General features: G+C 41.9%; 6 protein-coding genes across 8 annotated transcripts; 5 read left to right on the forward strand and 1 right to left on the reverse strand.

Moving 5' to 3' along the window:
- Window positions 1–2,961: 2,961 nt before the first annotated feature.
- Window positions 2,962–17,312, reverse strand: rbpjl (recombination signal binding protein for immunoglobulin kappa J region-like). The gene is made up of 12 exons (XM_066702855.1): window positions 17,234–17,312; window positions 14,834–14,924; window positions 11,497–11,622; window positions 11,169–11,239; window positions 10,633–10,748; window positions 10,350–10,524; window positions 8,975–9,112; window positions 8,627–8,739; window positions 6,275–6,415; window positions 6,003–6,158; window positions 5,637–5,740; window positions 2,962–5,064 (listed from the first exon to the last, which is right to left on the reverse strand). The coding sequence occupies exons 1-12, from the start codon at window positions 17,310–17,312 to the stop codon at window positions 4,791–4,793; spliced, it is 1,584 nt and encodes a 527-aa protein (XP_066558952.1). The 3' UTR covers window positions 2,962–4,790.
- On the forward strand, window positions 13,350–28,204 carry matn4 (matrilin 4). Of its 3 annotated transcripts, none has more exons than XM_066702055.1 (11): window positions 13,350–13,510; window positions 19,854–19,982; window positions 20,220–20,783; window positions 21,100–21,222; window positions 22,089–22,211; window positions 23,518–23,640; window positions 23,967–24,089; window positions 24,514–24,927; window positions 25,310–25,462; window positions 25,784–25,886; window positions 26,264–28,204. In XM_066702055.1, exons 2-11 carry the CDS (start codon window positions 19,910–19,912, stop codon window positions 26,322–26,324), a joined length of 1,860 nt encoding a protein of 619 aa, XP_066558152.1. In that variant the 5' UTR covers window positions 13,350–13,510; window positions 19,854–19,909; the 3' UTR covers window positions 26,325–28,204. The 3 variants fall into 3 exon arrangements, with proteins under 3 accessions (XP_066558152.1, XP_066558153.1, XP_066558151.1); XM_066702056.1 differs by lacking the exon at window positions 13,350–13,510 and adding an exon at window positions 14,561–14,894; XM_066702054.1 differs by lacking the exon at window positions 13,350–13,510 and adding an exon at window positions 14,561–14,880.
- A 3,408-nt stretch (window positions 28,205–31,612) lies between these two features.
- Window positions 31,613–32,581, forward strand: LOC136748809 (odorant receptor 131-2-like). The gene has a single exon (XM_066702856.1). It carries the CDS (start codon window positions 31,613–31,615, stop codon window positions 32,579–32,581), a length of 969 nt encoding a protein of 322 aa, XP_066558953.1.
- Window positions 32,582–35,141: 2,560 nt separating this feature from the next.
- On the forward strand, window positions 35,142–36,092 carry LOC136748810 (odorant receptor 131-2-like). Its single transcript, XM_066702858.1, has one exon. It carries the CDS (start codon window positions 35,283–35,285, stop codon window positions 36,090–36,092), a length of 810 nt encoding a protein of 269 aa, XP_066558955.1. The 5' UTR covers window positions 35,142–35,282.
- A 5,249-nt stretch (window positions 36,093–41,341) lies between these two features.
- LOC136748811 (odorant receptor 131-2-like) lies at window positions 41,342–42,268 on the forward strand. The gene has a single exon (XM_066702859.1). It carries the CDS (start codon window positions 41,429–41,431, stop codon window positions 42,266–42,268), a length of 840 nt encoding a protein of 279 aa, XP_066558956.1. The 5' UTR covers window positions 41,342–41,428.
- Window positions 42,269–46,914: 4,646 nt separating this feature from the next.
- On the forward strand, window positions 46,915–60,251 carry LOC136748812 (odorant receptor 131-2-like). Its single transcript, XM_066702860.1, has 2 exons — window positions 46,915–47,728; window positions 60,211–60,251. Exons 1-2 carry the CDS (start codon window positions 46,915–46,917, stop codon window positions 60,249–60,251), a joined length of 855 nt encoding a protein of 284 aa, XP_066558957.1.
- The last annotated feature ends 11,534 nt before the right edge of the window (window positions 60,252–71,785 follow it).

Below are 71,785 nucleotides of genomic sequence, written 5' to 3' on the forward strand. Positions count from 1 at the left end.
ATTTCTGTAGGCTCCCATTTTAAATGCTTTCAGACAGGTCTTTCTAAAAAGACCCTTCTGTAAATATAACCCTGTATTGCAGGTTGGTTCTCTATTATATGATCAAAAAGGAGCATATTTCTGGTTTGATAGGGGGGTGATGAAATGCTAGAATAAAGCGAAGCTGATAGACAGGAGCTTTCAAACAGAGGAACCTTTATCCAAAGGCTGGGGCTCAGGGGCCTGGGGCCTCAGCACAAAGCTACTGGGAAAAGAGGTGTTGACACACTGTGTGGGAGTGCGCTCAAGATAACTGTCCCCACACAGCGAGGAGCCAGACAACATGGTTCTGTGTCAACCCAGCCTGGAAGGAGAATAGATTCCTTATTGTTGGCCGAGGTAGAGTTGTTTCAAAATGCTCAATATTTATACCCTGGCCCCTTTCCCATCTTTTCCTCTCTTTTTGGAATTCTTCTCTTCTTTGACACACGCCGCTCATCAGAGCTGCTTTTCAGAGGCAGCAGCAGGCTTGGTTTCATGCATGTTTTTCCAACTACTGGGGAAGTGAAAAAAAATCACATACCTTCAACTCCCCACAGGCAGAGGTAGATACTCTTTTTACTGCTTCTAATGACCAATAAAATATTCAGGGTCACTCGATGATAGGCACAGTTTATTTGTTCAAAATCTGAAATGCTGCTCTATGAAACTCAGATGCTTGGCAGGAAACACTCCAGAGAACGTTTACGCTGCAAATAGACAAACACAGACCCTTTCATGGCAGCACAGAGACACACAAATCCTGTTGACCAGTTACACACCAGCTCACCACATGGCACAACCTCTACACCTGCACTGCCTCCTTCAGGGTATGACATCAGTTGTGGCAGAACTATAATAGACCTGTCCCACCTGCATTTCTGGATCCATAGTCCCCACTGGAAACAGGGTATCTAAGGGAACTGGGTATCAGAACCATCTTGTGGAATCAGTGCCATCACCTCATTCCACAGCACCATTCTAGATTGTGTCTTTTAAGCAGTTTTTCATTTTATGTAAGTGGAATGCCGGAGTGGTGTGGCTCCAGGATTTTGTTTCTCCCTGAATCAGGCAGCCCTGCACAAGCAACGCAAACACAATTGGATGCACAGAGATCGCCTGAGTGAAAGCCAAGGTGGTTGTCTCTTGAGCTTTGCACAAGTCTGCAAATGTTTGTCAGTTACATGTGTTAAAGAAATACCCATTTGAAGGTAGTTCTGAGTAAAAACATAAAACATAATCTGGAAAAGTTACAATGAATGTAGACGAGCAAGCAGATATCTATAAAGCAATTTATCTATTTGTATACTGTACATAGATATATATAGATCAATAGATCGATAGACATCTATATAGAGAAAAATTGGCAGTGGCTAAACTAAAAATCATAAACATTAAAAGATGCTTTGATCAACATGAGGTGAGTGATAAGTACTATATAAATTTTGGCTTTTGAGGCTGTTGTTCTGCCAGGGGATGAGGCATGCTATTCCCCTCTAGCTGGCTTGAGATCAGTGACCCTGTCAGGGGCTCATGACCAGCTCAATGCATCCTGATAATGTAATGCACCTCGTCTCCTCTCGTCGGGGTAATTGGACAGATAATACTGTAACGGGAAGAATCCCAGGCATGTTAATCCTCTGGCGGAAGCTGTGGTTTGAGAGGTACACGGTAACGCAGCTCCCTGGCAGTGACATGCCTGATTAACGCTACAGACAGCCTTGTCCGTGCAAAAATAGGGCTTCATCTCCTGAAGGAGACCAGAGTATGTGTTCCTCCTTTATTGGCTCTGCATGTGCAGTCTACCTTTATGGACCGGCTCCATGTAATTTACTTTCTGTATTCCTATGTGTACAATGTAATGTGCAGTCTGGCAAGCGGAACAGTGATATGGACACAATTCCAGCTGTTCTCTTCCCCCTGTATTTCCATCAGGATGCTTTTGAGTTCAGGGGACACCTCTGTCCCTCACGTTGAGTAAGGATACAATTAAAACCCTATTAAAAGGCATCTGAGGAGCCAAGAGAAAAGCAATATTCTTAGATGCCGCAGCTTCCATAAATAGATTTCAGTGTGGATCCCTAGCTATTTCAGTAGATCAATGCAATCCCAAAAATCTCAGCTATCCTGGGCATTAGTCAGCGGCAGTGCAACAGGTCAGCTCTTCCCAGTAGAAGCTGGGTGTTAAACAAACCCTGTAATGACAGACGGCCTCACTAAAAGGTCAACTGGGATTGTGATTCATGTGGGAATCGCTGGCAACAGGAGCTAAGACAATGTAGCATAGGAAGCAGCACAGACACACACTGTGTATCCAGTGACCTGTATTCACACAAACCCGCTGTAGCCAGGATTGCATGAGAAACACAACTGATGTTTCAGAAGTTTGGCAAAGATTATCATATTGTGTTGTTCTAATTTGCCTGCCTGTTTCTTTGTATGGATGCAATGTTTACAATGTAAGTGTTACATTCATTAATTTAATCTCAGGGTGTCTGGCTATTTTATCTTAAACCCACTTTATTGTAAATGCAAGCAGAAAGATGCTGGCAGTAGTTAATAAAAGCCCAGGGCAATAAGTTATCTAACATTTACATTGACATTATTTTAAAATCCTATTATATCAGTAGCAAGCTGACACTGGAATGGAATAACCTGGAGGCCTGAGTTTTTGCACATGGTTGGGAATGATATTTGGCATTTTCAGATTTAGCTGAGAGGGTTTGGATACAGTGCCATGGCACCAGGACAGATCCTATTGGTCGCACTCTAGACAGCTGCTTGAAATTTCACAATGCTAATTAGGACCATTTTCTAAGACTGTTATGTCTGTTCCAAATATGAAAGTACTGGCCATTTATTGAAACAGATTGCATGTTGTCCAAATATCTGCAGTACAAAACATCACCCATTGCCAAATATGTTGAATATTTCCAGTTTTTTAATTATGTTGTTTAATTACATTTTGTCTTATAATTATAAGTGTTGGCTGTACATGTGGGCCTCTTCCTGGTGTTCTGAGACAGAGGGAGCTGTGGACTCTAGCAAAGAAGGATGGCACCCGTTTTAATAAGCAGCCATTGAGAACTCGATGTCCTCCCATCCCCTGTGCTGCAGCTGAGATTAATATACTTTACTGTGCAATTCAAAATATTAAATACAGTGTTTCGTGCCAGTAACTATGAGAGAGAAAAAAAATGCAGTGCTGGTTTAACACAAGGTTACTTTATATACTCTGTTGCTTATAATTCCCTGAACTGTCGCCCCCATGCCAGTCAAATTACATGTGTGTAAACATGCAATCAGGCTGAATGGGCATCCAGAGCTAGAAGTTGTTGCTACTTATTTAATTGCAACAGAAGATAACAAAACAAAACTCAAGTGCTATGGGATCCTACACAGAAACTCTTTTTTTTTTCTCTCCGCCGGAAAACTGACACATCTGACAGCTCTGTCGGTTTATTCACTGAGGAAGAGGTTGAGATTGACACAATGCACCACAACAGCTAGAATACAGCACTCTAATTAAAATTTGTAAAATACCTCTGTAAATATGTATTGCTCCTGTGATTTTGTCTGAAAGATAAATTGAAATTAGCACAAATGATTAAATGAGGAGACACGTCTTTGTCTTTTTGTTTCCATAATTGATCAGTTCTATCTCAGTAATTTCTGACTAATTCACTTCAATTAACTGTGAAATCATTTTTGTAAGCCCTGATGTTACCCTCTTCAAACTGAATATACTGCAGAACAAAAGAGAAACAAATGAGTATTCTTGATTAGTATGATAATTAATTAAATCTTGTATAACTAAGCATTGTATTAATTTTGCTACAAAATAAGTTGCTTCCTTAAAATTTTCTCACTCACTCACTCTCGCCAGAGAGAAAGAAAGAGAGACGGAAATATATGAATGGATAGATATACAGACAGATAAGTTATTGATGTATTGATATCTGCAAATATCACTTAAACATCTTGTAGTCCTCATCCTGAGTTATGGTTTCGAAACTTCAGCACTGAACCACCCGTTTCTCAGTTAAGCAAGTTTATTTTATGAAGAGTGTGACCCTGGGTGAGAGGGCCAAGGGCATGGTGACTGACCTGCGGTTCGGCCTGCTACACACAACATCCCCCCCTCCACTGTGGCCGCTCTCACACCAGCCATACACAGTGGCATGATGGATGGAAAGTACACATGTTATCAGACTAACTGTGCAATGTGACCCCCGGAACCCTGAGCTACAGGCCCAGGGGTTGAGAGTGTCTCCCGTTATTTCAGCTTCATGTTCTGCAGTTCAAAGTGCTCTGTGAAGCGAGACCTCGCAGCTCTAATTACAGGGAGGGCGACACCTCCAGTTCAGGCAGGTCTCCCCAGCCTGCAATGACCTGGCAGATGGTCCCTGGCCAAGACCTTGCATTGCCAGCCACTCTCAACAGGAGCTAACTGCTCCGGGCTCAATTAGTTAGTTACTTAACTAATTAGTTGCCTTCCCCCTCCAAGTGATTGTTTTGTCTTAGTGCTGTATAATTTCAATATTAATTATTTAATTAGCTGTCCCTTTCTTGCCCTCTCAGTGCTTCATGATGGTGGGTTCAGTGGATAATTAGTTATGCATTTAGAGTGTAAAACTGGCCTTATGCAAGTTCACCATAGTAAAATGGCACTATAATACCAGGGTATTGTTGTTTCAGAATACTGTACCTCCCTGTGCTTTACCACAATGTCACTTTCCCACACTTTACTGTAGTTTTACAGTCCGTCAGGCTCAGCTCTGCATGAAGAGGTGGAAGTTGGTGCGCGTGAACTCCTGGTGAATGGTATCGATCAGGGAGTCTGAGTCGGGGGGGCACTCGGGGGGCACACGGGGCCAAGCCAGCGGGCTCTGCTCGGGGGTGTAGGTGAAGGAGAAGGAGCTGCGGTAGAGCAGTCCGTCGCTGCGCACCAGGGACAGCGGCACTGCGATCGGCCGGCGCCGCCACCGCCACTCGCCGCTGAACACTGACACGTCTGGGACCACGCACAGCAGCGACCTGGGGCTCCTGCAGTCAACAAACAGACAACATCCGCTCAGGATCTGCCAAGGGACCACTTTCTGCCAACTTATCAATGTCATCAGAGCCATGTCCAAATTTGTGTGACTGGACCTGTTCTCTTCAAAAACATAAAACAGGAGTGTGACTCCCTGAGTCTGCTCTAATACGGCCTCTGACCGGAGGACTAAGACCCCGTTCACACTTATTAGGCTGGCCCTGGGCTGCCTCAAATTTAAACCTACTTTTATCTGCAAGTCTAAAAGTGCTGTTACAATTCAGTAGGCCATCTACATTAAATCACAAGAAATTGTATGCATTAGTTTTCAATAGCCTATTCAGATTTATAATCTGAAAATGCGTATTACATACACACACACACACACAGAGTACATATAATATATTATAGTAGTGTTCATATTCACATTTAGGCCGCTTCGAAAGATTTAGGCTGGGTCAAAAAGCGGGACTAGTTTTGACTCGGCCCAGGGCCGCCTTATATCTATGACCCCGTTCACATTTGAGTTAAGGCAGCCCTGGGCTGGCCTAAATCTCAAATGTGAACGGGGTCTAATATTCACCTGTACATGGTCTCTGCTTCCACATCTCCAAACCAGATCTTCAGGTTTGGGGTGAAGCTTTCCCCCTGTACCTCCAGCATGGCCACGTCCCCGCCTCCATTGAGCTGTGAGTACAGATGGAGAGGACACCCAGTCAGGCTGAAGGACAAGCTGATTGTGAGGTTCATACTGAACGTTTACAAATGTTGCTGAAGTGTTTTTCAACATTAACAATATGTGATACAATCTGCAGACCCTATTCTATGTTCTTACCAACTTATTTACCTTACAGGGACATTCTTGACCATTAAAGCCTTCAACTTGTGACTCTTACTCTCTCAGCTAAATCTGAAATTACCAAATATAATTTCTGACCAAGGGCCTCACCTCCAGAGAGCTGACGAGGGGGATGGGGGTGACGGAGGCCTGCACACAGGACAGGCTCTCGCTGAAGGTGTACTCCACTGTCTCCGTGCCGATGATGGTCCAGCACGATCCGTCATTCAGCAGCTCTTTGTTGGGCTCCCTGGGGCAGCCAGAGGCCTGTGGGGGGGAAGGTGTTTATACACAGGTTGCTGACCTGTCCACTAACTCAGAGTCCAGGGGTGGTAGGGGAATAACCACATTATCTTGTGAGTAAGCCCAGGCAAGAAGAGTACCTGGAACTGGATGATTTTCTCATTGGACAGACACAGGTACATCCTATTGCTGTCCTTGAGCTGGAAAGCACACTTGTGCAGCTGGGAGACTGGCTCGTCCACGTCCAGAATGGCATACTGCTTGTTCACCTTGCGGATCACCTGAAGAGTGGATGAATGCAAAAGAGATGACAATGCCAGTGAGTTCACTTCCTTAGAGCACATGTAAAGTTGCAGAGACTGCACCTTGCCATCGTCAGTCCTGTTATTTCCTCCCATGTTTATTACAGATGCAGAATACTGTAGACCAAAATCACTAGAATGCATGTCTGAAAGGTACAGAATGCTTCACTTTCTATAGGGGGGACACTGAGTATGGACAGGATTCGACCCCAGTCTTTCCTGACTTAAGATACACAAACAGAATGCAAGCACAGGGCCGTGAGAAGGGCGAGTTAAAGCTCTGGGGCTGAGCTGGAGTCTCAGTGGGAAAGAGTTCAAACAAGGATTCTATTATTAAGTCCCTATCCAGAGGTCAGAAGCACAGGGACAAAGTGCAAGTCGCCATATGAAGGTCAAATCTAATTGCTGAACACATTGACCCTTGAGCCTGGAACACCACACCAGCCCCCTGCCTGGACAAACAAGTAACCGAAAGAAAAAATAAAAGTGAAAAAAGAGACATGCATTATAAAATCAAATCAAACATGCAACAACCATCAGAGATCACTGGCATCTGCAGCAAAACCTGGTTCCCATCACACTGTACTGCTCCTGTCATTCATCACAGACATAACAATAATATCTGCAGTTTTACTGAGACTCAGAGATAAGCCCATCCTCTACTCCCAGCTGCAATGGGCCTGGTCTGGAGTCTGTCTGTGGTGCTGTCTTCACAGTAAATAAACACTGTCGGACACCCACACAGACAGAGACTGTAGCAGCCCCTGCCCATCTGCAGAGCTGCGGAAAACATTTATTTATGTGTTCGTCTTTCAAACTCATAATGGATCTTGAAGAAACAACCACAACTTGTCTCAGATTGTTTCAAAGGTGAACTTAAAATATACACATTGGTATATACACTACCGGTCAAAAGTTTAAAACACACCCATTTTTCCAGTTTTTATTGAAATCTAAGCAGTTCAAGTCTAGTGAATGACCTAAAATGGTACAAAGGTAAGTGGTAAACTGCCAGAGGTTAAAAAAAAAAAAATTGGTTACCGCAACCTGAAAAATAATGTACATTTCAGAGATATATACTGTGTTACTACACCCTCTTAAGCATTATTTGGCAGTGTTACGCGCAGCTCCTGTGCATAGAAGTTACACTGTACTCCTACAATGCGCACATCATTTGAAAGCTTTTTCTCTTGGCTAAGAGTGCGTTTCATTCTCAAACACATCCGATTTACAGTTTCCGTGTCACCTGCCATCATTCAGAGCCCGGGGGGGACACACGCAGTCTGCTCCGGGGATGGGGGTTCTCATTCAGACGGTCATAGATCACTCAGTTTCGATCGGATTTCTTTGTAAATAGGCTTGTTTTGTTCAGAACAATATATAATATATACAATACAGTATAAATTATTTGATGTTCTATCAAACACAGAGTAGTTCAGATCCAATTATGTAAAATCGTTGTGTATTAGTACACTGTAAACACTGTTTTCCATCTTGACATTTTGAGCTCTCTATGGGTGTGTGTTACTCCTACCAAAACGTGGATGGTCTTGTTTTGATCAGTAGACTGTCTGGTTCCAGAATATGTCATAATTGTCAATATTTTCTGAGATTTTATATTCCTACTCAGACCAAGTATCCCCCTTCCCCCCATTTCAGAATGTGGGGAGGGTATAAAAAAAAAATACATCAGAGAATGCTTCACATCGTTAGAAAGCTGAGAGTCTCAGCTTTCATGGGATACCAAACAGTTGGCAAAAAACACAACAGTGAAGAGTACATATGGGTTTAAATAGAAGCACACAGATTTGGTGCCTTTTTAAGGGTACCAGAGGGGTTTGTCAGCTTAGGGGGGTTAAATTTTGTTAAACAAAATGATTCTATGATTTCTTTTTTATCTTCAATTGTTTATTTGTTCTATGCTTTAATTTCAGAGTACATTGAGACATTAAATTGCATACATTTCAATTAAAACTGGAAAAATTGAGGTGTTCTAAAACTTTTGACCGGTAGTTTATAGCAACTGACTGAACCTCGACACAAAGGTAGAGCAAATTAACAGATCGATTCAATAACATCAGAAGTGGGTTGGGATGGAATTCAGAGGGGGTTGTGGCCCTTATAGGACTGGGACCACCTCCCCCCCACCCGCTGGCACAGATGGCATGGAGAGAATAGGAAAGTGTTTACCATGGGGGGGAGTGCCACCCCAGTGGTAGTGCACACCAGCTGGACTGCGCAGCCGTAGCAGACGTAACCCTCGCGCACTGGGTACTCGCCCTGCCCGGCCCGTTGCTCCTCCACTGCACAGAGAGAGAGACAGAGACAGAGCACATCAGTCATATGGGTAGGGCACTCTCACTGCCTGCAAAACAGTACAGAGGCTATTTCAATTACTAATTGGAGTTTTTTTTTTATAAAAATACAGAACAGAAGAAAGGAGGGGAACAAAAACAGCTGGAAACATCAAGCCCAGTGAGGACACAAGACAATTCAACAGATGAGATGCGAGGGAGCAGTGCTCAGACTGAGCCCTACCCAGGGTGACGGTGAAGGCCGCCCACTGCCGGGCACTGGCCACAAAAGCTCCGGCCTCCACGGAAAGGTAACGCGTGCTGACAGTCTGGGAGCGTAGCCGGTTAAACAGAGACACCTTCGACCCCGAGGAGATACACACTGCTCCGGTACACCGGGAGGGAGAGGGAGAGGGAGAGGAAGGCACAGAGGAAGAGGGAGAGCACAGTCAGGGAAGGCAAGCATTCCTACACGGCTCGTTTACAAGTCTTTCTGATGTTCTGTGAGGTTGCAAAACACTGTTTAAGCAGCAGCACAACTGAACTTTCTTCACTATGAGCTGCACTAAAAGCCCAATTTTCCAGTGTGGGAAAACAGCCCATCAGATTCCTCCTCTTCAGACTGGGCAGTCTGCCCACAGTGGAAAATAGGGAACAGTGTTTCATTTACAGTAAATCTGTATTTACAACAAAAGCCCCATGTTTGAACTGTGATCTCTGATGCACACGTCTTACAGTTACTGTTGTGAAATTAGCATTATCAAATCATCGACTTTACACTGAGGTAAAATATGCCCACGGTGTGAAGATGGAGTGAACCCAAAAATAAAGACCTATTTCACTCTATTCACTGACTGTGATGAGGGCTTAAAAAGACACTTCCTCTGCAGAGGTGTCTTTACACAATTTACACATTCTCGTCTAACATCTAAGCATCTGACAAAAGTTTATTTTCCTCTCAATGTTCAGTTCATGACAATTTCTCAAAGATGAAAGCAGGGCAAAAAAGTCCTCCCTACATGCAGGAAAAGTGCTTACTGCAGCCGAGTGTGGGTTATGAATAGTCTTAATGCGTGCAGGATGCATTCCCCAAACCGAGTCACATGGTTCCACAAACCAGAACCTTTAGTTTCTTCCAGCACACAATGAAATTTCATTTCAAGGGTTACACAGCACACTAAACTGTTTAGCTTGTGCCCATAAATTAAGATATATAATAGCAGTGGTGAGACTACTGACTTTGCAGAACCTTTCATGGTCAATGTAAGATGTAGGTATTGCAATAGCTTTGGCATTTTAATCTTAGCTCCTCAGACATACGTTTCTGTGGCTCCTGCCGCAACGATGTAAGAAACTGTATTACATGGCCTGTGCAAGTGATGGCAGCTGGTGAGTGTCTGTTATGTCTTTTTCTCCTATCTGGCATCTGTCAAGTAGAGTGAACTCTGCTTGTGTGTGTGTGTCAGTGTATGTGTCAGTGTGTGTGTGTGTGTGTGTGTGTGTGTGTGTGTGTGTGTGCTCAAAGTGCTAACAGCTGCCTCTCCTCTTGCCATACTGCAGGGTTCATACCTACACTGACACCACCCTCCCCTGACAGCATCCCCCCGCTGCTCACTCACAGTCTGCATTCTTCATCGACTGCTTCTTCTGGGACGGCTTTGAGATGACTTTGATCAGCCTGCTGTAGAACGTGCCTATCTCCTGCCCATTGCTGAAGAAAAGCTTCAGGACAAGCCGGAAGTGTTTTCTTTTGTCGGAATCAGAGATGTACAGAGCCTTTGCACAGCCAAACCTCTGCAATGAAATTGTTAAAAAGAGATCAAACTAAGACCCGCACCTCCCTTCAGGTCTGGTTGAATGGTGGTTGTTTTCCCCCGAAATTTGCTATCGCCCCTTAGTTACCTTGGAATCAGGCTGCTCCTCGAAGTTCAGCTTCAGCGTGTCCAGCTGGGCTTCCCCTGCATTGTCCAAACCCATGTAGCCACAAATCCTGCAGCTCGAGTCGCCCAGGCCACTGGCTAACAGATGGAGAAGGAAACGACATGAACCCAGTTGTAAGAGTGAAGTGACCTGCATCTTCACTGAGAACGTTTGGACAGAATTCAGATTGGATCAGGGTTTACTTGCAGATGGTGAAGGAAAGTGATGAGCACAACAGCATACAACCTGCCTTCACTGGCAGGTGTTTCGGGGTACTCTGTGCTTAGACTTTTGGAATATAAAATTAATGCATTTGACACCACTCCCTCATATCTGTAATTAAGAAATTAAATGCATTTTCACACAAGAAAGGTGTCAGTTGGTGTGTTGCTACTTGAGTAGCCCTGAGTAGACTGTTGTGTTGATATAGCTTTGTAACATGCACATCAATTAATATCGCTGCACTGTGAAAGTTTCTACTATAGACCCCCTGCTGGCTGTCATTTGAATTGACACACCTCTCAGCTGCTCTTGCTTGAGTTTCCAGCCCTGCCCGCTGAGGTAGACACATGGGGGTGGACAGAAGAACCTGTGGGCACATTAGCGACTGAATGAATAACCATAAAACATTGCAACACACACAAGGTTAGGGTCTGGGCTAGAATGAGGAGATAGGAAATAGGCTGAGTCAAGGAGTATGGTTTAGACTCGGGGTGAAGGAAGTGTAGAGATTTATAGACAGTTTAAGAGCTGTTGACCATCATGGGGAAGATTACAGAGAAGGATGAGAGAAAATGTGTGTGTGTCGGGTGGGACACTGACAGAGTGGGCAGCTCTCCTCCTCACCGCTTCTCATTGCCATAGGATTTCTGGGCCACCTTGGCATGTAGGATGAGCACGGTCTGGTCAGGGTGGAACTGGAGGTACTGCCGCACTGAATCCCGAGTCACCCCAGACTGGTCCAGCCCTGGCCTGCAGGACAGACAGCAACCAGACACAACACCGGGCTTTCAACTGACCCACTGTAGGACAACATCACTGTGATGACTTATTATTTATTGTTGCTATAAATCCTTATAAAACAAGAAGTCTGTAAAGCTGATTGCGGACACATCTGTCAAAACGATGATTTGCGCTAGAATATTTATGTGGCGATGTCGTTAGTTTTGATTGAAAAGCAAAGTAAGTACCATTGTTATGTTTTGGTGATGTGACGTTTTTTTCAACTTTTTTCAACTCAGACAGAAACTTGAATTTGTGCCAAAAAAGTTATTTTTGCAAAATAATGATATTAAAAAATGCAAACAGAGGATTGTTTATATATAATCTATAACATACTGTATGAAATTCTCCTTTAATCACAAAATAGTCACGTAAACATGAAGTACTGGAAACAGAACAAAGGACACTTTCCTCTCTTGGATAACTCACGGAGACAGACAGCGAAATACTAGTTGTGGTTACAATTCCAGTCCTGACCGCCGGGATACATTGCGGAACAGACAAACACCCTGAACTAATCTTGTGAATAAAACAGCCCACTTTTCATAGATTTCACACAATCATGCTCAGATGTTTCAGATTTATTCAGTTCTCCACAGACATTATTGCATTCCATGGCAGGAAAGATTCCTAGAAATGATATTCAACAGTATAAACAACAATCCCTGGTAATTTTTTTTCCACTATAGCTGTACTACTCCATGGCTTTGGCACAGTGTTTTAAATATTGAATGTTACTACACAAAGCCTGGATCATTTCATGTATATTACTATGCATAATCTTTTGCTCCAGTTCTAAAATGTTATTTGGGAAAACCAAACTGAAATGTAACACGTGTCTATAAGCCATATACAATATTAGCTTTCTTGTTGGATGAGTATAGGACAGAAAGAGATATTTTCAGATTAAGGAAGGGTTACTGAAATAATGGCCACCTTCAAAATCAGCTCATCTGTTTCAAATTTGGGCTATTGACTTTCTGACTTTGGCGCAGAGCTAAAACAATAAATACTGATGCTCCAGACATGCACGGAAACTGCAAACAATCTGGTGATATTAAATGTAAACAACTGTCCCATCTTTTGCAAATAGCTATGACCTTATTGTGGGATATTATATATAATTAGATAATAACAACATTGTAAACATTTGTATTTTATGTATTTGTAAAAATGCATTATGTCAATGGTGTTTAGTGCAGTTTGGTTGCATTCCAAAAACTCAAGATGGAACAGCAGAAATCAGTCAGATTAATTGCAAACTGAACTCTACAGTGAAGCAATAGCTAATTCTTCCAAGAAGTGTATCCTAGACTCTCTTTCTGAGTGTGTTTGTGTTTGCGTATTTTAGAGCAGCAGTAACATGCTATTATGCCTTTCCACCCATTTGAATACTACTTCAGTATGAGGCTTCCATTACCATTAGGTAAAAGAAGGACACTGCCTTTATATAAACCGTTTGTGGACCACCAAGGAATGCAGCTCATAAATTATAGAATGCTAAACATTTCCAAGAAGAACAGTCTAGTCGTCCTGAAAAGAAAGAAAAAAAGAAGAAAAAGATTGAAAGACAGAGGCAGAATGGGAGTCAGCAGGGTCCTATTTTTAACATCAAAACGAGCTGGCCAATCCACCCGGGCTATTGCCCTTTACGGGACCGTCTTTCCACTACATTACAGGACTGAGAGGAGACTTGAATAGCAATTGTTCTGGGACCCTGAGAAACTGCTGTGCAATGCCCACCAGCGGTTTTATGGTAGCAATAACCTGAAGGAACACCACCCGCCCAGATCGTTATCATATCAGTCTCAGTGCTGGAAAAGCCACAGGGAAACAGCCTGTCTGACACAGAGACGAGGTGAGTATATTTGGAAATTATCTCATTCAGATATATTCTGATACAGACTGTTCTATTTATTTAAAAATACAATAATCACAAATATTATTCTGTAATTTGTGAGGTGTGTGTGTGTGTGTGTGTGTGTGTGTGTGTGTGTGTGTGTGTGGTGTGTGGGGGGGGGGGGGTTAGTTAAAGATTGCCGGAGAGGTCAGATTTGTGTGTGTTTATGGTGGAGATGCAATTGAAAATCATAATATGTATTTTTTCATAATCTCTGCAATAATAAACACACTTTATCAGTATTTGGTAAAGTGTTTAAATAATTATGAAATATCCAAAACACACACAATTTGTTTGAAATGACAAAAGTCATGCAGACATGTACTCAGAAAAGGTTTAACAGGCCTCAGGGACTGTTCCCCCCATAACTAAACAGACAATGAAACAAATAAAATGATAAAAAGTTACACGAACTAGACAACATGTTTAAAGCAGAAGTGATGCTGCGACGTTACAATAAAAGAAATCCCAGATGGCTTGCTTGCTCTGCTCGACACGCCTCGCTGCTGCAGAGCGCATTCCTGTGACACCGAGGTGCAAAGGCCGTGCAAACGAGCCCCCCTGTGACGGGTCAGGGTCCCGAGCACTGCGACCTCCTGGCATTTCGCACGGGGGGCGCCAGGACGGGGGCGCCAAACTGCCCTAACCGTCCCTACCACCACAACATAGTGCACACATAGCGACATAGTAAGCGATTCATGTTGCAATTAGTGTCAGTCACTGTTTCATTATATGGCGGTACCCACTTCTGTTTGGGAAATCCTTCGTTGTTATAGTCAATTAACAAATGAGAGATATGCATAAGAACACTTGCATTGCCACTCTCATACCTAAGTTTCTGAGCATAACAGGAGCCACTGATTTCAGCTGCATTTCTTTCTCCGTGCATTAACGCAGTCTTCCCGCTGCGTTATTTGCGCACAGCTGCCTGTGAGATCCGCAGCTTGAAGTCCGACACTGGCTCCCCCCGCCGCCGTTTCACAAGGGGAGGGGTCTGAGCCTTTAACCCTCTTTCCCTGAATTAATACCTGCAGCACAACGTCTCAGTCCACTCCACTGCTCCGTGACGCTAAAGAGCATCCACAAGCTCCTTTGACCAAAAAGGACATTTTTATATTATAGTCTGTTTAAATAAAATACAACAAACAAGAACGGTGTAGATATAATCCAACTAAAGTGTACATATTCGTCTGGTATAGTAGGGATTTGTTCATTGCTGACCCTTGCCTGGGATATTGGACTGTGCGGAGGTGTCGTGTCGGTGTGCAGCTCTCAGGTTACCTGTCCCAGCCGGCCCGGCGCGGCCCGTCGTGCAGCAGCGCGCCCAGGTGAGTGAGCGCAGGTGTGTACAGGTCAGCGGGCTGGAGAGCCTCTGAGGACACAGGGGGATGCAGACCGCAGTTAGGCACGGGGGTCGGGTCAGACACACAGCAGGGATGTGCAAGCCGGATTATGGGAGGAAGATCCATCTTAATGTTTTGTTTAAAAATGAAAAAAGAAGAGGAAAACGACGAAGAGAACACAAACGTGTATAGCTTTGCATGTGTTGTTATCAATGAATCCCGCTGCGGAATTGCTTAATTGCCAAAGGGGAAGACACAGTACATACAGGACAAACCAACCCGAGTGTCTGTATGAATGCAACTGCAGATACCGAGCAGCGCAGACAGACTAGTGTGTGGGGAAGAGAGGGGGAATACAAGTGCAATGATTAAAATCCTAACCATTTGGCAAGACTTACAGCCATCAGTCCATGTATTGCAGGACAGTCCCTCTGCCACCAGTTTCTAGACTGCTGTACATTAAGGGCTATTTCTGTGGATTGTTGAGGACACGTCGCTTCTCCCGAAATAGTTACACAGGTGCGCAGAAATGTGACAGCTGACTTTATTTGTATTCGTCTTCTTCTTCTTCTTCTTCTTCTTCTTCTTCTTCTTCTTCTTCTTCTTTGAGTTGCTGTGATGAGGGATTTCCAAATAGTACAATAGTTTGTGCTAATAGCTAATGCAGGAGGGCTGCCCGAAACGATTCCCTTCGGTTCTTCGCGAGTCTTATTGTTTCAAAAGGAAATTAATTACCCCGCTGTGTGCTCTGTTGAGAAACACCCGAGAGCCCAGTCGCTGATTATGTATGCCTGAACTAGCACTGAATCCCTCAGGCCAGCACAACGCTACCTGAGAAGGCGAAAGGTGGGAACATTTTTTAATTTAAAAAAGTGCGCCATCATTGAATGTGATGTTTTTTTTTTCCAGTAATTGCAAAGAGTCGCATTTGTGTTGTTCTTTATGCTGTATTTTTGGGTGTCTTTTGAATTGTTTTATATATGGCTCCCTTAGTGCAAACGTATGCTGCCTGGACGTTCATTGTGACCCTTCTCACAATGAACGGAATTTGGAGTTGATGATGGTGATTCGGCTGTTATATATGTGTTATATACATATTTTATATAGATAGGGTTCATAGTGTTAGAGGCGAGAGAGCCCGGTCTGAGCACAGCTGTAACACGGATGCATGGAGATTTAATTATCTGCACCTTTCCAGACTCCAACAGTAGCAGATCCAACATCTGCTTTCAATCCTTTAGCAATGCAGAGCTGCTAGATTTTAATCAGGCTCTCTGGCGAGGCTGTCAGTCATTGTTAACCCATTCATTACTTTAAGCGCCTCTTGCTGGCTCTGCAAAGGGGAGAGAATATTGTCATCGTGAACAGAAGACCCCTGAGCTGTTATATTAATGTGAGAACAGAGGTGCCTCTGAGTGTGAGAGCTCTGCCAGGGCTGTGACACTGACACCCCCAGTGCCACCTCCCACCCACTCTCCACTTACAGTGCTCAGGATGCACTATTAGTTAATTATTTAAGTGTACAATTATTTAATTAGTTAATTAATTCATTTGTTAAATAGCCAAATTGTTAATTTGTTAAATAATTAATTGGCTTATTAATTAAAGTCAATACAAAATAGAAATCGTGAGTTGGAATCGCAGGTTTGATCAATTCCCTGTCAAAATAAGAGTCAAAAAGGCGATAGGCAGAATTGACTAAGGACCAATCTGTTTAACCATAAATCCCCATTAACCTGCAAGCTTAATCCATCAAATCAATTATAAATGATGCTGACAAGGAATGTAATATCGGTATCAGCCGGTGTTGGAATGGAGGGGAGCAGAAGCAGGAACATCTGTCCTGACGCTTCAACAGCTGTCCTTAGAGCATGGTCAGGGGCTCTGCTGGGTTCTGCTTCCCAAACTGCAGTCTGTAATCCTCATCAGAGCCCACCCCCCTGTGAGGCACAACGCAGCATGAAGCACAGACACAGGACCGGCTGAGCACAGAACACACTCACAAGCCTTCAACTAGGCAGTCAGGACAAATCAAAAGAGGAGGCAAAACACAACAATAGCAAAGAGTTATGCTGAGGATTATATCAGTGGAAAGTACACAATGACGGCAGAAGTGAAGGTTTCATTCTAGAGGCTGTTGCCTCAATAGCAATCAATATCAATCTCTGTGTAGGCCTGTTGTTCTGGTAAATCACCTTGGCTTTTCAATTACCTACGACACACTGAACATTTTCAAAGTCTACATCACAATATGTCTAGTTTAAATCACACGACCCACCTGAACCGCTGCGTGGACATGTGGTTTAAACGCACTCAAACTCTCTTCCCCATCACTCACCATGGCTGCCACTCCCTGTGTGCTCCTCAGCCTGGTGCCGCAAGGTCAGGTGTCTCAGCCCATGTGTTTTGTCCTCCATGGTGGGGAAGGGGACAAGCGGATGCTCCTGCAGTCCCAGCTGGGCTCCTCTGAGGCGGCTCTACTCAGCTGTGTCTCTCCTGGGCGGCTGGACAGCAGTCGTGCTCCTTGGCCTGTTTTTAGTTCCTGTCTCCCTGCTCAGGACAAATGCACTCTAAATGACTGTCCCTAAGGTAGCGTCTGTGTGCTCTGAGCCAGGGGCTGTGGTCAAAGTGCAGGCTTGTGTTCTCTCTCTCTCTCTCTCTCTCTCTTTGGCCTGTGGGTGCCCCCCCACCCCCTTCCCGGACATGCCTGCTGCCCCGGGTCGGGCTGCCAGTCTAGCTGTTTGTTTGTCTTTGTGATTGCCACCTGCTATCCAGGTGCTGGTTTTCTCACACCTCCCACTATCTCCTGTGCAAACACCACAAGAGATAGAGAGGAGAATGGGGAGAGTAAGGTCCAGCTAGAGAAGGGAAACTTTACCCTGTGATTGGTCTGAAGGGGCTGATGCCCCTTTGACTGCCATACAGGGCTCAGGCCTGGGCTGGCGCAGGACCCTCCTCTGCCAAACACGGCTGTCGGGACAAACAGCTTCTTGTACAGTCAGTGAACAAAGGCAGGGTGCGAAATGCAGTTTCCAGTGCAGCCTAAGCCATAGCCTTGTAAACACTCCTAACTAGTACTTTGGGAGCTGAAGGAAACCACACATGACATGTATTAGACTTGCTGTAGCCCGTCTTCACTTGTCTTGACATTATTGTGTGCTTCCTAAAATGTATCTACCCACCTTCTGGACATGGGTCTAAAGGTACATATGTCTCATAGGTTATTTAATCAGAAAGCTGATCATTCTCAATATCTATTATTATTATTATTGATTGAGAGTATTTTGCATGTCTTGCGGCAGACAAACCCTGACAATGGAAGCAATGACAAAGCAAATCTGCACAGCAGTGATCCTATTCACTAGACTGCTTAGCTTGATCTCATTCACAGATAAAAGGAAAAGTCTTCTCTACCACCCGGTCACACTGTGTTGTCTATAATTGGTTCCAGATCACAGTGCATGGACCCAGATGAAATACTGGGCTCATTACAGACAACAAGAAGGTTTTTGATAATATACCTTTTTGTAAAGCAAGAAAAACTATATATTTTTTCTTTTTTCCAAACTGTGCTGCCTGGAAAGGCCTGCCCAAGCTTCCCTATGGAGGCAGTCTGATGCCTGTGAAAGGATCTCTTCAGCGCTGTCTCAGGGGCCTTGTTGGGCTGAGTGCAGCAGGCCTGTGAAGAACAGGATCACACTGGGGCTCTTTGTGCGGCGGTATCAGGGTTAGGTTTTAGTTTCAGTGTGAAAATCCTAAAACAGGTATTGAGTTATGTGTAGGGTCTCCGTGTAGGCTGAGTGAAGCCATTATTCAGGCCGGGATCTCTGCTGCTTCTCAGTAAACCACACTCATTTCGTGGGGGAGCCTGGACAAAGAGCTCTGCACAGCACTGCCTGTCCCTGGACCTCCTCCTCTGTCGAGGGCCCCACTAAAAGAGTCCCTCCCTGAAACTGGACTCCAGCACCACCTGACTGCAGACTCTTTACTGCCCGGCTGCCAAGGAGTGGAGTCGCTGAGGCATCAGGGCGCCTGACCTGCAGGGGGTACCCGAGTCAGGTTAGGGAGGGTGACAGTGATCTGTGTGCCTTGTCAGGGTGCCACACATAAATGCTTTCTACATATGTTGAGTTCCAGGTCCAGTGGTTTTAACATCAACTGGAGCACAGTCATCAGGGTAGTTTAGTATTTATTTAGTTGTTTGAATAAAATGGTTTTATCTTTTGTATATTTTACATAAGACTATATTTAATATGTTCTGATATTTTATTGTGTGTTACATATGAAGACAACAGTGTCCAGAATAACAGAACCCATAAGACAGATCTCGATTATGCATTTTTTTTCTCTTGTTCAGCAATTCCAAACTGTACCACATGATGGAGCAATATTCCAGGTTAGAGGCGGCTCAGCTGTTCTTCAATCGGGCAGCACAGACAAATTACCTTTATTCACAAATTAGAACAGCTTTCTTAGTTATAATTTCAACCAGCAGATTCATCTTGTCAGTATTTCACCGAGGATCAGCTGTGCAGTGTTTTTTTTTTTTTTTTTCACAAGCCTCTGACAATAAGATCTTAAACAGATGCTTCTCTTGTCGCTTTTAAGTGTTGGTGGTCCAGTGGATTATTTCCAAAGTTAATACAGACAGCTTCAGTTAAATAAAAGCTGCACTTTCTGGGGACGGTACAACAAACCTTCATGTGTAGCTAATAAACCCCACCTGACCCCTGTCGGGGGCACACAATACTAGGATCTGGATGATGAGTGTTTGGAGAATGGTTCATCCTTGTGTTTAAAAAAGGAGATGAAAAACAGAGACAGTGTTCAGACATGACTCATCACATCACTGAGAATGAGATTTACTGGGACACAATCTGTCGGTGTGATGTTTCCTAAGATCTCCCCAGGCTCTCTGTGTGGCCACTCCTTGACTGTGTGTTCTGTTTCTCCTGCAGTGAAGCTCAGCCTGTCCAGCACCAGTCCAGTCCTGACTCCAGCCCCAGCACCCAGGATGAAGCTGCTGCTAACGTGTACATCCATGCTCCTCACACTGGTCATTCACCTGGAGGCCAGGCCACAGGAAGGTGAGTTTGTTCATTAGTTACTTCATCTCTTAGTCAAAAATGAGGCCTAATGAAAGTGAAGATGTTATATTTGTGAAAGTGAATTAGGAGTGTCCTACAAGTTTTGTTTGGCTTTCCTTCTGGTGTCCTGTCATATTCCTTTTGTCTGTGTAAGACAATGACATGGTTCACTCTCAAAGACAGTGTGTGATGTGCACAAGGAGAACGTGAATGCTAACGACAAAATCTAATTCCCAGCATTGCAGAAATGCAAGATGGGACCAATCGACCTGGTGTTCATCATTGACAGTTCCCGCAGCGTGCGCCCCTTCGAGTTTGAGACGATGCGGAAGTTCATGATTGATATCATCCACACACTGGACGTGGGCGCCAATGCTACGCGGGTGGGCGTGGTGCAGTACTCCAGCCAGGTGCAGAACGTCTTCTCCCTGCGCAGTTTCACACGCAAGGCGGACATGGTGAAGGCCATCAATGAGATCATCCCGCTGGCCCAGGGCACCATGACGGGCCTGGCCATCCAGTACGCCATGAACGTGGCATTCTCAGGGCAGGAGGGTGCACGGCGTGGCGTGCCCAGTGTGGCGGTGATTGTGACGGACGGACGGCCACAGGATCGTGTAGCCGAGGTGGCACAGCAAGCACGGGAAAAGGGCATTGAGATCTACGCAGTGGGTGTTGCCCGCGCGGACATGTCCTCGCTGCGTGCCATGGCCTCACCTGAGTTTGAGGAGCACGTCTTCCTGGTCGAGTCTTTTGACCTCATTCACCAGTTTGGCCTGCAGTTCAAGGACAAGCTGTGTGGTGAGCTGCCAGTCTCTCTCTCTCTTTCTCTCTCGCTCTTTCTAACACACTCCACGCCACTATGACACACTTCCACATAATCCTTCATTCTTCACTGAGCTTTGGATAGACAGCACAGATTATCCTGATAAGGAACGGTCTTGTGAAATTATTGTATTATTGTTTGCATATTTTACAGAGAATGTGGCTTCATTCAAATTTTTATTTATTTGAAATCAATTTTTTTAATGTTGCATGAATGACCACACAAAAGAAAAAGAAAACAATAAACTCAAGTTTTTATCTTAAAAAAATGAAACGCTGGTTGTCTCTGCAGGGCTGGACATGTGCACTGAGATGGACCACGGCTGTCAGCATGTGTGTGTGAGTGAGACCAGATCATACCACTGCGAGTGCCACGCGGGGTATACACTCAACGCAGATGGCAAGACATGCTCTGGTGGGTCCGACAACAAAGCCTGATCATTCTCAACATATCTCTGCACTATGGATCAAGGTGTCAGCTAAATGAATAGAGCTCAACAATTCCTACTACTAATACTATTGAATATTCCGCTTGATGTAATGTAGAATTTTCAGTTTTTAAGCTGAATCTCATCAAGCCATTCAAGAAATACTCTCAACTCTCTCAAAGAAATGTAAGGAAAATGCAGTACATTTCTGAGTCTGTGTCTGGAAGGTCTTGTGAGCGGACACAAGGAAATTGTATACACATGGAGCACATTCGTTCAGAGATTAAACCAAAATCTCCTCAGTTTGGGAGCCAGAAAAACTGACATTATAAAATAGAACAGTTATCCAGCTGGAATTATTAATGCAATTATAAATAGTGAAAATGGGATGCAAATAAAGATGACAGAGCACATTGGTCTTCCAGCAGCAGTGCAGCACAATCCACCAATCTGACACTTTGGGGAATTTTCCTCTTTCCAAATCCTTTGAAATATTTTTTGTTCTAATCTGGTGCCAGACCCACACTGGAATGTTACCCAGCTCTCATTAGACTCTAATGACTTTTGGACCCAGTGTATCACACCAGTTAGAAATGTAAAGCACATGTTCAGAAACATTACTTGGATTAAGCGCCAGGATGTGCGGCACTGTTAGATTCTGCTAGGCTGCAGCCCAGGTGTCGGCCAGGGGCATTAGCACAGGTTTGACTTAGTATCATTTAACATTGAAAAGGGAATTAGTGTTCTACCTGTGATAGAGCTTTATCAGAGCTACAGACTAGAATATACTTTAAATATACAAAGACTAGAGGTGTGTGGGAAATGACTGATCACAGCTTCTCTCTCCCTGTAGCTATCAACCTGTGTGCGCAGGGGAATCACAACTGCGAGCATATCTGCGACAATTCCCTGGGCTCCTACACCTGCCGCTGCCGGGCTGGGTATTACCTGAACCAGGACAAGCACACGTGCACAAGTTAGTGTGAGCCAGATACCTGGTTCAGACCAAGGCGGGCCCCCACCACTGCACTGCCTGCACGCTCGTTTCATCATCCCTCCCTGACATGATGCAATGCAGACTGCAGACATGGCAGCAGCAGCACTCTCCAGAAATGATGATACAAACCCCCATGCTGTCAACCCCCACTAGGGGCTGAGATGTTTGTTAATGAACATAAACAGGGCCTCCGTCAGGACCTCTGTGTGTGGCATCACTTGCAGACAGAATGATGGCTTCTGAAAATAATAATAATGTGCAGGAAAAATTGGGATACTCACAGGTTCAAATATGAGCCATTGTGGTAGGAGTTCAGAATGACCTTCACCTGTAAGAGGTCCTCTCTTTAAGCGTGACCCTGGTCCTTGTCTGCTTGTGACAGTGGGTTGGAAGGCTTCTCCCGACACACTGCTCTGCAAACACCACCCTACACAACAACACACAGCCGGTGTCACATTATAGGACGCAAAAACAAAACAACAAAACCTCAGCCTGATCCATTTGGTGGAGAGTTTTTGTTTGATTTGGGCTCAAATGTCTTGCTTTCCATCTCCTTAAATAAAAAAAAATCTACCAAACAGGTATTTGTATATATAAATATAGCCATATCTATTTCCTAAAATTCATAGAGTGTAAATATATCATGGATGTATAAAAAACTTTTGGATAGAAATATATGTTACAGTATATGTTTAAAATATGATGTGTAATAACAGCACATTCTACTTTCCTGAATCTCACACAAAATAGAATATATTGACGGTATATATTACGGATACATATTGGCCATATAGTTGAGTATAGAATGATAGAGGTGGCTCAGCAGCTCTGCTCAGTCTGAATATCGACTAAATGGACAAAAGAGGAAGGGAAAGAAAAACTAAAACAAAAAACAAATCTCTGAAAAATTTCCAGATGAAACACAATGTCACACTTCAGTACTGTTACTAGTGGCAAGTGAGTTTGAATCTATTAATATGCTGTTATTTTGCTTATTGTTGAATATTGGAAATAATAGATGTATCATAGTACACTGTAATCACAATGAGAGAAATGTGTATTATAATTCTCACAGTTTCTAATATATTATAACTGTTAATGGCATACGTAATAACATGCTCATAGATTGATGTTAATCACTTATAGCTGATACCTAAACTACGGTCTACAGCTGGCAAGAGATCCTTGTTTTTGTTGTTGTTATTGTTTTTTCTTCGCGAGCCAGGTGTTTGTTGTTGAAATGCTATGGGGCGGTTCTGTGAACATCATATTCTCTCTCCCTCAGTGATCGACTACTGTTCGTTTGGGAATCACAGCTGTCAGCATGAGTGTGTCAGTGTGCTGAACGGCTATTTGTGCCGCTGTAATGATGGATTCACTATCCAGGATGATGGGAAGACCTGCAAGTGTAAGTGGAACACAGTGGTCACTGTCAGGGAAGGGCCAGCTCAACACACAGGGGCCTCCTGTTGCCTGGAGGTCTGTGGCCCTTTGATAGGTCATCTCTAAAATCTACAGTATATATAAAACTAGAGTATTTAATTCTGATCCATTTGGAATAGTAATAAATTCAGGTACTGACTGATCATTTACAACACCTGAATACCCTACAGCCCTTAACTGGACAGGCGGCTGTACTGGACGTGTTGGACTAAGCAATATCTATGTGTGTGTTCCTAGTCCTTACCTAGTCTCTCCTCTCTTTCTCTCACTGATGCTGCTCTCCCTTTATAGCGGACGACATGTGTAACTCTGTGGAGCACGGATGTGAGTTCCGCTGTGTCAGCACCCCTGGCTCCTACTACTGCGTCTGTCCCGAGGGCCAGCTTCTGCAGCAGGATGGCAAGAGCTGTAGCAGTACGTACTCGACCCAGAGACCTCTGACCTGCTGTCTCCCTCACACTCTCATCCCTCTATATTTCCCATCCATTGCACCAACAGAGCAGCATTATGACAGGTTTTCACTAATTGATCTGTGAGGTTAATCGAGCAGTGCCGTACCCCTTTGCTGTTGCACTGGGAGATCCCTGTGTCTACAGAGAAGGAAGAACACGAGACACTCTTTTTTATTGTTAACCAAATGCATTTAAGTCTGCTATCTTTTTGATAGCCCTGTGGTAAAGCACATTATAGTAAAAAAAATAGAAGAACATCCCATGGATGTTTGCAGTGTAGACAAAGTATTATAATGTAGGCCCTTGGGCACTGTGTGAGTGAGGCTGTGCAAAAACTGGACAAGCCTTAAAAACACACCACGTGCCCTGTCCTCCTCTTCCTCCAGCCTGCAGGACAGCCATTATCGACCTGGTGCTGGTGATCGATGGGTCCAAGAGCGTGCGTCCACAGAACTTTGAGCTGGTGAAGCAGTTTGTGAACCAGGTGGTGGACACCCTGGACGTGTCAGCCAACGGCACACGAGTGGGACTTGTGCAGTACTCCAGCCGCGTGCGCACCGAATTCACACTCAACCAGTACCACAGCGCTGATGCCATCAAAGCTGCCGTGCTGAAGGTGGACTACATGGAGAAGGGCACCATGACCGGCCTGGCACTCAAACACCTGGTGGAGAACAGCTTCTCCGAGGCTGAGGGTGCCCGGCCACCCGCACGCCACATCCCACGTGTCGGCCTGGTGTTCACTGATGGGCGCTCCCAGGACGACATCTCCGAATGGGCCAAGAAGGCCAAGGAAGCAGGTGAGGGAGGAGCCGGATCTCAGTGAGTTGCCAGAGGTCTCTTGGCTGCCCTCTCTGTCGTAGCAGTCAAAGAACCTGACCTGGCACAGTCCTTTTCCTGGGTCTCCCCTCTCTGACCTTGGCACTACCTTCGCTCCCTCCATCACCTCTCTCTCTTTCCTTGTCCTCTACTGGTCTGTTCTCTCTCCCTGTACATTCATCGATTCACTCCCTCTGAAATTTGTTCTCCTCTCCTTGGATGTCCCTGTCTCCCTCTGTCCTTTCCTGGCCTGTTACCTGTACATCAGCACCTTCCCTGACACTGACCTCTCTCTCCCACTCTCACCCTGACCCTTCTCCTTTCTCCCACTGCTCCTGACCTCCCTCTCTCTCTCTCTCCCAGATATCACAATGTACGCAGTGGGTGTTGGCAAGGCCGTGGAGGAGGAGCTGCAGGAAATCGCATCAGACCCGGTAGACAAACACTTCTTCTACAGCGCAGACTTCACTGCCATCAACCAGATCGCAGAGAATCTCAAACTCAACATCTGTGCAGGTAACCGACAGCTTCACTGTGCTGTGCTCTTTATTTATTTGTCTGTTTATTTATTTAGTTATATGTTCTTGTTCATGTTCTTGATTCCTCGAGAATGGTTCTCCTCTATACTACCTATCATCTGACCCCTCAAGCAAGGGTAGTCCTGGTTTTCATGTGGGGTGGGACAGTGTGACACAGTAAAGGCGCCTACCCCAGTTGACCTGACTGACCACTGTGGGGAACACACCAGCAGAGAGGGGAGGAGCAGAAGAAGAAGAAATGCTGATCTGAGGGTTATCACAGCACTCACGGTCTGTCTGTCTCTCTGTCCATCCACAGAGGAGAGCCTGGGGGAGATAGAGGTAAAGGACCCGTGCGCCTGTGAGACCCTGGTGGAGTTCCAGCAGAGCACCATGAGCACCCTGGAGCAGCTGACACAGAAACATATCCTTTTTCACTGAACCCCTGGAGACAGGAGTGTGTAAGGGGGCTGCTTATGCATTCACTGAGCCCACAAGTTCCACCACAGTGCCTGGCCGACACACAGCAGGGCTGTATCTGGTAGATCTGTTCCTAGTTCTTACACTGTGCATGGATAGTCTTGCTATATTTGGTTTCTCTCATTTTAACATCATTTTTATGTATTTATTTATTTAGTTTGTTCTTTTTATTTGAGTCTAATTTCATAAAAATAAAATATGGTGATGTCGACACTACAGCCGCAGCTTACCGACACACTACAGCCACAGCTGACCGACACACCACAGCTTGGTCAAAGGTTCCAGTAAGCCTTCTCTGTAAAGTTTCTTAACAGCTTGCACTGACAGTGATGACAGCCAGACTGGAGGACCTGGAGAACCAGCTGCTGTCCAAGAAGTGAAGAGGATCGACTGGGTGTGTGAAGGATCTGCAACTGGACAGCTTGGCCTAGTTTAAGGGGTTCTTCATATAAAACACTACTCGCTTGTATAATGGAAATGCAAATGGCACTCGGAACAAGAGCAGTTACAGTCGGACCGCATTCACGTAGTGACACACGCACCTCACACTTGACACAGACACCTAGGGTCACCCCAAAGGGTTGGTCATCAGCAACACACCCAAACCCAGGCTCACCAAGATCATTATTTTGCCCCATTTGAAGATTAACCTGCTGATCGCAAATAAATGTCCTGATTTTATTCTGCTGTTGTTGTTGTTTTTGTTTTAGGACTATAGTTACAGTATCCTATCCACCCCAAAACAAAACAACAGCAAACAATAATTCAATATTATACTTTGGAAAAATATGTATGTTATATTTATGTTTTAAAACATGGAAACAGGGTTTATAGTTTATAATATCTCCCAGTGGGGCAGTAAAGTTGTGATCTTGTTAGTTTGGTATTATTTTATGTTAAACGATCATTTAAACTATGCAGATATAAGAGTTTGTTTATTTAAAAGAAAAAGTAAATACGATCATAATAATTTATTACTGCAATAAGTATACAGTACACACACGTCCTAAAACACCGCTGTGTGCAGCTGTGGAGAAGACTGCAGAGCATTTGATCTGTTCATTAGACACAAGTCAGGTCAGGGTTTTAATATGAGGCCTAGAGGGCACTGTGAGGTGCTGACATTTCTGTGGGTTTTCTTGTGAGGGCAGACCGGCTGTCTCATCTCAGCCACACCAGCCCCCTTCGCACTGCACACGCCAGGGCTGCCATGTCAGCAGCACAGCATGGGCTATGGAGAACAGTTGCACAGTAAAGACGATGGAGGACACAGAGTCTTACCTGCCTCTGAGCCAGAGGGACGCTCCTCAGTCTAGCCAATAGAGAAGAATCTGTATAGCCGGACAATGCTTCACTGCTGTAGTCAGAGACCAGACCAACATATTGTCGATTATACAGCCTAGTACTGCCTGCTGTAATCACAATGTTAATGCTTTGGGATTTCCTGGCTTGTGCAACATAGAAAACCCAGATCTTAATGATAATTTTTAAATTGAGACACACACACACACTCAAACACATTTATATCCCAATTCAACATTAATCGTCTGCTTCCCTTTGGGATTTTTGTAAGCATTGGTGTGCAAGTTGGTAAGCGGACTGCAGACCCACAAAGCAACCCCTCCTCACCAGTGACCCTCACTGACCCCGTTACATCTGCCCACAGAGATGCCTTAAAGTTCTCCTCACTGTTGTTACTCAGTCTTGAACGCAAAACTTTGACCAAGCTGATCGATCAGTCGGTTAAGATCCATGTAAACAATCAAACCCCATTCGGTGACGAAGGCTGAGCCACAGACCGCAGCCGGACATGTTAGCTCTGAGGTCTTCCAGGAGAGCTCAAGCTCTTACCACAGCGCCGCCTGCTGTATTCAGCACAGGGTCAGCAGTGAGGCACACTGGCCACCCGAACACAACTGGAAATCAGTTGAAAAGACAAATTTTACTCTTTACTGAACACCTGCAAATAAATTAGGAAAATACCAGAGCCTCACTGGACCTCTCCCATGTCAAATTACACCTTTCCCTTTATATCACTGTGCTCCTACATTGTATATCAGGCAATTGTATACAGCTTTGTACATAAACAAACACAACACTCCTCTTTGATCTTAGCGCAGATGTTCATTATGTCTTGTGTGAAATTAAACCTCCGTATTATTTAAAAAAAACAAAAAACGTGTACCTCCTTATCTTGTCATTTATGTATATTTTCTAATAATCTTTTCTTTTTTTATAATAAAATGAAAATTAAAAAAGGCATACTTTTCTGTATCCTCTTGCTGAATGCAACACACACACCTTTAAAACAATAACTTCTCTTTTTCCTATCAAAATCTATACATAATACGATAAACTGTAGCTCAGAATAATGAAACAGTGAATAATAAGAGTGGTGTTCCTGACTGGGAGGATTTGTGTGCGCAGGAGAGCAGGGATAGCATAGGTGAAGGAGAGAACACTATGATCTTTAATCTTCATTGGCACTGGACTGAAAGACATTACATGCAGCTCAGACTGACACAGCAGATCATGTATATGTCTGCAAAACCCAGGGTAATTTAAAGATTAAACATGAACTGTAGGCCTACATTACACAGTAAGTGTGCTTGTTATATTTAAATCACAAGGCAATGCAGCATGGGAACAGCTTATTATGGTATGGCATGATGTTTATTATGCGGCTATGTTTTAAGTCAAATGTATTTGCAATAGTGAAAACATTGAAATGGGTAACATAATTCCTTCTGCAAGTCAACAAAATGCCACACAAAAGGCTGATAAAGTTTCTGTGTGAATGGGGCTAAAGATACTCAACTCTCTTATAGTTCCTTACGTGAATATGTCCTTAGGACCTATTTCTCATGAACAAATATGTGTGAGTTTTGGGTGAGCCAGAGGAAGAGGGTACAATAAATAAATAAATAAACACTGAAAATGATGTATGATCTTATGAAAATGTACCCTTAGCTGTGAACCTGATCTGGGCTCCTGTGCCGAGAGTGAGCTGTGTGCTTTCTCCCTGTTGACAGAGCGCTTCAGACACTGCGCAGGGCCGGGGAACAGCACAGTCAGACTGGGACTAATTGCTCCTCCACAGAGATGTGTTTCTCTCGAGTAAACTCAGTCCCCCATTCCATTAGCGTGACTAATAGTTCCCTTGAATGCCAATTGATCTTTTAAAAACAGTGCCGTGTCACTCCTGACCTTTGTCAATCGCGCCTAATGAGGACTGATGGGGCCGGGCAGCCCAGTCTGTGTAATGATGTCTTCAGTGCCTTCCTGACTCTGAAGACAGGCTGAAATGTCAGAGAGTCCCTCAAGCCTTGGCGACGAGATGGTAATTGGTCCCACATTAGGCCCATTGCCGACAGAAGGAGAGAGAGATGGAGAGAAGTGGAAAAACAGAGTAAGGAAACAGCTCACAAAAACAAATCCCAGCTCTGTAAACAAAAACACCCAAGCAAAACCAACTTTGAAAGCTGCTGCAATGTATGTATGTACAATATGCCACATAGATAGAAAGATATATAGATAGATAGACAGACACAGACAGGCAGATACAAAGATAAATAAATATAGATTGATAGACAGACAGAGATAGATAGATAGATAGATAGATAGATAGATAGATAGATAGATAAGTAGATAGGTACATAAACTATACCTGTATATTTACATTTTACAAATCTATTCTCTGAAATATCCACATGCTTTTATAGATCATCACAAATATTTCAGCAGTCATGTTAGCTGTCCAATGCAGTTCAGCACTTTGGGTTTTTCTATCACATCAGAAGGGGGGTCAGGCAGTGGAATCGAGGACATGAAGATCACTGATACAGCAAAGCCAGGGAATAAGCTGACAAGCACACACAAGTGTCTGACAGCTGGGATTTGTCAATTTACAAATTGATGCATTTCAAGTGACTTGAATAGACTAGAAGGTCTTCTTGCTTTTTCAGGTTGTTCAGTTGATTTGTTTTTGTCATGGTATTTTGCTATTCCAACTTTGCAGAGTCTCCTCTCTGGCCTACAGAGCAATGTGCTGTCTCTCAGGCTGTCAGTCACAAACACAGACAAACATGTACACCGGCCCAGAATGACACCGGCGACTCCTGCAGTGCCTGTCAGAAAAGCAAGGCCTCCCACAGTGCACTGCAGACACAGGGCCAAACACAGACTCTCTCCTGTAATCACTGACCACAGGGAACCACTGTCGCTGAACTGTTACTCTCCCAGGTGCCACAGACGTAGGCCTTAAGCACACTGCAGTGCCAATCTCAGACCGGGAGCTGCTGTCCCCAGAGGATCAGTGAAAGCCAGGCAGTGCCCAGTGCTGTAGAAATTATCAGATAAAAGATGTTCTGATTCAACTTAAACAGCTTTCAATATCAATTACATTGCAGTAGAAAACACATGACTGGCACACACCATCAAACCACCGGCTGAGCACTGCCAGACTGCTGGGTGATAGCCAGCATGGGCATCCCTTGGCAGAAATCACCCAGTTGAAAGATCGGTCTGTGCTTTCAATCACACAAACTGAACTTTACATGAACAAGAGAGCTTTCAAGACATAACATCCCATCTTTCATCAGAGAAATAAGCTACCTGCTGAGTGTGCCAGCTCTGAGGCAGCAGGAGAGATCCAGATCCCTCTCATTCTCTCTCTCCCCTTCTCTTTTTCTCTCTCATCTGACCAGATGTGTGTACTTAGACTAATCAGCCTACTCATCTCTGACCTCCTGCTCACCTGGCCAGCTGCTCTCCTCCATTCACACCTCTCTTCACTGTGGCATTATGTCAACCCCAGATGAAGGATACAGGGCTCTGCAGGAAGTCCTTACCACCATTTCAGAATTACACATTTTACACAAACACACACTTTTACCCATTTCTCTCTCTATCTTGCTCTCCATTATTCTAAGCCTCAAGACGGCTTGAAAATTATTTGACTGAAATAAAAGATCTTTGGTATATTATATTATAAATGTTACAAACAAAGGAGATTGATTTTCTATTTCTAGGACAGAGCTAAGTTAGAATATCTAAAGCTGAAGTTGTTTCTTTCTAATGCAGAAATTTGGAGTCACTCAGCACCTCAGGAGATCTCACTTTGTATATGGGACTAATCCCCCAAAGCCATTTTCTGGTCTATATAAACACTTGCAGCCGAAGACCAGTTTAATCCTCTTCGTACTGAATGCGGAGCGATGAGTGCTGCCTCTTTTATTTATTATCCTCCATCTATTTGTTATCAGATCAGGCAGATTAAAAATGAAGATGCTCGTCATGCTGGTGTGAGTTTCAAACTGAGCTGCAGAAAATGATGTCACGCATTCTGGAGCAGAGTTAGTCACTAAATCCCAAAACCTGCACAGGCTGTTTGATCTCCAGTAAGATACAGCTGTGTGGCACTACAGCTTCTCTGCCTTTAACTGGTATGAATGAAATTAAATATAGCATTCTTCCATAAAAAATTATCTGCTTCATCCATTTGCAAATGCTAGTCTGTGCTGAAAAACCTTTATGTTGAATTTGTGAGAAAAGGTGACAGGTCTCTCCTTGTCCACTGGTTTGCTGTGCTGTGGAAGAGGAGTTTCTGACTGACCGAGTGTGTTTGTGCCTTTCTGCTCTGTGTGTCCTGCAGGGCAGAGCCCCAGCAATGAACTCCTCTTGCTGCAACTCTTCTGGTCTGCCGGTTCGGGACTCCTTCAACGCGGCACTGGCCAAGAACCTCATTGTGGTTCTGCTCTGCACGGGCATTAACTACATAAACAGCTCGCTGGTGTTCACCTTCTTCCAGAGCCAGACGTTCCGTGAAAACCCACGCTACGTGCTGTTCATTCATATGGTGCTGAACGACATGATCCAGCTGTCCATCGCCGGAGCGCTGCACGTGGTGAGCTACGTCTTCTACACCATCAATGTCTCGCTGTGCTGCTTGCTCCTGATGGTGGCCATCTTCACCACGCTCAACACCCCCCTGAACTTGGCAGGCATGGCCGTGGAGCGCTACATTGCCATCTGCGACCCGCTGCGCCACTCCCAGATCTGCACCGTGCGCCGCACCTACACCCTTATCGCCCTCATCTGGGTGGGGGGGGCCTTGCCCATCCTTCCTGACCTGTTCGTGCTCCTGGCCACCGAACCTGCCTCCTTCTTCCACTCCACCATCTTGTGCAGCCGCGACTATGTATTCCGCCACCCCTACCTGCTGCAGAAGAAAAACGTCTCACACATGGTGTACCTATCCCTTGTCTGGCTCACCCTCACCTACACCTACTTCAGGATCCTGTTTGCAGCCAAGGCGGCCAGCGCGGATGCCAGGAGGGCCCGCAACACCATCCTGCTCCACGCCGCCCAGCTCCTGATGTGCATGTTCACTTACATCGGGCCCCTGCTGGACACCCTGCTCCTGGACATCTTCCCCAGCCACCTGCTGGAGATACGCTTCACCAGCTACCTGATCGTGCACATCCTGCCACGCTTCCTGAGTCCCATCATCTACGGCATGAGAGACCAGGCCTTCCGGAAACATCTAAAGCACCACCTTCTGTGTACCATCTGCCTGTCCAGGGCTCCCAGAAGAGTCTCAGTCAAAAAACATTCCGCAAACATCCCGTCCACCTAGGTCAGTGTGTTCAATGTGAATGCAGTATTTCTCCAGGGGGTCAGCTAGAGCAGCGCAGCCATAGGGGGCCTGGGGCAGGGGGGCCATCCAGCACAAATACACACTTGCACTCTCATGAAAGGTGTAAATCTCCATAGGTGTTCAAGTTCATTACTCCTCACATTTTTTAACTTGTTTATTTGTATCTGTGAAAGAAGTTACTTGTATAAAAATATATTTCTTATTTTCCTATTCCTCAATTTGAATGCCACACATTTCAATGTATGCCCTGCTGATGCTTCAGATTACTTAGGCTGAAGATCTGTGTTTTCTTGCACCACAGAAGCATATTAAACTAAAATATCCCATGGTATAAATTGCACTGGTTATTTATTAAATTGATTCAAGCAATGTTTGAAAAGGCACTATGTTTCTCAGGTCACTTCACAAAAGTGAGTAAAGATAGATATTTTATCTTTATGTGCTTGAATCTGAGAGAGTAAAGATGAGTAGTTCCAGTCAAACTGAGGAGAGCTGCTTTTTCTCTGCTACTTCCCAGTATGTTTGTGTCCAGTAATTTGGTTGCTTCTCTGAGCTCAAAGCTACTGCAGCTGATGTCCAAAGTGTGTGAACAGTCTGTTAACACACTCTAGGGATGTCAAACACACATGAGCAGTGTCTGCACCTGTGATGATAAACTTAATCGAGGCCTGTCCTGACTGCACTGAAAATCACCCTCATAAATTCAGCAAAGTAATTAGTATAACTTAAATGTATCAAAGCACTGAACGGTATTTCTGGTAGAGGCCACTATACCAAATAAAAACTGATTGATTTAATGATTTTGTAGTTGATTTTGTAGTTGAATGTGGCCTGAATGCCTGTCAGATCCTGTTTGGCAAGCCCTGCACAGCACAACTTCTTGAAAATCGTGCAGACAACACACTACACACTAAACAATAAGCCAACCCACTGGACAAATACAGAGGGGTAAGACAAGTGTATGATAAATGTATCTGGCCAGTTAAAGGTATAGATGAGTTTTGAAGTGAACTATAAAAGTCACAGCACAGTGATCAGCTTCCTGATATTGATCAGACACATTTCTCGGTTTCAGGGTGATAAGAAAAACAAAGCTGGTCAAAGATGTGAATAAATATCATGGCTTGGCAGGAAGTGAAGTGACTGGTACAGAATGTAGATTTGAATTAACTGAATGCCTATCCGCAGCTCCGGCCCTGCGCTATATTTAATATAGCTGAGCCAGATTAATGAGCACCTATATTGTACAAGCCGGTGGGATTTTGTACCACATTACTGCACTCCCTGGGTGCTAATTATACTCAGATTCTTCTCCTATCAGTGATCATATCATAATCAATTAAGGGTCTTTGAAATCCTTTATAAATAGGTTTTACACCCAGAATGGTGCATCGCTGCAATCCATCAGGAGCCAGGTAGGCGACCTCTCATTATTGCCCATTCGCAAGACTTTCATGTAGAGGATGTTGCCTTTCAATCTGAGATATCTCAGATATCTTCTTCTCACATGAAGGATAGAAGAACATTACTTTAGAAGAAAGGATGAACCATCTCAATTTGCTCACACCTCTCTGTCTACCGGGGACGCCTGTTTTTGGGGATAATCAGTCAGTGATGAGCGATCTACTAATTTTCTTTCTACAGTACATTTCCAGAAGCTATATTTATTATTTATGAGTGTGGCACTTTGCATTGCATTTCTGACAAGATCAGCCAATAATTGAATATACAATACATATCATCTTCTGAGGTAAGGAATCAGACTAGAAATAAAAATACTAACTATCTAAAACAAATAAAGTAAAAAATAAAAGAACTGGGGCAGGAGCATTGAGTTTGACTTCATTTAAAGTATTTAAAGGTGTGTTTCAGGTGGTATAAGGAAATGCTTTACAAATACACCCTTGGAAAATGTATTGCTAGCTAGTGTAATAAAAATAATTTATTAAAAAAGACATTGATCATATTTGATATAATACTTTGAAAAGCTTGTAAGATGCATTTAATGATGTTTGCTTATATCTGGAATTGGCAGAAAGCTCTGAACAAGAAGACAGGAAAGTCACTACAGATCAAAAACAATAGATTTCCAACAGATTATCAATTTATTAGACTTAATTTTATTTTTGGGAGGAAAAAAACATAGACATTTAGTTTTTTTTCCAAATTAAAGCTAGGAACCCAAAAGACTGCATTTTAATCAAACTTCAACCTGATTTATCCATAAAATAATAATACTAATACTAATACTACTACTACTACTACTACTACTACTACTACTACTACTACTACTACTACTACTAATAATAATAATAATAATAATCTTGCATCTCTATTTAGCTTTTGGAGCTCTTCTACATATTACAGTATTTCTAGGTGAGCTCTGGTTCAGTCATCAGTTCATTAATACATTTAATAATTGGAATCTTTTGTCCAGGTTTCAGTTTGTGGAGAGAGAGAGGGAGGGAGGCTGTGAAGAATGAACTCCACTGCCAATCTGTCGTACCTGGCGGAGGCAGCAACTGGGCAGGAGCGGGAGACTTTTGCCACGGCCTTTGTGAAGAACCTGCTGCTGGTGCTGGTGTGGCTGCTGCTGAGCTACATCAACGGCAGCTTGGTGCTCACTTTCTTCAGGAGCCAGCTGTTCTACGAGGACCCGCGCTACGTCCTGTTCATCCACATGGTGGTGAACGACGCCGTGCAGCTGACGATCACTGTGACGCTGCACATCCTCAGCTACGTCTTCTACGCCATCAATGTCTCCTTCTGCTGCTTCTTCATCCTGATTGCCGTCTTCACCACCAGGAACACCCCCCTGAACCTGGCTGGCATGGCCTTGGAGCGCTACATCGCCATCTGCAATCCACTGCGCCACTCCCAGATCTGCACCGTGCGCCGTACCTACAGCCTCATCGCTCTCATCTGGGTGTTGGGGGCAGCCCCGGACATCACTGACCTATTCATCACCTTGGCCACCGAGTCCATGGCCTTCTTCCATTCCTCTGTATTGTGCCTGCGCCAAAACATTTTCAAGGACCCCAGACTGACCTACAAGCGGCAGACATTTGATGGGCTGTACTTTGCCTTCGTCTTCCTCACGCTCATCTACACCTACCTGTGCATCCTCTTCACGGCCAAGGCCATGTCCACGGAGAGGACCTCGGCCAAGAGGGCGAGGAACACCATCCTGCTGCACGGCGTCCAGCTGCTCATGTGCCTTCTGTCCTACGTTTCCCCCTCGGTGGAGCTCGTCATCCTCATTATCTTCCCCGGGCACAACCGGGAGATCCGCTACGCCACCTACCTCATCGTCTACATCCTGCCCCGCTTCCTCAGCCCCATCATCTACGGCGTCCGAGATGAGAAGTTCAGGAAGCAGCTGAGCAGGTATTTCAGGTGTGGACGCTGCAGGGTTGTGCCGGGGAGGGAGAGCCACGTTGACGGCATCCCAGCCAGGAGCAGGTTCACAGCCCAACCGCTGCACACGTAGTCTAGCCGAAAGGGAGAACAGTCAAACAAACAAAGAATCGCTTTAAAATCCCTATTCTAACCTTGTTTATTTTATTTTTATTAGTAATTTAAAGTTGTAATAAAAAGTTAATCATTATAATAAGTAACTATGAACTCATTTATTTAATTATGTTATTATTTCATGATGATAATCATCTATTATTATTATTATTATTATTATTATTATTATTATTATTATTATTATTATTATTAGTCTAATTTGCTCAAATTAAGATTATACATTAACTCTTTAGGTTCATCCCCCACAACCCCCATAATACAGCTGTAAATAATGACGTGGTATAGGGTTGGCCGTGCACCGGTTCCAGAGCCCAGAGCCATCTCCAGCACCCGGAGCCGGAGCAGAGCTGGACAGTTTTTGTTAGTTGTTCTTCGGAGCCGGAGCAGAGCTGGAGCTGGCATTGCTGGAGCCGGAGTGGAGCTCATCGGAGCACTCCAGAGCCTGGAGCCAGAGCTGAGGTCATGGAGCTGCTCCACTCATTCCCCCCTTCATTAAATTCACCCAGATATTAAGTACAGTTTTCTTAAATTAACAAAATATATTCAGTTATGTGTTGGGGGTTATAAAATACAATCAGTTCCCACTCCAGCTACTAGTACATAAAACACTATTTTTTATTAATTGTAATTATATGACACCTTCACTTTCTTACTCTGTTCAAGAAGTGATTCTATAATCTCAGGGCACGTCTCTCGTGAACCACTTCCAAAAGAAGGAATGTCTATTTTAACTATCTACATACCAAATTCTTCATCTGCCTAAATTAATCTAATTTTATAGCCATCTGTTATCTGAAATGTCCTGACTTTAGTTTGTCCATAAGTTGGTTGCCAGGGAGTTAAGGGCTCATGCAGGAGTCATGCCCCCTGCACCTTGTTTGCCACTAGGGTTGCCACTTTTAAGATATGAAAATACCGGACCCCAGGAGGGGGGGCATTGCCGAAATGTAAACCGAAAGGGTGTGCTGGTGATTTGATGACGACGGGGGGAGGTTGAGGGCAAATTGTACATTGAATGTTATTGACATTGAATGTTTAACGACACATAGATTACAGTACTTAAAAAAACCGGACATCTTCCAAAAATACTGGACAGGGGGTCAAAGTACATACATTATATGGCCAAAAGTATGTAGACACCTGCTCGTCAAACATTTCATTCCAAAATCATGGACACTAAAAAGGAGTTGGTGAGTTGGTCCCCCCGTTAATGCAATAACAGCCTCCACTCTTTCCACTAGATGTTGGAGCATTGTTGAGGGGATTTGCTTCCATTTAGCCACAAGACTATTATTGAGGTTGGGCACTGATGTTGGGCGATTAGGCCTGGCTCTCAGTTGGCATTCCAATTCATCCCAAAGGTGTTTGATGGGGTTAAGGTCAGGGCTCTGTGTAGGCCAGTCTAGTTCTTCCACACCGATCTTGACAAACCATTTCTGCAAGGACCTCTCTTTGTGAGTTGGAAGTGCAAAATCATCTAGAATGTCATTTGTATCCTGTAGCATTAAGATTTCCCTTCAGTGGAACTAAGGGGCCCGAACCATGAAAAACAACTCCAGACCATTATTCCTCCTCTAAACTTTACACTTAGTACTATGCATTCGGGCAGGTAGTGTTCTCCTGGCATCCACCAAACCCAGATTTGTCCATCGGACTGCCAGATGGTGAAGCATGATTCATCACTCCAGAGATCGCGTTTCCACTGCTCCAGAGTCCAATAGTGGCGATCTTTACACCACTCCAAACGACGCTTGGCATTGTGCATGGTGATCTCAGGCTTGTGTGGCTGCTCGGCCATGGAAATCCATTTCATGATGCTCCCAATGAACAGTTCTTGTGATGGCGCTGCTTCCAGAGGCAGTTTGGCGTGATTACTTATGCATTCAATTATTTTCTGTTTTGTATTTGTAATTAATTTATATAATTTGCAGATTATATATTTCACTTTGACATTATGGACATTTTGTGTTGATCAGAGTGGCAAAAACTCCTGATTAAATCCATTCTGAATTCATGTTGTAACACAGTGACGTGGAAAAGTCCTTGTCAATGGGTCAAGGGGGGTGAATACTTTTGAGAGCCACTGTATACACCTGTCAGCAATGGGTGTGGCTGAAATAGCCAAATCCACTAATTAAAAGGGGTGTCTACATACTGTTGGCCTTGTAGTGTAAAAATACCGAATAGTCCAGAAACATACTGGCCGGCTGCCAACCCTAATTGCAACAGACATCTTTACAATTTTCTACTTTTTTATATTTGAATGGTTAAACTGACACCTAAAAAATTCTGATTATCTGACTCAATTTAGGCCTGAACAGTAGCCTGAACCCCAACTCTAGATGAAATTTTGAACTAGGCACAAACACATCTACACCAATTAACCTTAGTTAGTAGAGAAACAACCCTAACTTTACTGAAAGCTCTGGTTTACTTGGGAGTCTAACCCTAACCCACACAAAAATGCACAGTTGAAATGATAAACCTTACACACTATTACACTATTGTCACACATCCATAGGTTACATGCTCCTAACTAAAACTAACCATTGAAATGTTATTTTCATTTCACATGTGGGACGGAATTGTGGAAACGCATGAGAAAAATTATGTATTTAATAAAGAAATATTTTCTTCCGTTATTATACCTCTCTGTACATCAGGACAAGTGCAAGTTTCTCAGTGGAAGTCAGTTTGGTTTGAAAGTTTATAATGGGGTGGGTTGGTGTGTCAATGGCATGCTAAGCGGCTGTGACTCAGGCTTTACAATTTTCTACTTTTTTATGTTTGAATGGTTAAACAGAAGTTTGTTATTAATATTTTGTGTTTTTTAAACAGTTATTTTAATAACATAATAAGTAAAAAAGGAAACGTTTTAACTAATGATCACTTTTTTGTGGCTCCGGAGCTGGAGCTGGTTAAAATCAGCAACAGCTGCAGCAGCAGTGTGGAGCTGCACCGGAGCCACTCCAGAGCTGGAGCTGGGGCTGCTGGAGCTGGCCTGGAGTTTGAGGAGGAAGCCTCCATCAGCTCCGGAGCCAGCCTGGAGCTGGAGCTGAACCTCTGGAGCCACTCTGGAGCCGGAGCCAGCAAACCCGGAGCACTGCCAACCCTAAAGTGGTATGTGTACCCTTTAATAAGAGTAATCTTGGGATCTTGTATGTTTCTGTAACCTTGAGATTCATCAGTATTGTAATAAGTGTCGTCTCATTGAGTGCCTTAAAAATAAACTCCTGAAATAAACCTCTTTGTGTGTCTGCATGTGTGTATTTGTGTGTTAGTGTGTGTTTATTTATGTGTATATGTGTGTGTGTTGGTGGGGTATTTGTGTGTAAGCATGTGTGTTGTGTTTGGGGGGGTTGTGTTTGTGTGTTTGTATGTGTGTGTTTATGGGGAGGGTATTTGTGTATCTGCTCCTGAGTCAGCTGTGAAGAGGTGCCGAGACTATTTGAACAAACCGAACAGTCAAACCAGCAATACTGACAAACAATGGCCTTTTAAGGAGCACAGTGACCTCACAGGTATTCCTCAGTTAAATGTTAGAGAACAATACAGTCACCCTCCTTCAGTGTCAGCTAGAGGTGACGAAAATGCATTGTAGTAACGGTCAAAGCCACGGTGTGGTATTAAATGTAAATGATGCAACATGATGACAATGCATTTGCAGTGCAGTGCATTATATATTTAATTGTATACATACATAGCAAAAATGTATACCATGCATGGACAGAAGTATTCGTGCACAGAGTGACTTTTGATCTTGATTACCCTTCACGGCATGTGTGTGGCCCTATGTCCTGAAACAGGTTGAACACGCCTTTCTCTGATCATGCCTGCGTCCCTACGGCCTCCACACAAACATCCCCATCAGTCTATATAAAAATTAAATGACTTTTTCTCACCTGCTTAATCTGCATTGTTTTTAATTAGCTTGCAGTCCATCTGCAGACTAGCCCAGCTGTCATTGCTGCCCTGTTAAATATTTAATCCCAACAGACGTGGTAAATGAGGTTTCCTAATGTAAGAACCCAATGCACCTTGTGGTTCTACTGTCAGAGCGATGGCCTGGTCTCTGGATGCTCATTACTCTGAGACTGCCATGTTCTCAGCCACAACGTCACAATCAATTACACCTCGCTTTGCAAACAGTTATAATGCTGGCGGGGGCCCCACTGATGTTGCCCATGCAAGTCTGCCCTGGAAAGAGGTAAGTGAACTCTCACTATTTCCTTTTCTACTAAATGCAAAGTGATTGAGTTTCTGTGACATTGCAAGACATCAGATTTGTGTGTGTGTGTTTTTAATAATATACCATTATTGTTATGAAGAGTAGATGTTTGCTTAAATCAAATTTATTTAGATTTGAGTATTTTAAAATTAAGTTTAAAATAAATAATACATACTAATAAATAAGATTTTAAAAACATAAAAAGTATATATCACAGTGCCATTAATAAATGATTGGTAAATCATTCATAAAATACTTAGGACCCATTCATTATTCTATTTATAAATGATCAATAAACCTTTACAAGATATAATTTATCAAAGAAAATATAAAAATAGCTGACAAAAAACTATGTTGTTTCAAATCTTTGTTATAAATGATAAATAAATCAAAATACTACTTCTACTATTAATACATTTTATTATTATTATTATTATTATTATTATTATTATTATTATTATTATTATTATTATTATTATTATTTACCAGAGTAAAATAGTGAGAGTACAATTTAGCTTCAGCACTTTTCAGAACTATTTACCTATTTATTTATTGATTGATTGATGATTTGTGTCATGATAAATGGGTTAAAGTTCAAAAACTGAATTCTGATACTTGCAGTTTTAAAAACATCTCATCCCTTCAACAGTGTCATACAATAAACAGACACTTTACATATAAGACAACAGTTTGTTTTTTGAAAGAGTTTCAAAAAGAATCTATTCTGAAACCATTGATTAAAAATATAATGTGCTTATGAAATGAAACCCTGCCTGAGCCATACCCTTGAGCTTTGCCAGGGAGCGAACTAAGACACATACAAATAATGTAAAATTGTGTGATTCCTGAGCTCTTTTCATGTTTGTGATTTCTTTTCTTTCCTTTTCTTTTCTGATTTTCCAGGCAGCACGGGACTCTCAGGTATGAATTCCAGCTTCAGTTTGTTTGACGGCAACCTGTCCGTGTTCGGGGGTGCAGGGGGCTTGCGGGACAGCTTCACGGTGGCTGTGGTGAAGAATGTGGCGGCCGTGCTGGTGTGGCTGCTGCTGAGCCTGACCAATGGCAGCATGGTGGCCACATTCTTGAAGCACCGGTTGTTCTACGAGGACCCGCGCTACATCCTGTTCATCTACATGGTGCTGAACGATGCCGTGCAGCTCACTCTGCTCACGGCCCTGTACGTGGTGAGCTACGCCTTCCAGAGGATCCCTGCCTCCGCCTGCTGTGTGCTGGTGCTGCTGGCCGTGCTCACCACCCGCAACACGCCCCTCATCCTGGGCGGCATGGCTGTGGAGCGTTACACTGCCATTTGCCACCCGCTGCGTTACCGACAGATCTGCACCTTGTACCGCACCCTGGCACTCGCCGCCACCATCCTGCTGCTGGGCGCAGCACCACCGCTGTCTGACCTGCTGGTCACACTGGCTGTGGAGCCGCCCAGCTTCTTCCGGGCATCTCTGTTCTGTGACCATTCACTGCTGTTCAGGGAGCCCAGCATCTATTATAAAAATTGTGCCTTCGACACCCTGTACTTCTCCTTCGTCTTCCTGACCTTGTTCTGCACCTACTTCAAGATCGTGCGCACTGCCAGGGCTGCCGCATCCACGGACTGGGCATCGGCGAGGAGGGCGAGGAACACGGTGCTGCTGCACGGCGGACAGCTCCTGCTCTGTATGCTCAATTTCGTCATGCCCTCCATGCAGGCCTTCCTGCTGATGCTCTTCCCCGGCAAGATCCTGGAGATCCGCTACGTCAACTTCCTGCTGGTGTACATCATCCCCCGCTTCCTCAGCCCCATGATCTACGGCTTCAGGGATGAGAAGTTCAGGAAGTACTGGAGCCGTCTCCTCATGTGCAGAGTCCAGGCAGTTGGGCCGGTGCACACAAACCATCAACTGTCACAGTGAGGGCTGAGGCATCTACAGGGACTCGAAATGTCGCTGCACTGCAAAGTGTGACATCCAGGTGTAAGCAGTAATTGAGCACCCAATCACACTTGATAACTGTTAATTACAACCCACTGCTTGATTTGTGTGAGGAACACAGGAGCAGCTGAGTACGGGTGTGTCATTTACGATTAGAGAGCGGGTGGCAGTGATAATTTAATGACAGCCAAGATCAAAATCTGTAATGAAACCAGCAAAGACATTCAGATTCAAATCAAATGTTTGCCTGCTTTCAGTTCTTAATTTCACTGAACACGTGAATTGTCTGTTGCTGGAAAATAACCACTCATATCTGTTATTATTTTTACAATGCAACAGTTTAAAACTAAAGGAAAAGTTTTTGTAAAGTGCACAGAATAAATGTCATAATTATATATGTTCAAAAACACTGAATAAATATCAACTATGTATCCACCAGTGTATCCTACTGTATCCCTGGTAGTGTTCTCCTATTTAAGGGAAGGGATGGGTGTGGGATAAACTCCTGTGAGGACATTTGTCAATTTCTGAACCTCAAATAAAGGTCTGAATGACTGGTGTAGTGCGAAATACTTATTGAACAGCAGGAGAAGCATACAAAAATAAATTACAAGCAAATCTGAATTCTGAAATTTAAAAAAAAGTGAAGTTTTCAAGGTGTACAAAATTAACATAATTTAATTGAATAGATAAATTACTGAAATTACTACTAAACAATCTAAATGTACAAGCAAGGCCATTCCCTCCTTCATCTGTATCCCTAATTTAAAATGTGTGTGAGATTTTAAAATTTCCTTTTTGTTTTTGTTTTATATCAGGAAACTTTACTTAATTAGCCAGACACCTAAATAATAATCAGAATATTTATGCCAAGCTTCAACGCTGCATTGCAGTGTGGAAAAGAGAGACTTGTCACTCTAACCCATTGAATGATAGCAGTAGATTATTTGACCCAATTTAGGCCTGAACAGCAGCCTGAACCCCAACTCTAGATGAAATTGTGAACTAGGCACAAACACATCTACACCAATAACCTTGGTTAGAATAAAATCAACCCTAGTCAACAAAAGCCCAGGGCCTGTATGCATAAAACATCTCAGAATTACTCCTAGGAATCACGCTAAAAGTTAGTTTAGCAGTAAGATTACTCATCGCTCAAAGTAGGAGGTTGAAGTTAGTCATAATGGCTCTTACACCTACTTTTAGCTGCGAGTGGGATCCATTTCTAGGAAAAACGTTTAGCATATTTTCACGACGTTTAGGTTAGAATACATATTTTCTTCATTTTGGGAAGAAAAAAAAAACAAGATCACGTGTAGACAAGCAGAAGTGAAGAGGCAACCATACAAATATGCTAAGCTAACTCAGCCTTTTATTTGTTTATAATTTGACACAAAATAATAAGACTTTCCAAAGGTGCTACATGGAATTAAAATGATAGATTAATTTCACATAATCACAATCATAAAACATACATTAAACATCTTACATTATACTATTTATCCTTCCATTGTACATAGGAAATTGTCCACAGGTGGAAACACTGGGGTATACTATTCATCAACGATTTTACACCGATTTGTTATTTCAGACACTTTTTCTGTATTTAATAAAATACAAATTAAAGTTAACATGCATTCGTCACCGCGCCTACAGTTTATGATATATGTTTTGTATGACCTGTATCTTTTTTCCATTCATTTTACGTCTTGTTTCTTTTTTTGTTTAAAAAATAATCAGATATAGAATCGGTGTAATTTAAAACCCTTGATGAATATAGGCTAACATTGATTATGAATTGATTAGGCTAGCATTAATTATATTGATTGATTGTATGATTATGATAATGAATGTGGCTTGTTTTGGGGATATTTGCGCGCAGTCGTGGGGAAATCAATTAACTGTTGAATGATCTTGGGTGTTAATGCCAGTATGATTTGATGGTAAATTGTGCTTATTGAAGGCTGTGATGATGGTCCCAAATCATCACTGCTACATTGTTGCATTCTCCCCGTGGCCAGACACCGCAACATTGTCATCCCTGTATCTCTGCTGACAGTGCTGCATTTCTGACAGTGGCAAAAGAAGCTACATTTCTGACTTATATTCTCTTTCTTTCCAATCTATATTGCTGCAATATCTCTTCATCATCAAACCAAAGTAACAACTTTCCTTTCACGGATGGTGCGCTGACACCGTCTTCTCATTGCTGTCATTTCCCTATCCTAACTAGTTAGGGAACCTTGTGAGGTCTCCTAAATATTGGTTGAGTTAGTAGTTTTAATTCTAAAGAATCTTTATGAATAGCTTTTACTCCTAAGAGTAAAAGTAGGACCAAACTGACATTACTCTCAGATATTTCAGGCACTTAGGTTTATCACTCTCATGCTTTATGAATTTGGGCCCAGGTTTAATGGGGAGTCTAACCCTAGCACACACCACAATTATTAACCTCACTCACTATTACACTATTGTATCACATCGGTAGGTCAACTGCTCTTATTTAAAACTAACCATTGAAAAATAATTTCAAGCTCGGCCAGGCGGGCGAGGAACACCATCCTGCTGCATGGCATCCAGATGCTCATGTGCCTGTTGGCCTGACACCTAAAAAATGCTGCATTGCAGTGCAGAAAAGAGAGACTTGTCACTCTAACCCATTTCATTATAGCAGTAGATTATCTGACTCAATTTAGGCCTGAACAGCAGCCTGAACCCCAACTCTAGATGAAATTTTGAACTAGGCACAAACACATCTACACCAATTAACCTTAGTTAGAAGAGAAACAACCCTAACTTTACTGAAAGCACAGGTTTACTTGGGAGTCTAACCCTAGCCCACACCAAAATGCACAGTTGAAATGATAAACCTTACACACTATTACACTATTGTCACACATCCATAGGTTACATGCTCCTAACTAAAACTAACCATTGAAATGTTATTTTCATTTCACATGTGGGACGGAATTGTGGAAACGCATGAGAAAAATTATGTATTTAATAAAGAAATATTTTCTTCCGTTATTATACCTCTCTGTACATCAGGACAAGTGCAAGTTTCTCAGTGGAAGTCAGTTTGGTTTGAAAGTTTATAATGGGGTGGGTTGGTGTGTCAATGGCATGCTAAGCGGCTGTGACTCAGGCTTGAAAAGGGTGAGAGACACTGCCCTAGCAATACTGAAGATAATTTTATGCTTAAAGAAAGAAAAGAAAGAACATAAAAATGAGTCTTGCAGTTCCTGAAGGCAGGGTGCCAAGACAGCTGGGAATGAGAATCAAGTTCACCAGTGCCACAGTGCAGTTCTAACAGCAGAAAAGATTCCTGGTTACCCATGTCGAAGGATCAGACTGGTCAATTAAGTGTTGGATTAATGTTAACAGGAACCCGAGGCACAGTTAATTAAACATAAGAGACAGGAAAAAAAAATGGAACAAACTCCTAAACATACATAAAAGAAAACACATCCCTTATGTTGATGTTATGGTTGATGGTCAATTAACTGATAAGTTTAATGAGCTCATGATCCTCTGTGTTCCACCTCCCACCCCAGATCAGACCTTCTGGGTCTCAGATGACATCACAGCACAGACAGACAGCAGCACAGCGCTCTATATAGAGCAGCCCCCCGGCCCCAGCCACAGCAGCCTGCAGCACGTAAGGTCCTGAGCTTCCTGGACTCTGACTGGAGACACTGACGTCTGCGGCTCTTACTGAGGGATCGGCTGCAGACTAGGGAGCTGCACATTGCTTTCAGTTTTACAGTAAAATAAGCAGAGTCAGGTATTACTACACAGCAAGAATATTCCTCCAAAAATCATCCTTTAAAAGCAATATATGTGTAACGTTAATGTAATGGTGTACTCACAGTAATCTACATTCATCTCCTGCAACATACAGTAGTATCAAACGCTTGCAAGTAAACTCATACTGTATTTTCAGACTACATATCTTTAGACTTGTCTTACTTGTGTCACCTCCTGGATCAGGGATTGTCCTCCGTCCCGAGCAGAGTGCAGTGCTGTGTGCATCTGGGTGCTTGTGGTCACTGTGCTTTTGTCGTCCACAGGTATTGGTGCTGCAGGGTTACAATCTCCTGCCTTCCCTTCATTCCTCCTCTCAGGTATGTGCTCCCGGCTGCAGTAACTATACAGTAAGGTAGAACAGAAGAGTAAGCCATGTACTGTGTCTTTCAAAAGGAATGACATCACTTACAGTAAATGTGAATAGTACCATCAAGCTTTTCACAATTTCATTATGATTTGCAATGCATGACACTGATTTGAAAGCTTTATGGAAAACAAAACATGAAAAAGAACATAAAACAATCATATTTAAAGGAACAATCGTGAAATACACTGTTATAAATTCAGTTAAAGTGTCCATGAATGTATGCAGTAACTGCTTGGCAACGCAGTGCAAGTGTTTCTGAGTTCACAACATTCGGACCACCTTTGTTGTGTCTTTGTCTCGCAGATCCAGCTAAGCTGCTGTAATGAATGGTTCTGCAGATGTGTCAGTCAATGACCCTGCCTTCTTTAAGGATTACATTTCCATGGTGCCAGGGTCCATTGCCAAAGCAACTGTTACGGTGGCCACATACATTGTTACTAACTGTATTAACGGGATGCTGGCTTTCACCTACTTTAAACATCCTGTATTCTATGAGAATTCGCGCTACGTCCTGTTTGTTCACATGGTGATTAATGATTTTTTGGAGCTGAGCGTTGCTATTACTTTACATATCTGGCTGGAGATGAAGCCCATGATGTTGGTCCCAGTCTGCTATTTCTTCCTGATCTTGGCTGTCACCACCACGCTGAACACTCCCCTGAACCTGGCTGTGATGTGCCTAGAGAGGTACGTTGCTATCTGCTTCCCTCTGCGCCACTCGCAGATCTGCAGCCTGCGCAGGACCTACATGGCGATTGCAGTCATCTGGCTCATCGGCTCCATTTCACCCATCTCTGACCTTTTCATCGTCCTGGCGGTGGAGCCCACAAGCTTCTTCAGCACCTCGATCTACTGCATCCGAGAGAGTTTCTTCCGGGTTTCCTATCAGGTAACCAAGAGGAACTTCACAAAGTCTATATATTTTTCAGTTGTGTGGCTGGTCATAGTGTCCACGTATCTGCGGATTGCCATCGCCGCTCGGTCTGCCAGCTCCTCGGAGAAGAACTCTGCTAAGAAAGCACGCAACACCATCTTGCTCCACGCCCTGCAGCTGCTGCTCGCCATGCTGACCTTCGTGGCCCCCTTCACTGAGACCCTGCTTAGGACTCTGCCCCCACAGTTGCTCCTGGACTCACACTTTGTCCGGTACTACCTGGTGTACATCATCCCCAGAGCGCTGAGTCCAGTGATCTATGGACTGAGAGACGGGAACTTCAGGAAGCACCTGAGGGGGCACATGGGTTGTTTTCAGAAACCTGTGGAGCCCAGTAAAGAATCCGCTTGTCCTGCCTTTTAAAAATCGATTAATTCAAATAGTTGATTTACTCTGTAGTTTATGCAATTGTGTAGCAATTGTGGAAAGCAAAGGGTTATTTCTCACTGTTAGTTTTTTTCGTTTGAGAAGGGGGGATGCAAAATTATCAAAAAGTGATTTCAGCCTTTAGAGAAATGATTAAATGCATTTTCAGATCATTTGAAAAGCTTCAATTTATCTTTAGAGTGGCATGAAATGTTTTCTTTCAGGAGATATCAAAAACAATTCTGGTTATGCTATTAAGAAAAAACATTATGAAAAATACGTGTTTAAAACATTTAATCATACCTAGCATTTTTATTGTAAAAGCAAAATAAAAAAGCAAGGTGAAAGCTTAAATTATGTTATAATTTAGAAACATGTCATATATATATGTATATGTGTATATATATGCATGTTACCAAGAATATTTAAAAATAAAATTCTGTCAAAGTCTGAAAAAAATATCGCAAATGTTTCCTGTGCTTCAGCCTCAGCAGATTCTCAGAAACGCTGATCTATCTCAAGTGGCTCCTTTATAGGGGCAGCATTATGATGGAGATGCAGCTACATAGTTGACAGTGAAGCTTGTGTCTTTCTGAGTTATTTATTCTTAAGAAAAGCTGATCTGATCTGTCTTGTCATGCTTAGTCTATTTCCTTGTGAATTCTTGTCTATGTCATTGGCCTGTTCTGTCCTTATGTAACGGGGCTCATCCGTGTATAATGAGCCCGTTACAAAGTGACGTAACCCCTCAGTAAAATGTAGTACAGTGTTAAGCCTCCCATGGTAGGAGGTCCAGGATTTTAGCATAGAGGGCTTATCACTGTACTGCGCTGGAGCCGCTGTGGTGCGGAGCGCTCGGAGGGGTTCAAATCCTGGGCAGGGAGCTCCGACCCGCATCTGCTACACTTACTCTCTCCCATTGTACATGACTGTGCCCTAAACATAAAAAAACATCAGATTCTGCAAAGACTTTTCTGATGCATCAAGGGGAGCCCCCTGGTAGAAGCACTACACAATGAAGCCTGTGTAACACACACTGCCCTCCCCATCATTCTCTCATCTTCCTCACCTTGTTCTACATGAGCACCGCCAGGGCTGCCCCCTCCGGGGGACGTTGCTCTGTCTGCTTTGTCATTGGGTAATCTCTCAGGAAGCAGCAGCAACAGACAATCATTATGAAATCATACAGAGGCACAAATAGCATGGCACTGCCCTTCATTCACACACTGAAAAAACTTGGTAATGTTCTCCATTCATCATGCATAGTACACTTAAAATCGTATAGTGTGTTGAAATGCTTCTTGATTTCCTGTAATAATTTTGTCCTCTAGTTTATGAAGGATTTGAAATATAAAGGGAGAGTTTATTTAAGGCATGTGCCCTGGTGGATCGGTTTCAACATTTCTGATGACATCAGCCATTTATGAAGTCAACAACCTTTAATAAACATAAAATAAATACAATTAACACCCAGCTTCTTTTAAGGACTAATAACTGGTTTGTGCAGACTTTGCTGTTAGGTTAGGTGGTTATTTCACTCACCAGCCTACAATACAACATGGCACAACAGTACGAAAGCGTCTCCTCTGTTAGGCCTGTCTTCCAGAAAGGCAGCCTGTTTCTGACAACAGAAACCAACTTATAAGATGTTTACATAGGGGGGAAATTCCTCAGCACCATATACATACAGTGGCTATACTCATACTCATTACACCTACAGTGGCTCTCAAAAGTATTCACCCCCCTTGGACTTTTTCACATTTCATTGTGTTACAACATGAAATCAGAATGGATTAATTCAGGAGTTTTAGCCACTGTTCCACACAGGAAATGTCCATAATGTCAAAGTGAAAAATATAATCAGCAAATTGTTCTAAATTAATTACAAATACAAAAAAACAGAAAATAATTTAATGCATAAGTAATCACCAGAGGTGGAAAGAGTACTAATAAAACCTAATCAAGTAAAAGTAAAAAGTAGCTAATTTAAAATGTACTTGGAGTACAAGTTACATAGTTACTTTTAACAAAGCGTTGTCACATGATCTCCAAGCAAACATTAACTCACTCACAATCTCTCTCTCTCTCTCTCTCTATATATATATATATATATATATTGGTAATGGTTAGGGAAATAATGGTTAGGGAAAATAATAATAATAATAATAATAATAATAATAATAATAATAATAATAATAATAATAATTATTATTATTATTATTATTATTATTATTATTATTATTATTATTATTATTATTATTATTATTATTATTCCCTAACCATGGCCAGAGTGCAGAGATATGTAACAATAAAGTAATGGTTCTATTGATTTAAAAGTTTGTATTATTATTATTTCTAAATGGCTGTTGCTGATATTTATATAAATAAAAACAAATAAAATCACAATACCAACTTACCTAGAACACAAAGAAATGTTGATATAACTTCATTGTTAGTTTATTTGTTAGACTGAAACGAATGACAAAAATGAAATGCCATTGACTACCATGGGGGAAACCAGAAGGACGGTCTATATCTCCAAATCCCACACAGGAATCCTAAAATCCTGAATACACTTTCTTTAAAATAACCTCATATAAATCATAAAAGTGGAATGACATGTAATGACAGCTGCTTTCTATGGAATGACAGGCCTGGGACATCAAAAATGCACTGAAAACAGCACAAATAGGTTTGACGGCCTAAACATATCTACAGCTCTGGAAAAAATTAAGAGACCACTCCAAGTTCAGAAATCAATGTTAAGTGGTCTCTTAATTTTTTCCAGAGCTGTATACATTAATTCTGTCATCTACATTTATGTACACTGCAAGTTCAACCTTATCTGAAAAAATAAACTGTGTAAATGGGCAACTGCATGTAAAATAATGTGATATCTTGAAAAAATTGTAAATAACCCTTAATAAAGTGTCTGCATAGAAATATTAATAACAAAGAATATGAATAAGCCATGAACAGCAATAAAGACATGGACAGCATTATGATAATTAACTGATTAACTTTTTATTTGCTTTGCATAGTTCAAAAAATTATATTGTTAATCCATTTCTTCATAGAAATTGACATTCAATAAGTAATTTCTATTTTATTCTATTTTTATATTAAAGCAATAGGTTTTATGTAATCAAATATGAAGTATTGTGATATATTTCTTTTTTTCTTTTTTTTTTTGCGGTAGATAACGTTTGTTTAGTTTTGAAAGTAAATTAACCAATCAAATGAGAAAGGGCATGGTTCATTGTTGTCAATGCAGTAAGTGGTATCACGGAGCTTGCCTTTCAACAAAGTATTTCATTTCTGAGACCTGCTTGTAAATCAATGTGTGTGTGTGTGTGTGTGTGTGTGTGTGTGTGTGTGTGTGTGAATACAATCCTGTTATGTTTTTAGTGTGTTTTAAGTATTCCAGGCCTGTCATTCCATGGAAATTATTCCACTTTTATTTTTATATGAGGTTATTTTAAAGAAAATGTATTCAGGGTTGTAGAATCTCAGTCTAGGATTTGGAGATATAGGCAATCAGACCTATTGGTGCTGTTTTCAGTGCGTTTTCGATATTCCAGGTCATTCCATAGGAAGCAGCTGTCATTCCATGTCATTCCACTTTTATTTTACATATTCGGTTATGTTAAAGAAAGTGTATTCAGGATTTTAGGATTCCTGTGTGGGATTTGGAGATATAGACCGTCCTTCAGTTTTCCCCATTGCAGTCTAAGGGCATTCCACTCCCCATTATAGTCAATGGGCATTCCGTTTTGTCATTCGTTTTAGTCTGACCCCTGTATTTCACAGAAACATCTCTTAATAAAAAGCAAAATGCTATTAAGTACGGGGTTGTAATGTGTGATATTGTCTGATATTTCGCCAACATTGCTGAATGATGTATTCATTATGATCGTGTGAACGTTTACCATTTCAGAGATCAGTGCTATTTTGAAAACGATCGTGATGCTGCTTCTAGCATTGTGATTACAAGACATAACTTGTTTTAGATTAAACTGTGTATACTACGTGAAAAGAGTGAAAACGCGCATTATTGGCATCATGATCAAGCAATGACTGATCAACGCATTGATCCGGATCCTGGGTTTGCAGCGGGATCAAGATTTACTTTTATGACTACATTTATGAATGGAATTTTGCCAATATAGCAAGATTATAATAACAGTCACTTTCTTTTTCTTTAGTGTATTCAGAGAAGGCCAAGTCCATTCACTCTAAAAAATAATTAAGTGGCTTTGTAAATATCACAATTATAAAAAGCTATACTACCTTAATAAAATCTCCAAATATCACTTAAGTGATTGTTTGAGTTGGACATACCGAATGAAATGACTAAAAATCCAGCAGTTAATTTTGTCTAAAATCTACATCTATTATTGAAGTTTATTTCACAAAAAGAAATTAGCATTTGACTAACAAAATATATTTTTAAGACATCCTTTATACTTTTGGTAAATTTCAATCAAAATATTGGAGAATGGAGTAATTATACTGATCAGTTTCAAGGACTACAATTATTACTCATTCCATATTAATATTTTTAATCTTTAACAACAATTTAAGAAATTGAGTAAGTTAGGCGGCTAAACGTCTTGATGTGGACACAATTAACAATCGTGCGCGCAAAGAGAGGTACATCTGCTTTTCTATGTGGCACTGGCGACAACAAGCAAGAAAACACCGCGGTGACAACCACCTGCAAGAGTCCTTGCCAATTCTGCTAAGTAGCCAGCTAGCTAAAGGTAATGAAATATTGACCTTGCCTTCCATACACAACTTTATTGGGTGTAATTTTCTGAATACTGTCGACGCCATGCTGTCATATGTCAGCTAGTTCACTACTTTCTGGAATGGGCAAGTGCTGTTAGAATCATCTTGATTTTGTCTATTTTTTCCAACCATCAAACTGCTCAGCTAATGCACGGTTAATACAAATAGGCTGGCTAAAAATGGGTGTAAAAGGTGCAATTTATTCTTGTTTTAACACTGCGCAACATGCACATGCATATCGAGCTTTTCCATCGAATCTTCCCGAAAGGGGGGCAGGGGGGTTAAAGCAGCTGTCCCAGCGGATAAGTCCAGGGCTGAATTTCTTTCCCAGTTCACCACATGCCTATTCTTATGAAACAGTTTCATCGTTATTCTAATAAGGCATTTTATGTATTTTCTTAAGAGGAGGAGTGCCCTACTTGATCAATTTATGTTTTGTCATATTTTGGGGGAACACTTGATGATGGATAGCACAAGTAAAGTTGATATTTTTTTTATTTTTTTGGGTCAAGCATGTGAAATGTTTTCAATATTTGTTTAACGACTGGAGGTAAATGTCATCCATTTATTATAGTGTTTCAAGGATTAAATGTGTAAACAGTGAAACAAGAATCCCAACATATTAGTTTGGTTAATACAAGTTAAGGAAGTTTGATTACATTGGCCAGGGAGCATTTATTGGAAACAAAGTGACTGGTTACAAATATCTAGGACATAATCATACAAACTGTTATTAATTATGTGAATTAAACATTGGCTATTATGCCTTTACATCTGCATTGTCTGCTGCCATTGCAGATGCTGGCTATGATCACGGCAACTCCAATCATTTTTATTGACTGTTTACCGATTTGCTGTGCACGCCTATTGCTATAACAGGAAGAATTGTTCAGATATTTTATATGACCCTAGAGGCGGATTGAAATTTTGCATAATTTTAAATTCTTTTTTATTTTATTTTAAATACATTTTCCATTAACTATCCACCTTATTTTTAAAGTAAGAGAGGGTGTGGCTATTTTTTTACTTGAATGTGTGGGAGTTCTGGTGTCATATGCTTCTTCATTTAAACTGTCCTTGCTCCTTTAAAACAAGGGGGGGCGGGGGCTGCTCACACACTTATATAGATCTCACAATTCACACGAAACTGAAGAGTGTGATGTTGTGCAATCTTTTAAATGTAAAATTTGTGACTCATTTTATCCTAATACAAAAGACTATTTTCAACATTTATTCCTACTTGAAAAAACATGAAACTATAGAATGTGCTTTTGATGGATGTGATTTCAAGACAAACGTATATGGGACTTATGCGACACACAAAAGTAGAAAACACAAATCCTATTCATGGAAAGATTTTAAGACTGATGTGATTGTAAAACATCATTTTTTTACTGAGAATGAAATCCACTCTCTAGTGTTGGAATCACATGATCATGTTGACATACACTCACCTAAAGGATTATTAGGAACACCATACTAAAACTGTGTTTGACCCCCTTTCGCCTTCAGAACTGCCTTAATTCTACGTGGCATTGATTCAACAAGGTGCTGAAAGCATTCTTTAGAAATGTTGGCCCATATTGATAGGCTAGCATCTTGCAGTTGATGGAGATTTGTGGGATGCACATCCAGGGCATGAAGCTCCCGTTCCACCACATCCCAAAGATGCTCTATTGGGTTGAGATTTGGTGACTGTGGGGGCCAGTTTAGTACAGTGAACTCATTGTCATGTTCAAGAAACCAATTTGAAATGATTCGACCTTTGTGACATGGTGCATTATCCTGCTGGAAGTAGCCATCAGAGGATGGGTACATGGTGGTCATAAAGGGATGGACATGGTCAGAAACAATGCTCAGGTAGGCCGTGGCATTTAAACGATGCCCAATTGGCACTAAGGGGCCTAAAGTGTGCCAAGAAAACATCCCCCACACCATTACACCACCACCACCAGCCTGCACAGTGGTAACAAGGCATGATGGATCCATGTTCTCATTCTGTTTACGCCAAATTCTGACTCTACCATCTGAATGTCTCAACAGAAATCAAGACTCATCAGACCAGGCAACATTTTTCCAGTCTTCAACTGTCCAATTTTGGTGAGCTTGTGCAAATTGTAGCCTCTTTTTCCTATTTGTAGTGGAGATGAGTGGTACCCGGTGGGGTCTTCTGCTGTTGTAGCCCATCCGCCTCAAGGTTGTACGTGTTGTGGCTTCACAAATGCTTTGCTGCATACCTCGGTTGTAACGAGTCGTTATTTCAGTCAAAGTTGCTCTTCTATCAGCTTGAATCAGTCGGCCCATTCTCCTCTGACCTCTAGCATCAACAAGGCATTTTCGCCCACAGGACTGCCGCATACTGGATGTTTTTCCCTTTTCACACCATTCTTTGTAAACCCTAGAAATGGTTGTGCATGAAAATCCCAGTAACTGAGCAGATTGTGAAATACTCAGACCGGCCCGTCTGGCACCAACAACCATGCCACGCTCAAAATTGCTTAAATCACCTTTCTTTCCCATTCAGACATTCAGTTTGGAGTTCAGGAGATTGTCTTGACCAGGACCACACCCCTAAATGCATTGAAGCAACTGCCATGTGATTGGTTGGTTAGATAATTGCATTAATGAGAAATTGAACAGGTGTTCCTAATAATCCTTTAGGTGAGTGTAGATACTAGTTCGGATACTTCAATATGAAGAATGACAAATAATGGTTCTCTCTTGTTCAAATTGGAAAGCATCTATTATGTCTCTGGAAAATGTGTTGATGACTTGGTGGAACAGCTTCAGTGTATCTGCATATCATCAACTGAGTATATTCCAAAGTTAGTTAGTGATATTTTTACAAAGAGTAACTGTGCTGTTAATGAAGCTATTGTTAGTGAATTGGTAGACAAACTGTCACTCTAATCCTCTTAGTGCAGCCTTTGGTCCTGATGGTCCCTTTTCTTCGAAAGTTAAGAGGGTAAAATATTTTAAGGAAAACTTTAGTGTAATTGAGCCTGTAGAGTATATTTTGGATCCAGATGCTAATGAAGAGTTCAGTATTTCACTTATACTCTACATAGACGACTTGGAAATCTGCAATCCTCTTGGAACACAAAGTCACAGCAGTGTACGGGGTACTTGCTGATGTACCACCTGAACTGAGATTACAGCTAACATCAATTTATTTGGCTCTCCTTTGTAAAGCAAATGATGTAAAAAATAAAATGGCTATGAAAGTGTTCTGGAGCCTCTTTTGAAAGATCTCACAACATTGGAGAAGGCAGGAATTTTTTGCCTCAGGTTGGTACAAATATCAGAAGTACTGTTTTTTGTGTTTCAGCAGACAATCTTGTTGCTCATTATTTGAGTGGTCTTGTAGAAAGCTTTTCTGGACATTATATCTGTAGGTTTTGTATTAGGGACCATTCTGACTATCAGCAAAAGGAAGTGCATTCAGGAGCTTTTTCACCAAGAACAAAAGAGAACTATGATAACTATGATGTTCAGTCTGTAAAGGGAAATCCTGCTCTGGTACACTGTTGTGGTGTGAAGAAGGGAACTGGGAAATTATTTCCATTTTGTAACAGGGTACCCAACAGATGTTCTACACCAGGGGTAGTCAATTATTTTGTGTCAGGGTCAAACTTTTTTGGTCAAGGTCCAGACATCTGGGGTGGGTGGGGTTATACCTTCAAATGACCCTTTCCAACTCACACACACACACACACACACACACACACACACACACACACACACACACACACCTGTGAATTAGTAATATACCCCATTGCTTATTTTTAGTACATTCATTTGACAAAGTACAAAAATAAAATGCTTAATACATTTATATATCAGTATTAAAACGGTTTCAGACCACTTACATTTTAATTTGTTAAAGATTGTTGAAGTCATATAGATAAACATAATAGAAACTTTCAAGCATTTTGTGTCTTATTAGATTGAAGTATTTACCATTTACCCTTTATTCCACTGTGCACTGCACAAAATTAGTGTTCAAAAATGTGGGCAAAGACGATTGAGTGATTCAGGGCGGGGGTGTCTGTGGGTCCTCCCCCAGAAAATTTTGACAACTGGAGACCTGAAATGCATGATTCTGAGTCATTCTAAGTAAAAAAACAGCTCAAAATCTCCATGAAATCAGGCAGAGTTGGAATCAAACATATATTTGTTCAGAACCACATATCACCAGCGAAAAATCACAGGTCAACCAACATTATATATGCAAACTAGACGCAGTTTCTGGTGCTGGTCAATCACAGATCTGTGTCGGTGGGTCTCTGTAATTGAAACGGGTGAGGATGCACAATTCTCGATGTGTCGCTGCTAGAAAAATGTGTCTTGATTAGAATTAATTTGTTTCCACCCCTGACATAGGAGTTTCTATGTGAACACGAGCTATGGCACCGTGATAATATTTCTCTTCCCAGCAGCTTGACAGACACCAAGGCACCACAACACGGATGAGTAAGGTAGGTACAAGTTTTATTTTTACACCATTTATAACGGATACCGGGCACGAAGTGTGTTCAGTCCCACATACATAGCATGTTACAATCACTATCACAAAATTATAATAGTAGAAACTATAATAATAATAATAATCCTAAAACTAACTAAAATACCTTTAATAAAACAGGGCACGTTAAAATCCTAAAACCCTCACCAAAACAATATAAAAGAATAGAAAATTACTAAGAAACTATACATATACTAAGTTCTCTACTATTCCTAGACGCCGACTCTCAATTTATCCCCACAGCTGGGACCACCCACGGGCCCCGCAGGTAAGTGCATGCCGCCGTTGTAGCCACGAACCCTTCGGCTTTACCAATGATGTCTGCAAAGGACAAGGAAGTCAGAGTATTGTAAGCAAAAGATCAGCAAAAAAAGTTTGTGCAAAATAAAGCAAAGTGAACATGTCCTAGTACACAATGCAGATCACAAGAGTCTCTGTGCAACCATGCAAGAATACAACCTATTAATCTCTGTCTCTCTCTCAGGTACAGTCACAGCAGTAAACCCCGTCACCGCAGTGGGCAGTCTCTCTGGCATAGGAGAAAGAAGGCGATACAATACCCCGATCCTAACCACTGAAAAACAGATCAGCAACACTCATCCTTTTGAAATAAAGTGGTCTTCACAACCGTATCCACGCTCTGTTCATTTAATCATCTAATCACACATATAACCTGGGTTCCAAGTACCAGCCTCCTTGGAGCCTCTCGCCGTCAATTTGCTGTGCCGATTTCCTCCACACTGGATCCTCAGGTCCTGTCCAATTTCTTTTCTACAATCTGTAATCCACCGAATAAGCCAATGGTGCACACAGGCTAATTCTCTGCCGTCTCCCTCTGCCCTTCCTCTCCCGCCCTGGTCGTTCGGGGTTTTGCGGCGACTCTGCTCACTTACTTACTTACTTACTTACTCGCTCGCTCGGAGAAAACACTGTCAGCACAACCCCCCCCCAAACCGCACTTATCGCAGAATACACCGCCGGCCCCTCCCCTCTTGCTAACCTCAGATTTTGTAATCTGACAGTGGCCATGGTTGTTTCGGTTTAGTAACTCAACCCCACATGGGAATTTCAAAACTTGGCGCCTATGACCCCAACCCATCCCAACAAATTTTGTCTCTTTGGGGGAATGCACATGAAAACTGGACATTATTAAGATTATTATAATTAATTATTGGTGTGAAGATACCACTGAATGATGCAGCATGACAAGTTCTCATGACTTTAAAATATATTACTGAGCTTGTAGTATCCCCTATTCATACTGAGGAAAGTATTTGCTACCTAGACACACTGATATCAGAACATCGCCACAGGCTGTTGGAAGTTTTCCCAGAGCAAAAATTAACTCCAAAACACAATTTTTTGGAGCATTATCCTGATTTGATAAAAGGGTTTTTCTTTGGTTAGCCTCTGGACTATGCACTTTGAGGCAAAACATAGTTTCTTTAAACGAACAGCTTCAGAAATGTATGGATGTCACTTGCCTCAAAGCACCAAATGATGATACTATTCTCAAGCAAATGCTTTAAAACCTGCAATATGTGTCACTAAAATATAATCTCTTCCATTAGAACTACTTGATACGGAAATACAGCAGTCTTTCAAGGAAGTTTATCCAACACAAACCTCTGTGAAGTTGACCAATGTAGTTAAAAACCATGGAATTAAAATATGCAGCTGGGATGGTTTTGCCTTATGGGTCAACTGGTGGTCTACCGGATTTTGTTGAGATTTCACAGATTGTAATTGTAGACAGCAATCTCAGTTTCATTGTAAAATTATTTAACAGCTGGTATGATGAACATTTTAGGGCATTTATATTGGACCACTCTGGGAAAATGACCCTGCTACGGCATAGTGAACTTGGTGACACATATCACTTGATATTTTGCCAGTGTTAGATGAAAAGACTCACTCTTAAATGTCCAACACCTTCATTTGGGTTGTTGATTTTTCTGTTTTTGTCCAGATGGATTTGATTGCCTTGAAAGGTATTATAGAACACCGGAGTGAGAAGCTACACTGTCCTCAAGACTTCCTAGTACTGTGGAGCAGTTACATGAGACTTTGAAGGAGACATTTGGACTCATTGAGGATTTTACCCTGCATTATGTGAATGAGGACTTTGGTGATTATTTCACACTCCATTCTACCACCCAGATTAAACACAGGGGGACAATCAAAGTTGTGATCATTCCGTCAGTGCTTACATTGACTACTCAGATTGAAAACCAGACAGATGTAAGCAATTTGAATGACAGTTCAAGCTCTGCTACTGATACAAGGGCAGATTACCAGACAGATGGCACATCAGTGTCTTCACAAGACACTATTATACTATCCCCTCTTGGAAGCCCTCATAGGGCATTATGGCCAGAGGAAATTATCATTCCACTTTTCTCTGTGGCAACAGAGGCAGTACTGAGGAATGCCAATGAAGAATTTGTCAAAGATGGTACTGTGCTAAACAATGCTCGGGTCAAGTCTGAAATCATGGAAAAATTGGCAGACTACGTGTACAGCTACACAGCCTACCCCACAGGCCTTCAGATCGGTGAGGTGGCAGAGGCTTTAGTAAAAAAAGCACCCATGTCTGACAGAACCAGGCAGTTGTAATGGCTGGATTGGATGGATGCATAGTCTTAAGTACAAGATGGGAAATTATAGGTTGAAGCTATGAAGTCTTGGATTTCCTGAGGTTACCTGCAATTCACTTAAGAACAAGCGCCCTAATGACAGGGCATCTGCAAAGAATATAAGGAAAGCACAGAAAGGGAAAGTTGTATTTCTTCCACAATATCCTGCAGCAAGGGCTGGACTGAAACCAACCAATCTCTGAATCAAAGAAGACTTAATGTGCAGAACTTTTGCACATAGAAGACATGTTGTCATCGGTCTACAGATGAGCATCAAAGACATCATGGACAGATGGCCTGCCTTGTTTGATGTCTCGCAAGTGAGTACATTAAATGTTTGTAGCAGAGTGGTCAACACATAGCTTGCAGACAGAAAACCTGCATGTGTCACAGTCTTACATCCATTTAATCTCTATATGGACTTCAGTTTTTGATGGATTAAAATTACATTGGATTGAGTTCTCTTTTCTCTTTTCTCCTCATCTCTTTATCTTTCAGGTCAGCGCAGAGTTTCAGTGGATCACCACACTGAATCTTGAGCCAAAATGCATGTCAATGTTGGACTTCTATTCCCCCTGAAGATCTAAATTTAATATTTCTAGAATTAAATTTAATATTTCTAGATACATTTCACATTCCTAGAGTTTTAAAGCTGACTGTTTCTCTGTTACTCTTTGGACCTGGTTAAAGCTGAAACAGCCTCCCTCAAACAGTATAGATAATTTCTCTCATTTCAAATATAGCTACAGTGAGGGAAAAAAAGTATTTGATCCCCTGCTGATTTTGTTAAAAATGTTATAAATTGATTTGCATGTCAATGAGGGAAATAAGTATTTGACCCTTCGACTTAGTACTTGGTGGCAAAACCCTTGTTGGCAATCACAGAGGTCAGACGTTTCTTGTAGTTGGCCACCAGGTTTGCACACATCTCAGGAGGGATTTTGTCCCACTCCTCTTTGCAGATCCTCTCCAAGTCATTAAGGTTTCGAGGCTGACGTTTGGCAACTCGAACCTTCAGCTCCCTCCACAGATTTTCTATGGGATTAAGGTCTGGAGACTGGCTAAGCCACTCCAGGACCTTAATGTGCTTCTTCTTGAGCCACTCCTTTGTTGCCTTGGCTGTGTGTTTTGGGTCATTGTCATGCTGGAATACCCATCCACGACCCATTTTCAATGGCCTGGCTGAGGGAAGGAGGTTCTCACGCAAGATTTGATGGTACATGGCCCCGTCCATCGTCCCTTTGATGCGGTGCAGTTGTCCTGTCCCCTTAGCAGAAAAACACCCCCAAAGCATAATGTTTCCACCTACTTGTTTGACGGTGGGGATGGTGTTCTTGGGGTCATTCCTCCTCCTCCAAACACGGCGAGTTGAGTTGATTTTGGTCTCATCTGACCACAACACTTTCACCCAGTTCTCCTCTGAATCATTCAGATGTTCATTGGCAAACTTCAGACGGGCCTGTACATGTGCTTTCTTGAGCAGGGGGACCTTGTGGGCGCTGCAGGATTTCAGTCCTTCACGGCGTAGTGTGTTACCAATTGTTTTCTTGGTGACTATGGTCCCAGCTGCCTTGAGATCATTAACAAGATCCTCCCGTGTAGTTCTGGGCCGATTCCTCACCGTTCTCATGATCATTGAAACTCCACGAGGTGAGATCTTGCATGGAGCCCCAGACCGAGGGAGACTGACAGTTATTTTGTGTTTCTTCCATTTGCGAATAATTGTACCAACTGTTGTCACCTTCTCACCAAGCTACTTGGCGATGGTCTTGTAGCCCATTCCAGCCTTGTGTAGGTCTACAATCTTGTCCCTGACATCCTTGGACAGCTCTTTGGTCTTGGCCATGGTGGAGAGTTTGGAATCTGATTGATTAATTGCTTCTGTGGACAGGTGTCTTTTATACAGGTAACGAGCTGAGATTAGGAGCAGTCCCTTTAAGAGAGTGCTCCTAATCTCAGCTCGTTACCTGTATAAAAGACACCTGTCCACAGAAGCAATCTTGCTGATTGATAGGGGATCAAATACTTATTACCCTCATTAACATGCAAATCAATGTATACTTTTTTTGAAATGCGTTTTCCTGGATTTTTTTGTTGTTATTCTGTCTCCCACTGTTAAAATACACCTACCATTAAAATTATAGATTGATAATTTCTTTGTCAGTGGGCAAACGTACAAAATCAGCAGGGGATCAAATACTTTTTCCCTCACTGTATCTTATCTCTAAGGCTCTGAATTCTGTTTTTTCACTACATCTTGTTGTTTAACAAAACTTGCTGAGTTGGCATCCTTGACCAAGAGGTTATTCATTCATAAAGTCTATGTAGTAAGTAATTTAAATGTCTCTTGTTAATTAGTTACAATTTGCTTAGTAAGCTTGTTTGCACCAATCAAGAAGGAAAGAACTATCTTCTCTGCCTTGAACACAACCCATAAAATACCAAATGTAACAGAATTGTTGAGACTGTCTGAGGAAACTTCTCAGGTCAGGCTCCCCTGCAGCTGCCGGAATAAAGAATCAACCTTCTACCACACACAGAGTCTCTTGATATTTTCTGCAACTCTTCACCCCAACTGCTGTCCCTGCTCCAAGTGTAGAAGGGTGCTGCAGGAGAGTGTCATCGGGCACAAATGAGTATTCTAATTCAGGTATTAACATTGTATTCCCCATCTGCAGTGACTTCCTTAACTACCTTAATCATAATTCCACCTGTCTCATTCACATTTCTCTCCTTTGTGAAAGTTAAACAAGTCAAAACTCTGTGTGCAGAGTAATACATTTTATTAGATGTTGAAAGACTTTCTGTTCTGCAGAGTGGAATCCTCATTCAGAGAACACGTGAGGTCGTCATCCGATGTCTCATTGACCATATGGGTGAAGATGCAAGTGCATTGATCAAGGACTTTGAGGTTAGTACAATAAACAGTTTTCAGGATTTTTAACAGTGTTAGTTTTGACATTTTAACTAATGTAATCACTGTGAGACACGATACAAGGAAAAGCATAGTGAGTGAGCAGTGAGGGATTGCTCTTTGTGTGTCTGTGTCTCTGCCTTGTAACATGAAGGCTGAAAGTAAGCTCTAACCAGTTATGTTTACAGTGTCTGCAGAATGCTGCTGATGCACCTGTCAGTATACAAGAGGAGTTGGCAGAGGAAGTCATGAAGATTTACCAGCTGCGGGACCAAGATGGGTCAGGCGATGAACCTACTGATGTAGGAATTGTGATTGAGGGCGTCACTGTCCTCAGCAGTCTTGGGGATCTTAGCAGGGCCTGCTGCTATCTGTTGGGACTTACCTATGCCTTGGATCTGAGATAACCCAAGAATCTCAAATACAGTTTTGAGGTATTCCAAAAAGTACTATTGGAGCTGGATCCTGGAAACCTTTCAACCAAGGTTTAGAGACTGAAAAATTACCTGCATACATAGTTGCTGACTACTGTTCAGCAAGATGCTCTCAAAATGTTGGAAATGCTTGCATAAGACTTGCATTTTGGACTGGTATTGTTTGCTGTTGTTGTACCTTTATTAATGTTAGGTATCACTGTTCTCGGTGCATTCGAGCCATATGGCTTCCAATCAGGCTTCCGTTCCGGCCATAGTACAGAAACGGCCCTGTTAAAAGTATTGAATGACATGTTTCAGTCCTCCGCCAGTGTTATTATTTTATTAGACTTAAGTGCGGCTTTTGACACAATCAACCACAAAATCTTGATACACCGTATTGGCCTATCTCGCAATGTGCTGTCATGGTTTAAATCATATCTGTCAAACAGACTCTAATATGTACAGATTAACGAGAACCACTCAAATTTAACTGAGGTTAAGTACGGAGTCCCACAAGGCTCAGTCCTCGGACCTATACTTTTTCATTGTACATGCTCCCTTTAGGTGATATCATTCGACGACTTAATATTAACTTTCACGTGTTACGTGTAACTTTCACCACATGTTGTGTGGTGACTTAAATTGTACTTAATTTCAGTTCAGTGCATTTGAGCCATGTTTGAGAGACTGCTTTCTAATATGTGGAGTTCAATTCAACTCACTGTTTGTAGTGTGGACATTGTTACATGTGTAATTTGCAAAGTAATGCAGGTTGAATTTAGACAATGTCTACTGGTAGAAATTGACAAATTAATGTTTAATTTAAATGTCAATGTGTGTACAGTTGCTTTGATTATCATTTGGTTTCATTAGATACAGTATATTGACCTCAAATAAAGTACTCCTGGAGTAAAGGGTAAATACAGTTTAAAAAACAAAGTAAATGTAACATATATTTTGATAATAGTTCAGTATGAATTATTTTTGATAATAGTCTAGTATGAATTCAGTTAAAATTAAATTTAGTTAAAAACATTTAGTAAATGTAGCACATTTGTTTTGTTAAATAATAGTCTAATTTTCAATTATATCTACTCATTTTTTTTAGTGGTTTTAACTTAGGGTAACTATTGAATTGACTTAGGGTTTTTATTATATCTACTTGATTTTATATGACATGGTATTTATTGTAGTTATTCAGATTTACATTTTTTACTTACATTTACTCAATTCATAAGGTATATTTAAATGATTTCACAGCTTTCAAATTTACTAAATATTTTTAAGTGTAAAAATGTTTCACCAAAAAAATTGAGTACATCATAGTTTAATTTTTTTAGAGTTTTCCCTTGACATCAGGTATGGTCTTCATTTGTAATGACAAATATTTAATAATTGTCTGTTTGCTTGAAGTCATGCAGATGAAATTATATGGATTCTCGTTCCATTTATGTAATTTGCAAGTATTTTCATTCTTCCAATTGATGCTATGATTGTTCTCTACCTTTTTTTGTCTTGCAGCAAATACTGATATTCAATTTCTCATTAAAAAAACTTGGAGCACCTGTAGTAGAATCAATTAATCATTATGAGGGATCAATCCTAATAAAAATAATTCCTGATGAGGATGAACATAACCAGTTGGTCAATATGAAACATCATGGCAAAGTAAAGGAGTCTGAGGAATTGTAATCACATTATTACAATAATAATTCCCCCCCTTGCAATATTTATAGCTAACTGATAACAGTATGTCATTTTAGGAAAGATTTGGGCTTTAAAATCAACTGGATTGTGCCAAATGGTCAGGTGAAATTTATTTAAATAATTAAACTGTTCCAAACATTAGTCACATGATTGTATTATTATTTTTACTCCTTTTTGCAAGAGTAGTATTTGTATTACATATCAGGTGAACACATGATTTTCCATTGAGATTCCACAAATTGTATTGTATTTACAGCATGACTTGATTTTCTATTCCAGAATGTGTGAAGCATTTTCATGATGAGGTGGAGGTAGAAATCAAACGTGGAAAACTGAGCAAAATGAAGACAACAATAGAATTTGAAGTGCTTCATCAAATTGAAACGTTGTACAGATAAATAAATTTCTGAACATATTACTGTGTGTCTCGAATCTTATTACTGGATATGCATGTCACAATGAACCCACAGTGTGAGCATAGTTAGGTCACAGTGACCTCACATTCTTCACTGGGAAACGAGCTACCAACTGCCATTCTTCAATTATGTATCAAAATGTGCACATACACAAGAATAATCATAATAAAACAAACTTTACAGAATAAATTATATAGATTTGTATGCACATATCTTAGCAGACATATACAATTAGAAAACAAATAACTAGTTATAAAATTAGCATCACAGGACAGACAGATGAGTGCTATAGCAGGTTCAAATCTGCTAATAAAATAAATAATGACAAAAATATATGAATATATGTTTCAGGAATCAACACTATTATACAGTAACTCTTTCACAATGACTACTTTTTATTATAATGCCCAGATTGTCACCTATATTGTATTCAGTTTATCCAACCGCAAAAATTGCAGGTTCCACGGTTTGGAGAAGAAAGTGTTTATTACATTTGAGGAGTTTAATATTTAATTTGAATATTTCGTGACATATAAGAGAAGCAGGAGAAATGCACATACGCAGAGATATGACTTACTATCTGCTGTCGTTTTGTTTTTTCTGATACTTTAAATAATATTGGTTTGGCAAAGCCAAAAATAATCTTTAAATTTGATGGTCAAAATGAAATGCTCGTTTCGATCGATCTTCGTTTATGATTAAAAAATATACACTGCTACTCACTAATACTTGTGGCTAGATAGCTAGTTAGCTAGTCTTTTCCAAACAGATTTTCCACTGGTTTGAAGGCTCCAAGGTTGTGCACAAAATCTTCTTGTAAGCAGGGTTTCCACCGTAGTTACTTGAAGACAAAGTCTTTGAGGAAAGCAGGGCCCTGTTTGGTTCCAAGGGTCAAGTTTCTTAAGACTCAATAGCTATTTAAATGACTGACACTTTCGTATTCAGTCGACTTAGTCAATTGTCCAGCTGTAAAACTCCACTGATCAGGTGGGCACAGGCGGGCAGCGCAGTCTGTAAAGTTCTTTATTTAATAAAGTCCTTTAAAATAATTCTTCGTACGGCTCAATCTCCTTCTCCCAGTTTGACTCTTCTGTTGCCGACAAAGACTTAGTTTCATTTCTGGTTCCGGTTCTGGCAACAGAGCTACAGGTTGAGCTGTGGCAGCGAGTTTCTGGTTCAGGTGAGAGAGAGAGAGAGAGAGATGCCGTGCGCTACCCTTTATACGCCTGTCAGATCAATAGATGATTGGTTCTTGAGTTTTTGAGATTAGATTTCGGTTTCAGCCCCCAGTGTCCTATTGGAGGGGGGCTTGATTTATGACTGATGTCAATCCATGCCATCTTTTGGAAATGCCGGTTGGCCCGGGTTCGTAGCTCTGTGTCGGGATTTCGGCTCTCGTCCACTTCAAAGAGTTTTTATTACCTAAAGGCCCCCTTCCCCAGACATCTCACAGCAGGGATTCCAAGCTATTTGGCCGATTCTCGGTGCCATCCTCCCAAGACTGCCACTTTGATGTAAACCAGTTCACATGCTGATGAGCCAAGGAAATCTGATAACTTTGGAGGGAGAGGTCTTCTTTAGATCAGTGCTTCAGCTCAGAGCTAAAATGCTCTTATCAAAATACACCCCCCATAACGCTACATTGGGCAGCACTTTGGTGAAGTGGTTAGCGCTGATGCCTATCTGTGTAGTTTACATGTTATTCCTGTCTTTACATGGGTTTTCGCATGTTATTAAATTAGCTACACGCTTTGTATACATGGTAATATATATATAGGCACATTTTTCCCCATCCATGTCCGATCCATGTCCGTCACTGGGTTTATTGTGTTCTGGGGGATATTTAATGCCTTGGAAATGTTTTTATATCCTACCCTTGATTGGTGCTTTTGAAGAACCTTATTCCGGATTTGCACCGAATGTTCCTTCGTCTTCAAGACAAGTAGTTTTTGTTACGATGTGTATTTGACCTGAAATCATGTTACACACTTGGAGGTAGACTCCATTGAACTAATTACGTGTCTTCTAAAGACAGTTGGTTTCACCACATCTTAATCAGGTGTGTCATAGAAAAGGGGGTGATTACTTATGAATTCAATTATTTTCTGCTTTGTATTTGTAATTTAGAACAATTTGCAGATTATATATCACTTTGACATTATGGAAATGTTCTGTGTTGATCAGAGGCAATAACTCCTGATTAAATCATCCATTCTGATTACATGTTGTAACACAATGAAAGTGAAAAAGTCCAAGGGGGTGAAAGCCACTGTATCCTCTAAAACCCTGCCCCAATTTCATTAAAATCAATCAATACAAATGTATTATTCTATCTCTAAGATCCAACTCATTGAATGCTGTGTTACTGTTATTAAAAATCTGTTCCTTCATGTTATATTTTAAATTATTGTATTTTGCACTTTTTCCCAACAATTAAATTAGCATTGGTATTTAGAGCATTTCACTTTGAACAAGTACTCACATGCCAGCATATCTGTAACTAAAGGCTAGGTATGGCTCAGAAACCCCTGGCATCTTTATGAGTATTGCATAAACCGTCTAAGACTGTATGTCTGCCCTTCTTGTAGGTTGTCCTATTGTTAATTAGAACTCAATGAACAGGTAATGAAACATTAAATAAATAAACAGTTAACATTGTATTCTTGCACTTTGTATTGCACTTATGTTGTAAGTCACCCTGGATAAGGGCGTCTGCCAATAATTAATAATAATAATAATAATAATAATAATAATAATAATAATAATAATAATAATAATAATAAAAATAACAAAATCACAAACACACACAAAGAAAAAACATCTCTCAAGTTTAATGAGCTCTTGTGATCCCCTGTGTCCCACCTCCCACCTCCCACCCCAGATCAGATCCTGCTCCTCCCCAGACTCCCCTCTGGTCTCAGATGACATCACAGCACAGACAGACAGCAGCACAGCCCTCTATATAGAGCAGCCCCCCGGCCCCAGCCACAGCAGCCTGCAGCAGGTAAGGTCCTGGGCTTCCTGGACTCTGACTGGAGATACTGACGTCTGCAGCTCTTATTGGGGGATCAGCTGCAGACTGGGGTTCTGCACATTGCTTTCAGTTTTACAGTGAATTGAGCAGAGACAGCTATTACTGCACAACAGGAATATTCCTCCACATCTAATAAGATAAGACTTAGTACAAGAGGTCTAGAATGTAACAATAGGATCTGAGTGATCTTAAAGCAACTATACTTAGATCTTAAAAATAGGGAGAGTGTCTGTGCATGTATTGTACATCAATACTAAATATTTGGGACTGTGACCTGCTTTCATACAGGCTGGCAGACTGCATGCAGACAGGAGTGTTCTTTGTGTTCATGTCTTTATCCAGGTTCAGCTGGTGCTGCTGCAGGAAAGAGCAGAGGGAAGTGCTGTGTGTGTCTGGGTGCTCGTGGTCACTGTGCTTTTGTCTTCCACAGGTATCGTGGCTACTGCCTTCCTTTCATTCTTCCTCTCAGGTATGTGCTCCTGGCTGCAATGCACGCTGTGGCACAAGTAACTGAATTAGCAATTCAAGTCTTCCTGCTTAATTTATAACAGACTTTGCAGTGGGATAGAGTCAGTGATTATTCAATTCAGATAGCACTATTTAATGCTGATAAAACTAATAATGGTTACTCAAGTGATTACTAGTCTCAATTTCCTGCTCCTAAATAACCTTTCCAATCAGTGTTTCTCTGGATCCCAATTAAATGTGTGTGATACATGCAAACGTATTTTTAAACTTTGAGTGAGCCAGTATAACAGCAACAGGTGTCATTGATGCTGCTTCACTCGCACAGAATTACAAAATATCTGAAAGTTATCTATGTATGTCTATGTCTATTTAAAACTTATAAATACAATACAATGCATGTTGCACTAAGACTGAAATGCATTCAGGTGTTGGGGATGGGGATTGGAAACAACAATAACCTATTTCCTAATATTTACCTTTGCAGAACCAGTGAGGCTGGTTAAATGAACTCTTCTGAAAACACTCGAGACCACATGTCACCAGCCTACCTTGCCAAATTCTCTGTCATTCTGATCACCTATGTAGCAACCAACTTCCTCAACGGGTTGCTGGTATTCACCTACTTTAAGCATCCTCTATTCCATGAGAACTCGCGTTATGTCCTGTTTGTTCACCTGGTAATTAACGATGTTCTGGAGTTGAGCGTTGCCTTGACAATAATCTTTTGGATGATGTTGGTACCTTCTATTATGGTCCCCATCTGCTATACATTCATATTTGTTGCATCCACCACCACGCTGAACACACCCCTGAACCTGGCTGTGATGTGCCTGGAGAGGTACGTTGCTATCTGCTTCCCTCTGCGCCACTCGCAGATCTGCAGCCTGCGCAGGACCTACATGGCAATCGCTGTCGTCTGGCTCATCGGCATGATTCCCATTGCCACAGAGTTCATCATAGCTTTGCCATCTGAGCCAGCAGGTTACATCCACTCGTTCATTGACTGCAACCGTCAGAATGTAGTGCACTCTACCTACCAGGCTGATATCAGATCGTCCTTCCGGGCATCATATTTAGTGTTTGTGTGGCTGGTCATAGTGTCCACGTATCTGCGGATCACCATCGCCGCCTGGTCTGCCAGCTCCTCGGAGAAGAACTCTGCTAAGAAAGCACGCAACACCATCCTGCTCCACGCCCTGCAGCTGCTGCTCGCCATGCTGACCTTCATCACACCCTTAACTGACCAGTTGTTAATGACTCTACCTCGGCAGATGATCCAGGACGTGTATTTTGCCAGATACTACCTGGTGTACATCATCCCCAGAGTGTTGAGTCCAGTGATCTACGGACTGAGAGACGGGAACTTCAGGAAGCACCTGAGGGGGCACATGGCTTGTTTTCAGAAGCAGGTTGTACCCACTCTCCTGTGTGACACTCGTACTCTGTAGAGGCTGCCAGAGTGAGAGAGGGTTTGTAGCCAGCGGAGAGAGGGCTTTGAATCACCTGTATTACATAGCCTATTCTGTTCAGTCTTGTGTGTGATTATGTGTTGTTCTTTGGTTGATTCTCTTCCCTTGATTCCTGTGTACACCCCTCATCATGTCCCACAAAAAAAAAAAACATTGAAGAAGTGACTATTCCACCTGATGCATAGCCCGACACTAAAACCGTTAATGTGGTGTTGAAAAACGTCAAGATTGTTTTTCTATTTCTCATATTATGTATCACATGTGAAAAGCTTTACAATTCATGCAAATAACTTAGACAAATATCTCCTTACCTATATACATTTCTTCTAATGTCTCATGTCCAGTGCCTCACAAAGAATCACCAAATGTTAATTCTTAATAAAACACATATCTTTATTCCAACATGATAACTACTGTCACAGTGCTGTGTCACATTTTCTCTGCATTATATATATATATATATATATATATATATATATATATATATGTCTTAATCATACAGGTTTTGTCATGCCTGCTTATTTAACTCACTTAGAGCAAAATAATCATACTAAATCAGCATTAGTGTAGTGAGTCCAACCCTGAACATTTGACATTTTGCATTGTCTAGACATTTCCAAAATTCACCATTTACAGATGCAATGCCCCATTCAGCAGTTCTAGTTACATAACAGTCTAGCTTCTGACTTCATTCATCATGTGGAGGGAGCTGTGGAATATGGTAAATGTGTCCTGGCTTGATTGTTTGATGGCGGTGAGTTTGGTACACCTGTGAAATCCGGTGCACACATACTTGTAATGATTTGGGCAACTGGCTTTTCAAAGACAGAAGTGCTCCCTGTTCAATGCACTGCTGCCTGAGGGACAGGATGCACACAGAGCTGACACATTCCTGTGGTGTGTTAAATACTAGCTTTATTTTTTTTTTTCTGTTTCATGTATGACAAATCAAACGTGGATCCTTTACAACATATCAGGGTGGCAGGAGTCACAGTGCGAGGGAACCTGTTACACACTTGTGAACATGAGGATCAGATTCCGCGCCTTTTCTTTCATTTGCAATACCCTCTGTTTCTTTGTACCCATTTCAATCAGTGAGAACAGGAAAGCGTCTTGTGCAGTCACCAGCTCTGTTCTACTAACACTGGGGCTCATGTGTCTGTTGATTCAGGTTTGAGTTCATTGTGTTTAGGTTGCTGCAGTAGCAGCCGTGTCATGATTCTTAATCAAAGGGAATGACATCACTTACAGGAAATAGTTTAATTATGAGCTGCAGTACCCAACCCTAATTTTAAAGCTTCATGGAAGACAAAATATGAGAACATAAATGAAGCAGATTCATGAAATCATGAAACGCACTGTTACGAATTCAGTTAAAGTGTCCATGAATGCATGCAGTCACTGCCTGGCAACACAGTGCAAGTGTTTGAGTGCACAATATTCGGATAGTCACCATATTCAGCTCAGTTACAGTGTCCACAAATGTATGCAGTCACTGACCAAGATGAACACAAGGAGTGAAAATATTATATATGATCACAGAGCACTACCATTGAATATCCCTCAATATGACTCTGAGGCTTTAGTGAAGTCTGCCTTTATGTTGACTAAACAAAATGTATAATTACAGCCATGAGCAGCAAGAACCT

This window comes from Amia ocellicauda, chromosome 4 (genome assembly GCF_036373705.1).
Source record: "Amia ocellicauda isolate fAmiCal2 chromosome 4, fAmiCal2.hap1, whole genome shotgun sequence".
Lineage (NCBI taxonomy): Eukaryota > Metazoa > Chordata > Actinopteri > Amiiformes > Amiidae > Amia > Amia ocellicauda.

Coding starts and splice junctions, on each gene's coding strand:
- matn4 (XM_066702055.1), top strand. CDS start 19,910: ATGAAGCTGCTGCTAACGTGTACATCCATGCTCCTCACACTGGTCATT. Junction 22,212..23,517: donor GGACAAGCACACGTGCACAA/GTTAGTGTGAGC, acceptor TCTCTCCCTCAG/TGATCGACTACTGTTCGTTT. Junction 24,090..24,513: donor GGATGGCAAGAGCTGTAGCA/GTACGTACTCGA, acceptor CTCTTCCTCCAG/CCTGCAGGACAGCCATTATC.
- LOC136748812 (XM_066702860.1), top strand. CDS start 46,915: ATGCTGGCTTTCACCTACTTTAAACATCCTGTATTCTATGAGAATTCG. Junction 47,729..60,210: donor TCAGAAACCTGTGGAGCCCA/GTAAAGAATCCG, acceptor TTTATCTTTCAG/GTCAGCGCAGAGTTTCAGTG.
- rbpjl (XM_066702855.1), bottom strand. CDS start 17,312: ATGGAGGACAAAACACATGGGCTGAGACACCTGACCTTGCGGCACCAG. Junction 10,525..10,632: donor AGGAGCAGCCTGATTCCAAG/GTAACTAAGGGG, acceptor ATTTCATTGCAG/AGGTTTGGCTGTGCAAAGGC. Junction 6,159..6,274: donor AGAAAATCATCCAGTTCCAG/GTACTCTTCTTG, acceptor TCCCCCCCACAG/GCCTCTGGCTGCCCCAGGGA.
- LOC136748810 (XM_066702858.1), top strand. CDS start 35,283: ATGGTGGTGAACGACGCCGTGCAGCTGACGATCACTGTGACGCTGCAC.
- LOC136748811 (XM_066702859.1), top strand. CDS start 41,429: ATGGTGGCCACATTCTTGAAGCACCGGTTGTTCTACGAGGACCCGCGC.
- LOC136748809 (XM_066702856.1), top strand. CDS start 31,613: ATGAACTCCTCTTGCTGCAACTCTTCTGGTCTGCCGGTTCGGGACTCC.